The following is a 60,948-nucleotide window of genomic DNA, read 5'->3' on the forward strand; positions in this document are numbered from 1 at the left end:
GCACAGTGAAATCAATAGGAAGACATTTAGTGATTAAGTAAGTTAACAGATCAGAGCACACAGAAGATGCAAAAATTTGATTTTCCCTGAGGCTGTGCAAATTTTTTACTTCACTTTTGCTCCCTAGTGCTAATATACACTTTGGTACACAAGGAACTAATGCACTTCATTTTACAGATTGTTACTGAAATTTTCTACAGTGATGCCTGCAGTTCCAGACAAAATTATTTTAAGACATAGGATGTCTTAAATATTTTAATTATTTTTTCCTCTCAGCAGATACAGTTACTTTTCATTGGTATTTTTTTTGTTTTTCTGGATTGATCTACTACAAAGAATTTAAAAACAGACTTATGCAGTAAAGAAAATATACTCTACTATTTCAAGCAAGTAGAGAAAATCAGTCTCTTACAGTACTTACTGACTAACAGCAAGATTTCTTTTATTAGCTGACATTTTACCACTGGAAACAACAGGGAAGAAAAGGCATTTAGTGGAAACCCATATGGATGAAGTCTGTTTTCATGGTGCACATTCAGCAACTTGGATACAGAAGCCCCACAGGTATTTTCATTTGGCATTGAATTGATGTTATACAGACCTGTCCTTCTGCCAGCCCGTTAGCTCAGGATCAACAAACACACAAAATCTGCCTCCCTGCATTGGATGTGAATGTCTTTGTGTGACCTACAAAGTCTCAGATCTTAGTGTCGTGTTGTAGTGTTTCAGCCACAATTGTTTGGTTTATTGACAATCTTTTAGTTTGTAGGTAACAAACCCCATGTTTTGTGTGTCTCCTCCAGAGTCTCCCTCATTTTCCCAGGATTTCTGGGGACAAAGGGAAGCCACAGAGGGATGGCTCTGAAGTCTGGCATAGCCACTGCTCTATTCTCATTCCACATGAAAAATTATTTCTTTTACTCTTAGAATATTTCTGTAGAAATAGAGCAATTTTAGAGTTTCAGTAAAATCTTTTCAAGTTGTTCTCTCCTCTGTGTTTAACTGCAGGTTGAAAACAAACCTCTTGGTTTCTTGATGCCTCTCTTCACCATTACTCCTTAACTTTTAATTAGTCATCCTCTGTTAGCTTCTTGCAAGGCATCTGCTCCCACATCGCTACTTGAGATGCCATCCTACCTAGAAATCTCTTTACTAATGTGGGAGTTGTGCAAATGCAAATAAACAGACATTTAGATCAGGAGGGTGGCAGAGAACCTCCCATACGCTACAAACAACTTTCAATGAGAAGGCCTTCAGAGGAAAAGTAGGAAAATTACGAGGGATCACGATGCAAGACTCAAAAGCTCGTTGCAGGTAAAGGAAGAGTTTTAGCAATATAATGATGTGATTTTCATTCTACAGCAGTAGAGCTCTTGAGGTCTATTAAGGAGAGGTGTGCAGAGAGCACAAAGCAATAGACACTCGATGAGAAGTGCTCTCTCCTCTCTGCTGGCACCTTCAGGCCTTCCCATGGTTTAGTAAACAAAGTGAGAAGCAGCACTTGGAACAGTTCAGGCTGCAAGGATTCAACTCTTCCTTTTACATCCCTTGAGCAGGGCACCAAAGTGTTGAGAACAGCTCAGGCTGATAACCTGTTTAGAATGCTTAAGTCTTGTGTATCTGCAAACAATTTCTTCACTGACTTCCTTTCCTTATCTGCCCCAGGAAAATCACTCCATTCCAGATAAACAAAAAACATAGGCTGGAATAAGATAGGAAAGGAAAAATGTGGAGGCAAATCCAGTGACTGTCCTGTTAAAGGGTTTGGATAAATTGAGCTTTGGAAGGAGAAATACTCATGAATGTATACATTGTGCAGTCAAATGGCACAGAAAATCCCTCAGTAAGATCAGCAGACTCAGAAAATATGATTAAATTTAAAAAAAAACAAAACAAAAAACCCAAAAAAAAGCTCATGCAGTTATACTTTCCAGCATGATCCCACAGGAGACCTCCATATAGATTTTCAGGGTGTTAGTGGGTCTAATGGTGGTATTTTCTTACAAAGTCCCAGCAAGTGCCAGTCTGAACCTTCAAATGTCAAATATTTAATGGTCTGCAGACCTTGACAGGTAAAGTATCTGGAGGTGTTCATTAACACTAATTTCTTTCCCACTGGGACTAGGATTTCAGATAAATAAGAGCTTGAGCTTATTTTTAGCTAAATACAAGATTATCCAATGCAATCCTTTAAAATACAAAATACAACACTAAAACAGAGTGAGGTTTTAAGTTATATCAGTTTTTTATTATTTTTCCAATTTTTTTGATAATAGAGAGAAAACTGGCCCAATATTTAAATATTTGACTGACATCTGGAAGCTCAGAATTCAAGTTTTGAGGATATTTTTTAGTTTAAATACAGAGATTTTCCTAACCTTCAGTTTCTCTGATTGTCAGTACAAGTTCAAGTCAAATAGGCTTTTTCTTGCATAAAGAGACATAGCTAAAAGTTAGAAGTAATATTTTATGTCAGCTCATTTTGCTTATTTCAGATTTTTGTTCACAGAAGGTGCACTTACAAAAAAGAGTGTGGAAGGAAATATAATTTTCAAACCAACCCCCAAAATTTCAATTTCAAAACACCACACAAACCAAATCAGCACTAACAAAAGGAGTTTTTAGTTGTGAGGGGAGGGACATGGTTTAATATTTAAAGAATTTCACCATTTGTTCAGATATTGTCTTAAGCTCTTGTAAGATGAGTCAGCTTCTCAAGTACTTTTAGTTCTTATGATGTTGTTTTCCCTGTTCCCCTCTCCCCTTTTTTAATTTAAGAACAAACTTATTGTTCTTTGGGCAAATGTCATCCAGGTCTAGCTGTGAGAAGCTGAATCATTTTTACATGAATACCATTAAAAATCAAAACAATACAAATAATTACATTTCTTTGCAAATACAACTCAGTTTTTTCTGTGTTTTTTGTGTGGGTTGCAAGTCTTGCTGCTCTTCACCAGCTTTGGGGTCTAAATGTCATGCTGACTGGCTAAAATGTACTTTATGCTTAGTCTCCTTTTACATGTTTGAATTGTGTTGTTGGGGGTTTTTTGAGCCTGGAGAAGCCATAAATACAAATATCTTTAGAAATATCTTGGAGAGTGGTGTGAGGGAACAGGTGTGGCAAGCTGTACTCTAGATGAAATTACTGATTAATCCATCATACAAGTATTGAAAATAAAACACAAAACAGGGATAACTTAACAAGACACAGTTAAAAGTGCAAACCCATGTAAGAAGGATTCTTTCTGTACCTGTTTTTACAGGTGACTGTTTCAACTGCCCCCTCCACTCTGATTCTAAGGTAAGGGAAAACAGGAGCTCTGGATGGACCTTGACACACCTCAATTGTTTTCCTTCTGGAAAAAGGAGATAAAACAGGGCAAGAGCGAAAAAATTGTTACTACAAATTGTTCATGGGGCAGACAGCCATCAATCAAATTAGAACCTCTGCTTCTCTCAGAGGAGCTCTGAACCCATCATCCTCCCTCTGCACTGGAGCCAGAGGCATGGCTCTGCACACACAGGGATAGGTTTCTGTAGGATTCCCACAGCAGCTGCCAGAGACACGAGAGAGCAGCTTGGTGTCACTACCACTGCTTTCTTCCCAGCATAATTGGTCCTTTCCACTATATAAGGCGGAACAAGCTGGAGCCTAAAACCTGCCAGGCACACCAGTTGAAATGGCCTATTGTACACACAGCCTTGCCAGAAATGGTGGCCAAGGGCATGAATAACCCCTTGGCCTTTTCTTCTGACACCAAAGGAAATATTTATATCATGACTGACTGGATTAGGGACCTTTTTCTTCATGAGCACTCAAATCTTGAGTTCACCTACATCATTTCTTAACATCAGTCACTTGGGACAATGGGTAGTTGATGAGGAAAGAGCCAGGACTATAAACAGTAGGATAATTTGAACCTTCTCAGATCTTCTAACTGGAATTTAAACAGTGAGACCTCTGGAAGTTACATGAAGTGCTGGAATTTTGTGATCTGCGACTGCTTATTGGTGGGTTTCACCACTTCCTATATTCAGGAAATGCTGAGATTGTCTCAGATTATCAAAGTTGAGAAGTGTCATTAGAAAACCTTGATTAACTAAAAAACCTCACAGATTTTTAACCCTAAGCAGTTTCATGGCTTCTATCACATACTTGGCCACTGACCACTTTAGCCCAAGGCACACTGGAGATCCTTGTCTCTCTCACAGAAGACAGACAGAGGACAGACAGGTTTCCAGAAAGAAACTTTGCGCCTGGCACTTTTTTGAAGGACTTCTTGTTTCACCTGTCACGCTCAAAAATCTTTTAGTTCTGTTTCTGACATAAGAAAGATCAATCAAGAAAGATAAATGTAAAGTTTTTGCTGAAGGAACTTCTAAACAAGAATTCTACATCCATGGCTGGACTGGATGATCTTAAAGGTCTCTGCCAACCTTGATGACTCCATGATTCTATGATTCAGAAGATGACACAAGGCTCTTGAAGGTGAAGGGTTTCTGCCAATCAGCTAAATCAAATATATCTGGCAATGCCTACTGTCAGCTAGCAGAATCACAGACTAAACCCAAACAACTCTGATTTCTCACTGCTCAAGCCCTAAAAGCACATTTTTGAGAACCAATCTGTCTTGTCCTGGAGCTCATAATTGTACATACCTGCTGTGAAAGCTGAATAAGCAGAGCTTTTAGGAAACAGAATCCAGGAGCACAGCTCTCCACTGACGGAAAATTGAAATGATGAAACATTACCCCTGCAGAAATAAATATCACAGCCAGGAAACCTGGATGAAGGCTGAAACAAAACCTGACAGAGAGGTTATTTCAGAAATTACAGAAAGGACAGGAGTCAGTAATGACATGAGAAGTCTAGAGGGCTGAGGGGATTTTTCTCTGAACCTTGCTTATTTTCTATAATGCTATTTTCCTTTAATGTACAGCAGAGCTTTTGTGTTGACAAGTACTAATATCTCTGGATGAACCTTTGTGTCTAGCACCCCTCAAGGATGCTGTGGCCTTTTCTATTAGCATACCACATTTAGAGAGAGATGCAGTATTCACTGTACCATCCACTGATGGTAAGGAGCTCTCGTTAGTGTAGAACCAAAAGCTGAGTTCCCTGTGTCAGGGACTTGATTAAAATAATAAGCAGAGAAAATCTCTAAATGTATTTAAACATAAAGCAAACCCTTTTCTGCTTCAACAAACATGTATTTTATGGAAGGGGTGGATGCCTCACAAAACAGGTGGTCATGTCTTTCCTTTAGGGTAAGTGAAAAAACAGAAACACAGAAGTATCAGAAAACGAGATTTTTATCTCAGTTTTGAAGAAACAAAGGACATAAAAGCTATGAAATGAAACTTTACCCAGCCAAACCACACCAAAGTGGCTCTTGTTCAGGTGAACCATTTCTTTGAAAAATCTATTAGAAGAGATCATAAATTTGAATGCGCATGGTTTCAAAATGTCGTATTTTTTCTTCTCTTAATCCTCTCGGGAGAACAAGAAACACCAAGTTCCAAAGGAAAGCAAGCTGCACATGTCCAGGAAGGATAAAATCAGCCCTGATTAAGAGCTGAGAATACTTGCTCTGACACAGCAGAGAAACACTTCTTTTTCCTTCTCCAGGAAAAGCTAAAGGATTGTGTGCACACATACATACATTTAGGACCACAAAAATCCATGAGAAGCAGCTGAATGTAAAAGACACTTTAATACTAATTCTATCCTATGCTAGAGAGGAAATGGGCATAACTTTTAGCTCCTTAATACTGTTTTTTCTTTCTCCTCAGACTAAGGAAAACAAATTTCCATTATTACATGAAAGGAATACATCATCTGTCTACATTCAATCTGTTAGAAATGTTTTCTTCAGCAACAGAATATTTGCATAACACTTCTCCTTGTCAGGTTCACAATAGTGGTGGGACTTATTAGACTGGCTTTGTGTTGAATATTCAACAGGAACTCACTAGTCAGATAAGCAGCCTCATAGGAGTCAAAATGTACATGGGCTAAGACAGATGATTTAAGATATACCCTATCCACATTTTGAAAACAAAATGCACTTTGTGCAGAAGAGTAAAGGCTGGTGTGCAGGCAAATTGTCAACAAACCTACTCTAGTGTATTATCTGTGTACACTGAATTTTTCTGGTCTGAAATAGAGGCTGTTGAGGACTTGGAAAGGCCTCAACAGTGTTATAAATCCTTCCCTTCTTGACCAAGCTACTTTGAACAGCTCCATGTCTCACCTATGACTGCTGAAACCTTTCCCCTTCTAAAGAGAAATAAAATGCCTCACATTAAAGGAAAATATTTACAGAGATAAAAATTAGAGAAAAGGGCTCTGGTTACTGTTGCTGTGATTTGTCAGACTGGAAGGAAGAAGTTGGCTGAATGCAGATACTGCAGGATACAGAAAATGCAATACAACACTAACTTTCTAATAAACAAAAGGATCATAACTATGATTTAGAGGAGGATGGGATTTATACATTGGGAGCAAAAGGGGGCCTTTGACACGGAGAAAGCTCTGGAAATCAAGAGGAGAGCATGTTGGAAAGTGGAAAACACCTATTGAACTTTAACACCTTCTAGTGAAATCAGATTAAATTTACTCCCCCCATTACTGGTGAGGACTACAGCAATATCCTCAAGGAAGAAGAAATCTGGTAAGAATAATGAGCTGAGAAGCAGGAGACTTCCCCAAAAAGACTGAACAGAACCCAGAAGCCAAGGACTGAGAGAGAACCTAAGGAGAGTTGTGGAAACAACGTCCTGCTGAGAGGTCTGGGCAGCACAGGGAGGAACAAGGTCCATGCAAAGGATGAAAAATTTACACTGCTCTCTGGAGAAGGAAATAATTCCAACTTTCTGGGGACCTGACCGTATAGTCTAATAACATCAAAGACCTTTCCAAAGCCTAGCCTCTGCCCACAAGGTAAGGCAATGGGACCTGCTTTTTCTTCCACAGCTATTGGTACTCCCTTGACCCGAGGGCTGTCTCTTCTGACAGCCATTGCACTGGAGCAGGATCAAACACACATCTGTGCTCAAATCACACATTCTACCACAAAATCTCTCCAGATGGCTGACAGTCATCTACTACCAGTAATCCATTTCTCCTCCTACTTTCCTACTGCAGCAAATTGATGTCAAGTCATCCCAGCAGTCTTTTGAAAGAGAACAAGGATATACAGATGTTGTTTGTTGTTGTTTTTAATAGCAGAGAACCCAGGGGAAAATATTAAAAATTAAAGCCCATAGTGCTGCTACAAAACAGGGTAATTTGGTTTAAGATCACATTATTTGCAAGTAGTTTCATTTCTGACAAATGGCAAATGCAGCCACTATAGCTGCTTGCCAGGCCAGCTCATTCTTTCTTACCTGCTGTGAGCTGAAGTGTTGGCAAACTTTGTTCTTGCCTTCTCACAATTCCTTCCAGCCTTGTGCTGGAACATAGTTTGTAAACATCACTCCCTCTTTCTCTCCCTTGGCCTAGAAATTTTGTCTGCTCCTGTAGAATAATTTTTCTATGTATTTACCTCATTAATTTCTAGCTCCTGTAATCTGTCCACCTTTTCTCTTTTAAATACAATTTTAACAATCAAGAAAGAAAAATAAAGTGTCCTGGGAACACAAATTTTGGCAAGATAAAGTAATATTGGAGCTGGTAAGCAGGTCCTTGCAGAAGTTCAAGATTCAAAAGTTCATATCAACAAGACACAAGCAGGAAACCATGCTGGACAATTTCCATAGCTGGAATCAACACGGTAACCAGTTTCCTGATCCTGTGCTCCAACACAGTAGCTACAGCAGTAGCTGTGGGCTTTTAGATATTCAACACATCTTGACTCTTGAGATCATATTGAACTCCTGGACTCAAGGTTATTGGCTCAAGTAGATGAAAAAGATGCACTTTCCCACTTTTTTTTTTCTCCTGTGAAATCAGAACATAAAATTCCTTTCCTCCTTGCTAATTTGTGAGATTCACAAGATATTTCATGTACAAGGACCCACAACAACAACACATTTTTAAGTGTGCAAATGCCTACACTAAACCACATCCTCCAGGACTTCCTAATATTGAAAGACTAGCTAGGAATATGACAATTGATCTCTTGCTTCTTCAGGAATCCCTAAGCCACCAACAGGAAAAAGATCTCAGGGAACAAAGGGAACTCTTCAGAGCTACCACAGTGTGTGGCACGTAGCTTCATAGAAGCACCAAAAGGGTAAAGGAATAAGACCTCTGAACAATTCAAAGGTCTGAATTAGAGGGTTTCACCCATAAATCCTTGGAGTTTTACTCACTGGTTGGGATCCTCTCATAAGCAAATAGGAAATCAAGCTAGATGGCCTCATACCTACCAGCCTGACCTGAGACAGGATTCTCTACAATAACATTTTATGCTCCTGAGTACAGCAGAATACAATACAATACAGAGCACAGGCTTTCTGTAACAGCCACAAAACCAATAAAAAAAATATGACTATGTGGTCAGCCAACTCAATTCTCAGCAGTAATAAGCATGATTTAAATAAATACAGAAGTAGACTCTGAAAAAAGCACAGGAGCAGACAACTTTTTCCCCCTTTAAGTTTTGTAAAGCTAAAGATCATTGCATTTCTTACTGGAGTTTATTGGAAATAATAAATCCTGTCTCTTTTGTGGTTGACATAATGAACCTGATACTCCTACACTGAGAACTTTTTCTTTGTGTAATAACAATAGATAATTTAGATGTCTCACCAAAACCAACCCAAACGTTTTTTTGACATTTACCTGCCTCATACAGCCTTTTCATTTCAGGCTGGAGAAAACAGGAGCTGGGAAACCTCTCAAGAAGTTGGGTTTTTCACTTCTACTCTTTTTATGTCTGAGGCAGTATTTTAGGTTGCAGGTGCCACAATTGCTAAAGGAATAAATGCCCACAAATTCAAGATTCAATGTAAGAAATCTCCAAACTCCAGAGGGTGATGGGAGCAGTGTTGGAAACATCAGAGCTGGAAACACTGTCCCAAAAGGTCTCATTATACCTGCTAGACAGCCCAGAGAGCAGGGGGGAGTGCTGTGGTTGAGTCACAGAGGCAGAGCTATGGTCAATTCACTCTTTTCCCGATTGCAGCAGCACAAACATCTGAGCAGTGCCAAATTCTCACCCAGATGTAGCCAGTGCTTGGGAAACAAAGCAGCTCTCTCTTCCCCCCACCCTGCCCCAAAGGGTTTGATACCAGGCGCTCCTGCTCTGCTCCTGTGGCACCTGAGCACAAGGGGACACATCTGGTGATCCCCTCCACCCACCTTGGTCCCTGCATGAGATTTCCCTTCAAACTTCCACTGCCCTGCCTTTGTTCACCTCTGGAAGCTTTTCAGGCATTTTCATTTTTTACATTTCCTTTTTCTTTATTTAATAACATACGTCAATAGTTGATCTTTTCTAGACAGGAACCTTGAATCTCCAACTCCAATCATTTTTAATTCAGTGTAACCTCTCTTGATACATTTATGAATCTCTTAATATTAGAAGAGGCTTCAATAAGCACAAATTGCTAGAGAATATTCAGATTTTCAATCATCTCCAGCAGTAAAAAGTTTCAGGTCTGCTGAATGAGTACCTAGGTTTCAGCTGTTGTAGAGTTAATTTCTTCTCCGTAGCTGGTACAGTGCTGTTTAGGACACAGAATGAGGATGGTATTGATAACACACAGATGTTTTGGGCTTTGCTAGGTCATGTTTATCCTAAGTCAAGGACCTTTTGTGTACATGTGTGTGTCTCATGTTTTGCCAGTAGCTGAAGGAGTTTTATTTAAAAAAAATGGGAGGGATCTTAGATGGGACAGGTGACCTGAAGTGGTCCAAGGGACATTCCAGATATTAACACCATAGAACACCATGCCCACTAAATACATAAACAGGAGGAGTGCCTGGGAAAGGGGGGCCAACAGGGGTCAGCATCCGTCAGCAGCTGGTGAGCAATTGAATTTGGCACCACTTGGTTTGGTTTTGGTTTTTTTCCCCTTATTATTAATATCATTATTGTTGTATTTTACTTTTATTTTCAATTAAACTGTTCTTATCTCAACCTACAAATTTTACTTTTGATTCTCTTCCCCATTCCACTGGGACAAGGGTGGATAGGGGGGATGAGCAAGCAGCTGCCTGATTAATTTCCAGCTGGGCTTAAACCGCACAACAATGGGGTAAAGTTTATTTCCAGAGGTATATTCGAAAACAAATAGTTTTCATACACATTTCTGAGGAAGAAACGAGGTCTGAAGAGACATAACCAATAACTGGGGAAGTTAAAAAAAAATGCCCACTAGAGTTGCTTAGGTCAGAGAGGTGCAGAAACGCTTCATCTCCACTCCCACGCATCTCTTATCCAGACCTGAAATTGCCTTCATTTGTGCAAGCACTGAGGAGTTTGTCTTGCAGGCTCCTGTAACACTCCCCCTGCACAGAAGCACGCAAAGCACCAGGAGGAAAGGCTGCTCACAAGGAGCTTCCGTCAGTGCTCAATTACTCAAGAAAAGGCATTTTCTGGAAAAATCCAGGCAAGGTGTGGATAAGACACCAAAGCAATCTGGAAGTGACTGATCCATAAAAATTGGGGTTCAAATGAGCACCAGCTCTAGCTCTAGCACTTGGTTCCTGGCAGTAATGAGCCACAGTTGACAGTAAAAATCGCACCATCATATATCCCACATTTCCTACTTTTAAAACACAAGAGCCATTCTACTGTTCAGACATTATTTAAGCATCATTTTGTGTTCAGGCTGTGAAACTCCCTATTTCTATAAGGATTAAATCTCTCAGAGTCTCAAGAAAATCCTAGGGACTCAATAATGGGGTGTGCAGCTTGAAGCATGCACATTTTCACAGTAAACTTTTTTTCAGTAAAATTTTTCACAGTAAAAATTTTCATGCACAGTAAATTCCCAGATTTTACTTGATTTCACAGCAGTTTTTTACCTCTCCTGCTAACTCCTATAAATCACATTCTACTTTGGCCCATGACTTTTTATCTAAAAGTTATACTCAACATGTGTTTTCTACATTTTCAACTTCTCAGACTCAAGTTTTTGCTTAATCAGTTTTGCTTAATCAGTAAGGGTAATTCCTGGGAGAGAAAATGTAGAAGAATATTTATTTCTTGATTAAATCTTCCAATGGTCAGAACTCTTTTAGTATTAATTTTGTGGCTCTTCCAGCAGCTCAGCCTTCTAAAAAATAAACTAAATAATCAAAATAAACATTCTAAGATCACTAAAATCCAGGTCTTTGTATCTTTAAAAATACATAATTTTACCCTGTATAGAGATAGACAGATAACATTTCCATAAACAATAGATAAAAAAAAACCCTATAAAATTTAATGGAGCATTTCAAATGCTTGGTTAGAAGGCATAGTTAGAAAACTAATTTTCAGACTAGCAGGCCACAAGTGGTAAACAAATTCCCAGTACAAAAATGTTTCAAATGGAAATTGCATAAAATGAATGATGCTTATTCATGGCTACAGCAGGCTGAGAAAAAAATTAATTTAAAAAGTTGTTCCTTTTTTTTTTTTCCCAACCAAGCCCAAGCACATCTGATTTCTAAATCAATAGCTGTCTCTAGCCAAACTGAAGTGCTTGTACAACTTCAGACAGGTAATTATTTACAGGGATTGGATGAGGAACAAGCACATTAAGGGATATTGCTACGTCAATCTCTCTTCTTTTATGTTTTATTGTAGCCTTTTGGATGTTTCAGAAATCAACACTAAGAACTGATTTTATCCCCTAGCAGCTGCAATATAAAGAAAAGCCAATATACTAATGCACAGAAAGATATGCATGGCTGCCCTGTCAAACCATTTAGTGTCATGGTTTTGGGGCAAATTTCACAGAAAAGCCACAGATTTCAAGAGATTTAGATTTTGATTTTTTTTTTCTTTTCCTTTAGACTGATGAGTGCAAAATGAATTAAGGTCCCTGGAAAAGGAATTATGAAGATGCCAGCACAAGATAAGAAAATTACTTAATTTCAGGATCAAATACATTTGTAAGACCTTTTGCATAAGTACAGAAGGGGAAATACTGTTGTATTTCATGAAACTATATTAACAGGATACAGTAACAGAGCACCAGTCACCTCTCCATTGAGGAAGCCCCACAATGCACATTCAGCTTAACCAATAGCTGGCATGACCACCTGACATTTTTTCCAATGATTTTATTAGAGAATTTGAGGTATTGACCTTTAAGTTACCCTCTTAAATTATATGGCTTTTATTAAAAAGTGTATTTTTAGATGAATACCTAAAATTTTCAGGTTTTGAAAACAACTTAAAATCCAAAATATATATTTTGCTTCTTTTTCTCAAAAGTACAGTTTTTTCTAAATATTTGTGTGCATGCCTACATGTGTACTGCTAAACACATCAGCATTTTCTGTGGGGAAAACTTGTTCTTTGTAGATCTAATTTTCTGTATTAAAGTTTTTTTCTTTTTTAAGATTGAGAGAGCTTCTGTCTCTAAAGTCCATTTTTGACAGAAACAGTAAGAAAAATATCACATTTATTTTGCCAGTTAGAAAAACAATTTCAAAAAAATCACCCCCTAGGATACTTACTGCAATAAGAGTGAGATAGTACATGAAAATTGTTCAAGTCCTAAAAGGTCTAGGCTTGAATAAGATCTGCAAGTTTTCCTCCAATTTCCTTTTGTATCACTTGAAGTTTGAGGCAAGACTTTCCTCACAGAGAAGTAAGCTAAAGTATACAACCCTCCTGAGATAATGCTACTTTTTATTAGAGGATTATGTATTTTAATGAACTGGATACATTTAGTTGCCTCTAGTATTTCCTCAGGTGCTCACTACTCTCCCAAGTGATGAGTCAAAATTTGCATTTTAACAGAAGCTGAGTACTCTACTGGAAAGGCATCATGCTTAAAAGCTCCTAAGTACATTTTTGTCTATTATTTAGTTTATTGAAATTTGTTACTGCCTTTAAAGTCTCTTGTTTAAGAGATACACAAAGCTCCTGTTAATTGACATAATTTACCATCTGTACTTTTACACTGACTTGTAGGATTATTATACTAAAGCATTAAATGTGATGATCTTTGCTGGGCAATTACTCCATCTGTTTTGCACTGATCTGATGGCACAGAACAGGTAAAAACCCCCTGATCACCTGGAAACTGTGCTTTGTGATGCAGGTTTGACTATTCAAGACCTTTTATTACTGAGTCTCAGCCATGCAGAGCTGATAGCAACTGTCCAGCTGCTTCAAGAAAATAATCAAATGTGCCACCTAACAGAAAAGGCAATACTCTTTTTAGGGATCTCTCAAGATAAAGCAAAAAACACTTTCCCAAAATAAGGCATTCATCTGTCCAGCAATCATTTCAAATTTGGCTGAGCAGCTGTTTAGATCTCTCCTTGACTTGGGAGAGTCAGCAAACACATCTCCCTCTTGCCCTTCCATGGCCAGTGGCTGTGTGAGGTGAGAGGGGGGAAACAAGACTCTTCTTCCATCTCATCCTGGCTGCAATCACAACCCTCTCACAGCTGTGGTTTGCATGCACAAATCCAGCAGCACTTGCTCACCTTAATAATTAACCCAGGACACAAGTAGCACATGATCTAGTAAAAAATCCACCAACCAAAAAAAAAAATCTAACCAAAAAAGAAAGCAAACCCCTACTCTCACTTGTCTAAAGTAAAGTTTCATTTACTGAATTACCCTGTGACTATATAAAGCACTTTGGCTGTTACAATAGTTAATTTTTTATTAATGATATAAAAGATGACCAATTCTGAGGCCTCCAAAACTCCTCATTTTTCTGTTGAAGTCACTCTCATTCATTATTTACATCCAAGAATTCTCCCTTGAGGCAAGAGACATATATTTCGTTTCTCTTTTCCCTTCATTCAAGACCTATTTAACTACAGCTGCAAAACAAAATATAAATACAACATTAAAAAGAACAATTTGAGTGAAATACTGAATAACTAACAGTGAAATAACTGACAATTTTTGGTTTAGGAAAAATGCTCTCTTCCTCTTCTGCTGCTTTTTTAGAGATGTTTCACTTCCAAATCTACTTAAGATAGAAAGTCTACTGAACTGAGACGTTATAATCATATTTGCTGATTGCTTTAGCAATTGTCTCCTGCAATCTTCTAAACAAGTCATTAGACTCCCACTGATGGTTTCCAGGATGGAAAAAGATAACATGAACATCCAACAATCATTATTTTTTCAGTCCAGCTGTACTCACATCCCACATTCACACATTTAGGTCTGAACACATCTTAGGCTGTTATTAATGTGCAAGGCAAATAGATGATGACCTGAAGGAGCTAAGACTGCTTTTTTAGCTCCTCACATTACCATGAGTCAGAGATCTCCAAAACTGTGCACCCATGGGAGGAAAACAGAACCTAATCACCCCGGGAGCTGTGGGTTTAATTGTTGTTAGCACCTCAAGCCCTGCAGAGCGGCCCAGTGCTGGCAGCTGAGGTCCAAGAGAGGTACCATGTCCTCAGGGAATCACCTGCTCTGGGAAAACAACTGGCCAAAATTCACCTGCTCTCCCTCTCTTAGGAAAGTCCATCTGATAAGAATTGTTTCTGGTTGATAAAGACCCATTTACTGCATGCATTTGTGAGGTGAGGTCTAGGTTACCCACAGACTGTCTACCTTCAGAGCTGGAGTGTTAGTAGGTTTGGGAATTCAGGGTTTTTTTGTAGTTTTGTGGTGGTGTTCTGTGCATTTGGGTAGTTTTGGTGGGAGGCTTTTTATTGTTTTTATTATTGGATTTTTTGTTTTCATTTTGATTAAAAGGGAAACAGTTCATAAACATCTCTACAAAGAAATTCCAGGATTTACTGCAATACAAAACCAAACAGATTTATATTACTGCCTGTTCCTCCCATGGGTGAATAAGTTAGTAGACCAATACCTGGATAATTAGATTAGACAGCAAGCCTGGTTGTGAAGGGTGAGGAATATCCTTTGATACTTTTTACCATCTTATTTCCATTTTGCAAGGTTCTTAGCCAAAATGGCAAATACTGGTAAGTCTGAGCTTTGTCATGTCCCTCGTGTCCCTTGTAGCCTAACAGGACAATGTTCCAGCTCTTTCCAAGATGTGACAGAAAGCAACTTCCCAGCTCTTTTAGATTGTAGCATATATATTAGCATAACAATTACAACTTAATTAGCCCTTACTCTTGTTGATTTACCAGCTTGTTAGCATCTAATCATCTTTTCCCATCTGCCTCTGGGGTGTTGAAGATGGCTTTGATACATTAGAACTACACCATAGTCAAAGTTATTCCTTATCACATTTAATGATTTCCACCCCCTTCCCCATGGCAATACAACACAACCCCAAAGGGAGCTGGACCAACACAATCAACTCCTCCCAGAAAATTGTGATTGATCCAGGAGGTCTCAGTCCCTCTCCCTGGTCTAAGTGCAGCATCCCTGGGTCTCACCTCTAAAGCAGGATGTCAAAGAAAGCACAGATCTGGTGGCAGATGGAAAAGTGTGCCAGTGGTAAGGACTACTAACAAGCAGTACTGAATGTTGAAATCAATTATCAGTAGAGAGGAGGTAAAATATCTAGCACAGATGACTGTAAAGAATAATGAAAACCGTGGCTAGGAAGGCACAGGCAATTGCTCCAGTGGTTACAGAATGATGTTCACTTGATATTCCTCCCCAGGCCTCCTTCCCCTCCCTCAGCCTTGACGGAAAGCCAACATTCTCCCTTCTGCAGTTCATCCCTCTTGCTCTCTGGGAAGAGATACTCGACAGTCATTTCTACAGCCTCACCCTGCAAGAGACAGGGCAGGAGTTCCCTCCCCGGTGTCTGAGCCCACCTCAGAGGGCAGATCCAGGGATGTAGGGCACTTCCATGGCTCCATCAGCAGGATTTCAAACAGACCAGCTTTTCCTTTGTTAAAGTCTTTCCCCCTCCATAGACTTGGCCTCATCCACCTCCAGCAGTTTCCCTTGCAACCTCTCTTGGAAAATTTGGCAGGAACTTTGGGCTGCCAGAGTAATTTACTAGACAGGCAGAAGGAAATGATAAATCAGTTTCAGAGCACATACACACACAAAAGTGCATCTTCATCACACACCAGTGAAACAGGTTCTCTGTCAGGGCAAGAGGCCACAGCTCCTCTGTGTTCCAGGGTCAGCTTGGACAGCACTCACACATTTTTTTAGCATCACCTGGGCTTGGAAATTGCTACTTTGTTCTTTGCTGTTTAGTTACAGAAATAAGTGACAGTTGTTTCACTCCCAGCACCAGGCAGTGGTAGAGAGCAAAATTCAGCCCCCGGTGTGGTTTGGGACACTCCTGGGACTGAGGCCACTGTGGGGTTCTTTGCCTCGTGGTTTGGCTTCACTGCATAATTGCAGATACCACACAGGCTGCTTGGCAGCCTATGGAATAACCTAGGCAACTGAGCAGGAGGGCCTCTCTGCTTGCCTTTTTTTTATAAATAAATGTAAGAAAAAATGTAATTACCACACTGTAACCATGCCCATTGATGCAGTGGAGTGTGGAGGAGGAGGAGGAGAGAATGTCCCACTACTGAGAACAGCTTTTAAGTATAGACCATGCATTCATTAGCTTTGTTTACCCAGGAAAATGCCATGTAAGTCAGCAGTGGTGTAATTAGGTGCATAATACAAATACATTCTTTAGTTCAAAGGCACAATGAAAAGAAAGGGGGAAATAATACCTCACACTATGAGGTTATTTATTGTTCAGCAAAGTAGAAAACCTGATAAGAGGTTGTTTTCATTTTTCTGACTATTTACTACTGATTTGTAAGCTTTTACTTTCCCCAAGCACAGGCCAACTTTTACCCAACTGCGTCTGTTGAGAACAAAACATTTCAATTTTATAATAAAAAAAAAAAAATGTTCTTCTAAACATAAGTTAATTTTATGAAATAAGAGAAATCAAATACGACAATGCTTTCTTGACTTTTCTGGCACCAACTTATAGGAAGTCATTTCCAGTTAAATTTTCAGCTTGCTGGAAACCAGATGTCTGCAGGGCCCTGGGAAAGGACAACAGGCAATGCTCAAGAATCAGGAGACAGCAGAGATGTCACCAACTCTATCAATATTGCTGGGAGAGGAGCTTTTGCAGCTGCCAGTGAACCCTCTCTGCCCAGCACACCTCGGTGCCAGCCTGCCTTGCTCCACCAGGCCAGCTGTGAGACGCAGCTCAACCTGCTGAGCTGGGGAGCTGCCCCATGGGATCCCCCTTCCAACACCAGCAGCTGTCCCACGTGCTGGAACAGCAGCAGGAGACACTGGCACAAGGTTGTCCAGAGAAGTTCTGGATATCCCATCCCTGCTGGACAGGGCTTTCAGCAACCTGGACCAGTGGAAGGCGTCCCTGCCCACGGCAGGGGGGTTGGAACCAGTGAATCTTTAAGGTCCTTTCTGTCCCAAACAATTCTGTGATTATAACTCTGATAGCCATGTGCTGGTCCTCTCAATTCCTGCCCCACTTCCAGTGCAAGGAAACAAAGCAGTGGTAAAATAACAATTTACATTAAACTGTCACCTAGAAATCAGCCACACATCTAGTATCAAATGTCAGCTCTTTCTCCAAGACCTTGCCTACAACGCTCTCTCTCATTCTTTAAACACAGCTAATGATAATAACCACGCTGCAAACTGCTAAAAGGCTTCAGCCTGGGTCTGCAGTCCCAGCTGATGTTGACTGGTCTGTTCAAGCAAGAGTAAAAATTCAAAGGAAGAGAATTTGCAAGAGTTTATTGCAGTATTAGCTGACCAGGAAAAGACACACAGTCACCAGAGTTCAGGTTTTTCTATTAAAATCTTATCCTAATTCTTTCTCCAGAATCCCAAACTGTATGAAATTAGATAATTTAATTCTACACTACTCGAATGTAGAAATTAGAATCTGTTACTGGAGCAGAGTAAATATCAACTCAAGCACAGGGGAAGATTTAGGTTTTTCTAATTACAGACAAAAGCCTAAACATTAGCAAGAAAAAAGTTTTAAACTCAAAACAAGAGAACTGCCTATTAGCAGAAGTACTGCTGCATTTTATAGTTATTGAACATTTCAGTTTAAGCCTGACAAAATGTAATCTTGACCTGACCAGTTTTTTAGTTTGTGGTTGGTTTTTGTCTTTTTTTTTTAGCTCATGGCTTTGTTTAGGAGGTTTTAAATTTTCTGGTGTACTTTATATTTTAATTATAAAAAGTTATTTCATGAGCAGGATGAAATTTTGGTCATCGTCAACTTCTCAGTGCTCCAGGAAAAAATTCAGCTAGATGAGCTGTAACCTTATACTGTGTCACAGGATGTTCTTTTGGCAAGGAGAAGCAGAATAAATTACTTTTAGGCTTTTTAGCTGGCAGTATCACTGGCAACATAAGAATGTAGGGTGGTTTTAAGACATTTTATGAAAATAAACTCTTCTCTCTATGGTTTTAGTCTCTTCAACAAATTTCATGAATGTTAATGATGTTGTTCAGTATAATCAAGACCTCAGCAAGATTCTTAGGATTTTTGGATGAAGACAAAATTTCACTTTTAATGCAAGTCAGCAACCTATTAGCACAATGGGTCACTGACTTTTCAAAACACCTTCTCCCTGAAGTAAGGCAAAACATAAGAGACAACAGAAGGGTTTGCAGGATCAAAGAGCTTCTAAAAAAATTCCAGGCAAGATTAGACAGGAAGAGATTTGACAGCTCTGAAATTCACTACCATTAAAATGCAAGATATTATTTAGAACTTTGTCCACCAGAAGGAGATGATTTGGATGGGGAATAATGACTTCTACCATAGTCAAACATGTGGAAATAAAGAGTTAGATAAGTAGAGAAGTTCAGTTTTGGCAAAGATTTCCTTTCTTCTTTATCTCAGAACATATAGGTTAAACCATTGTACAGCAGAAGATTCAGAAATTCCTCCAAAAATTATTTGAAATATTTTATTAGAATAGTGCAATAATATTTTTCCAGTAAAGATTTATACTTCTCACATCATAGAATGGTTGTGATGTTGAAAAGCACAGTATCTTTTATAATGCATTGGCACTATGATAAACCTTATATCATTAAAACTTTTTGGTCTTCAGGTATCCCAAAAGAAACTTTTTTCCATGAAAAAATTTCTACTTTTTCTGTTATGAAAAGATTCCTAATTTCCCACATGCCCAACACCCACAAATTCTAAAGTCCACTGTCTACACCCTGTATTGATAATTACACAATTCTCTTGCCTCTGAAGGCACAAAGCCAGCAAGAGCCCTTTCTGTGCTGTGCAGCAGGGAGGCAGCAAAACCACTAAACCTGACCAGGATCTGACAAGGACCTGCTTAGACCCAAGACCAAACTATGAAGAAAACCTTTGTCACTTTCTTTCTCTCTTTCACTCTTCAAGTGCTCTATTTCTGCATTTTGGTCTTTTGGACAGCAGTCAAGGACAGTGCTTGGACTCCCCACTTCAGATATATCCTAGGCCCAGTGTTGGCAGGAAGGTAAGGACAGCACTCACCACTCAGTTTGCATTTAAAAAGGAAGAGTTGGCCATTCTCAGTCAGCTACAGGGAATGGAAGAGAGCTGGGTACACAGAATTATGTTTTTCATGTTGCTTTGCAAAGGAACAGGCAGGAAGGGCACAGGTATTATCATCCTGACATTAAAGGAATGAATGAAGAATAGAGAGCTGAAGGAATTATTCTAAATGGGAACTTTCTTGCACAGTTAGAAAGAGCCAGAACTCAATGTCCAGTCCACATTCTCAGGCTGTTTCCCTGCCAGGACAATGTTTCCAGACTGAAAATAAAAGCACATTTCTATTTCCCCCAACAAAACTGATGTTGCAACTGTTCACCCAAAGTTCGTCAGCTGTGGTCAATTCTGCACCAAGGAATATATTTAGAATCAGAGTGGGCATTTCCCCCATCAAACAGGATGCTACAATTCAAGCAGGAATTTATTCTTAGAAAACCCTTATGTCCTACTCCTCAGGAGGTTCAGACAGCCTGGAACTCTGGGCTACAAAGTCTGAGATGGGGAAGTACAGATGACAATAAAACATTGTCCTGCATTTGAAGCATATTAAAGCTCTGAGAAATAATCCACTTACAGGGAAGAAACCCTTCTATTTTATCATCACATTGGTCAATTTTTTTTTAACTGACCATACTGTAAAAGATATTTTCTACTGACATTTGATAGAAGAGAGTTTTATAACTAAAGAAAAAAAGTCAGTAAATCACTTCCCTATTCTTCTGCTGACAATATCTCTCTGTCACTCAGAAAGCCATTTTCCATTATTGCTACCACAGTAATGTAGAATCCTTTTAACTCCTTGGAAAGAATATTCATCATTTATAAATAACCTCTCAGCTGTTTCACTTCATCTCTTACTAAGACTGTTCCCTCCAAATCTCCATTTTTCTTGGAATTTACGAAACTTTCATGTAATTCTTTCTTGTCCAGAAAGACATCTATTAAGTTTCTGCTTCAAAATGTCAGAGACTGAGGAAAGTTTCTCTTGAAATGAGTTTCCTCAGATCTTCAGCTCTGATGTTTTAAATTGTGATGCTCTTTACCCATGATGTATTTCATGATCTCAGTGACTTTAGTTAAAACTTTCACTCCCAAGGAAAAGGAATATTGAGCTAGAAAAATAATTTTCTTCCTACTCTGGGAATGCCTTCAAAAGACGGCCAATTTTGAGTGCACTGTCATTTGCTACCTTCCATAAGGACTACCTTTCTCCCAGCTTCCCCTCATTTTTGGGTTAAACCTCAAAGACTTTCCTCATAACACCTTTGAATACCAGAAACACCATTCTTTTCCAGTATTGTGTCTTATCACAGGTGGAGAATTGGGGCTCTGAACTTATTTCCACTCCTGCTGCTGACATCATATGATACCTAAGTGGTGATGAATGACAACAATTTAAAATCACTCTAGCCTGATAAGGAAAGTTCTACATTCCCACTATTATCCTCTGCACAGAAATAAGGTAAAAGCCTGCAACTCTGTGTCACTTGAAACTGAGAGCAGCCCTTCCCTAACCTGGTTTTATGGCATGGAAAAGGTACACACATAGTTGTCATAGCCAAGCTCCAGGTTAATCAGTTATGCTGAGGATTTGTTCTTCCTTTGTTGCACTGATCTTCCCAAAGAGCTTTTACATTTCAGCTTGTGAAAACACACAGAATTTAACCTTCCCCAGGTACCCCCTGCATGAAGAAGTTGAGTTTGGCTGGGTTTTTTTTGCAAACAAAAGAGGCTCTTAACCTTCTAGCAGTCACTTGTAACAAACTAGAGTGTTTGTTAAGTACTAAACCCCCAACACATGCTTGAGGAAGTAGCTTTATACCTAGTGGTGTATAATCTATGCACCCAGCAAACCTTGTGTGGGAAAACCTGAGAGCTGAATTCTCAGGGTTCAACCCCAGCTGGCACCTAAGTACCACACAGCTTCTCACTCAGTCTCCCATCAATGGGATGGGGACAGAATCAGAAGAGTAAAAGTAGGAAAATTCAAGGGTTGAGATAAAGACACTTGGACCTATAAAGAAAAAGTTGTGCACATAAGCAGAGCAAAAGAAGGAATTCATTTGGTGCTTCCCATCAGCAGACATTCAGTCATCTCCAAGAGAGCCAGGCTCCATTACTGATTACTCGGGGAAAATACATCACTCCCAACATCCCTCCATTCCTTTTTCTCCAGCTGTTCATACTGAGCAAGGTACCATATGGTTTGGAATATCCCTGTGGTTGTTTGGGGCCATTTGTCCTCTCCCAGCTCCTTGTGCACCCCCAGGTTGCTCACTGCTGGAGAGGGGAACAGAAGAGGCCCTGACTCTGTGTAAGCACTGCTCAGCAGCAACAAAAACATCTTTATTATCAACACTGTTTTCAGCACAAATCCAAAATGCAGCTCCATACTAGCTACTTTGAGGAAACTCTGCCACAGCCAAAACCAGCAAACAAGGAGTTTGCACTGCCATCCTCTCCTTAGGAACTCTTGATGGACCTTAATTCCATGGCCTTTTCCAACCACCTGTATTTTTGGCCTTCAAAACACTTTCTACATAGTACATAATTATATTGCTCACACTGCCTTCAAAGCTACTTTTGTTCAGACCTTCTACATTATTTCTACATTTGGCCTTCAAGTTCTTGTTCTGACTGAAAACATCATTCACCATCTCTTTTCTGAATGAAAATATTTCATTCCAAGCCCACTACTGTGCACATTCAGTTAGGGTAGATTCTTCCTCATGTTCATTACTTTTCTTTTACTAATATGGAATTGTTTTGCCATATTCATGTTCTGAAATTCAGGATGGTGAAGCCCTCCAACTCTTGTATCAAGTCTCAATTCTCTCTTTTCACTCATCCCTTTTCCCTATTGTTATGAATATACAGTTTTGCCTGTTGCACAAACTTAATTTTTTTCAAACCATCTCTCACAATGTATCATTTGCATGATCAGTGACAGCTCATTTACTACAAAAACTTCTGGCTAAAATGAACCAAAAAGGGTATTTTTTTTAGTAAACTAACTATACCACAGTATTCAGGTCATTTTCCTTCACAAATATATATATTTATTCATATAAAAAATGAAGAATTGCAACTTCTCCCCAACAGGACACATTAAAATGTACAAACATACATTTCGATAACAAGTAGCAGCTATTTTACATGGGCTTGTGGTTTTAGAACTAGTCAGCTCAATTATTTTGCATTTTCTTTCTTTTTGAAATCTTGGTCAAACATCCCCAATATAGGCACTTGCCACTCAACCTTTTTAGAACTTTTTTGGTTCCCTTTTGGGAAAGGAAGGGTAGACCTTCTTTTACCTCCCTTTTCCAGTAAAAGAAGCCTGTTTTTTCCACTTCCAGTAAGAACAGCCTGTTCTTTATCAAATCATAAAAACCTGTGTGGGAGTGAAAAAACAGCAAAAATAAGGAAGAGGGCAAAGTAAATTAAAAGCAGTTAAGTATGCATACCATGGAAAAGAAAAGCAATGTAAGTTTAAATGACCTTCTTGCACTTTGATGGCAGCTTTTGACAAGCTTTATATAGAAATTCACTGCGCTTTGGGTTTCTGATGGATTTTCTTGGGCCAGCTCTGGTTCTGATACTTGACAAGAAGACAGCCATTTGCAATGTTCCAGAAAGTTTTGGCAGAAAGATATATTTATCTCTGTGCCCTTGTAGCACTCATAACAAAGATAAGGAGTTTTGAACAGAATCAACCTCTTAACCCCTGACAGGATAAGCATTCATCTCAGCCCCAGCTCCCAGGCCGAAGCAGGAAGGTTGTGCACTGCTGCTTTCACACAGATCTAACCCCGTATCCTTAGATATCTTTGACAAATCTATGGCCAAAATACATTCTCACTATCTACAATTTAGGGTTTTTTTCTCTCATTTTATATGCTGCCTTCTTCCCGCAGTGCTTGGCTAAACTTGTGAGGTTATGACCAAATGATTTGAAAAGCAATGGAAGGGTTGATAAGGTGCTGTTTGCATCAGAAGCAGGCTCCCCCATTGACAGGATCTGGGATCCACTTGAAGATAAACAGGATAAAACACATAAGGTGGAGAAGGTGACGCCTCTCACTAACACAAAAAATACCCACAGTTCCCAAAACATACAGAAAAAGCCTGAAAAAAGCCAGAAAAAGTACAAAAAGATCATGAAGTTGATCTCTAGGTGCAGTTCTTACAGGTTCCCACCACATGCAAAGCATTTCTTAACTAAGCATGCAAATCCTCAAAGTTAACAAGGATTAATATTAACCCTAAGAGGAAGCTGTAGGATCTGAATTATGGGGGTAAAATTAAAATAATTTCTCATTTATAATTAACTATATGACAGTTGTGAATAGGACAAATCCTGAACTTGTTTTCTGAGCCTGGTCACTGCTTTCTTCTTACCTGTATTCCACAGCACTGCTTTAAAAGAACTGGTTCTGTTATGCTCAGGTAACCTGAATGCACACTCTACATAAGGGCTTTGAGACAATCTTCTTACAGGATGATAAATCAGAGTGCTAGTAAGCTATGGGGGGAAAGGATAGGGTGGAAAGAGAAGTGTTTGGGATTTTTTGAGAGTAATGGAGGGGTGGGAGGGGGTTTAGCTGAGGTAGTTTATGGGGTTTTATGTGAGAAAAATATAGCTGTTGGACTCCAGCATACACAAACCTGGATTAAAGCTGTTAAACCACTGAACTGGAGACATCCATAAACATCACTGCATTTATATTAGGGAGAATATAGTTAAATCTCCTTTCTCTTTAGACTAAAGGGATTACCTAATCCTATGAGTACAGCTATGTGAAAGAGAAAGGTGAGGAAGCAAAAGGAAATCTTTGGTGCTGGTGGTGTGTTCAGACCCGGGGTGCTCAGCAGCTCACAGAACAGTAACTGAAGTGAGCAGCACAGGCTTCTGGCTCTCTGATCTCCAGAGAAAAAGATGAACACTTGAGAGAAACAAATTATATAAGCAATATGAGCACAAGTAAAGTGATTTGGGAAAGGGCAGCTTTCTCTCTCCTGACTGCTGATGAAAGCTGGCAGAAGCTCTAGGCACTGCCTGGCAGATTTCAGAGGGCTGTGCTTTTGAAGAAACTGCAAACATATAGTGAGTGACAACAGCAATCAGTCAGAAGAGAGTATGTATTACATTTTATCAAATCAGAGTGTGCTAAGAGAACACCTCTGCAATAAAAAATATCCAGAGTAATAGGATAAATACCTCAAAAAGCATTAGTGATAGATATTAAAATGACACGTAGCACTGAGGTGTTTGCTATAGACACAAGATGCCATGAGACATTTAAGGTGACATTTAACATTCAAAAAACATATTGCTATATCAAATATCAACAATACTTCTGGTCTTAGAGGCAGCAACAGAAGTGCTAGTGACAGTGAGCATCCACCAGATTTCAAGGATCTCTGCCTTTCTTTGCCAGCACCCATGTGCATGCACACATCAGAGCTTCCATCTGAGCACAACCTGTTCCATCAGCACTGGGCTGGGAGCAGCTGAGCTCAGCACTTCCTTCTATTTTAGAGTGCACACAAGGCAACGAGGCAGGGCCAGTCAAGCATTATAAACCAAGGGCTTGGATTCCTAGAATCAAGTCCAAAAAGCTATTTCCAGAAATGATCATCTAGTTCTTAAATAAACAGGACATATCCCTTGTAAGTGCTCTGGGAAGCCAGGAAACGCATTTATGCTAGTGAGACCATACACCCATTGTTTCAAAGACAGTTTCTTCTTTGGTTCACTTTAAATAAAATAGAACCAATAAAGAGTTTGGGTTGGAAGGGACCTTTAAAGATCATCTAGTCCAACTCCCCTACAACAAGCAGGGTCATCTGGAATTATATCTGGTTACTCAAAGCCCCATCCAGCCTGACCTTTAATGTTTCCAGAGGCATCTACCACCTCTTTAAGCAACCTGTTCCCCTGTTTCACCACTTCCCACATAAAAAATTTATTCCTTATATTTAGACTGAATCTGCCCTCTTTTAGTTCAAAACCATATGAACTTATTTCAAAAGTCAAACTAAAAAACCTGTCCCCATCTTTCTTACAAGCACACTTAGGAACTGAAAGGCTGCAATAATGTTTGTCCCAGAGACTTTTCTTCTCACAGCCCCGACTCTCTTCTCAACAGCCCCAACTCTCTTCTCAACAGCCCCAACTCTCTTCTCAACAGCCCCAACTCTCACAGCTGATCTTCATAGGAAAATTCTTTTGACCATTGCCATGGTCCTCCTCCAGGCACACACCAACAGATCCATATCTTTCCCATGCTGAGGATCTGGGAGCTGGATGCAGCACTCCAGGGTCTCCCCAGAGCACAGAAGAGCAGCAGAATCTCCTCCCTCACCCTGCTGGCCACTCCTCTTTTAATGCAGCCCAGGACACAGTGAACTTTCTGGGCTGTGAGTGCACATTGCCAGCTCATGTTCAGCCTCTCCTCCACCAGCATCCCACAGTCCTGGGCAGGGCTGCTCTCCACCTGTTCATCCTGTGTTGATAACTAGGGATTGCCCTGACACAGGTGTAGGACACTGGACTTGGTCTTGTAGAACCTCATGAGGTGCCCAGGGGTCCACAGCTGGAGCCTGTCCAAATTTACTGCAGGTGCATTCAGCCCCACCACGTAGTTGACAAAGGCATTAAAGGTCTCAGCCCCACTGCTGGCCCCTGAGGGACAGCTCTCCTCACTGAATGACAGCTGTGGGACTTCCCCAAGCTCAGAGATCTTGTAGGAGGAAACAGATCTGAGCAGTCCAGACAGCATCTCATTAATTAAGGTGGATTCTAATAAATTAATAAGAGCTAGTCAGTGTTTCCTCAATCACTCTGCAACACACGTCCTTCCCCATTTCTCCATTCTTGGAGTTAATGAGTTTTGGGCCTTTCTGTAAATAATTCATAGAGGTCAATTATATTTCTAAAGCTTTTCTAGGCTTATGTACTGTATATGTTATGACAGTATCTCGGAAAGTAAAAAAAAAAAGCCAAATTTGGAATGCAGCATAGGGGAAGAGGAAAGAGTGAATAGAATCTGCAGGAAAGGTGAATGTAGGACCCACCATGAATAATGGATGCCAAAAGGCATAAACTGGAGGACTCTCCTGGAAATTTTTCCTTGCTTTCTTTTCACAGCAATTGCAATAAATGGCTCCTGTTCAAATATTCATTAAAATAATTTATTTTTCTTATCTTGAAACCATCTCTTCAAACAGGTATTTTGCAAAACCACAATCTTAGAAGATTTTCCTCCAGTTTGTGAGCCAAGAACTAATAGTGATACTCATTGCAACGTTTCCCATTCAGTGGGCATGCAACAGGAGCATCATGCATATCTTCATCATTGTTTCTTACTGCCTTACGCCTTAATCTCAGCAGATTTATTCTGTGTAACTACAATTGTCAGAAATAGTCTTTCAATGTGCTACTACACAAAGGTGTTTGAAGGTGAAAGAGCAAGGATGGCAGATTTATTTAGTCAAAAGCACTTAATTTTCAAATTATCATGTTTTCTCCCATACTGAGGGGTGACTTAAAGGAAAATAAGGTGGTTCTGCACAGGCAGCACCCCAAAATTCTGTGCATTTACCAATCAATTTAAGCAGCCATCATTTCTAATGAATAAAGTGTGTCTCTTCTCACCCCAAGAGCAAGCCAGCTCTCCTATCTCATGGTAAGGCACATTATGCCCTGTGGGTCAGCAGCAAAATATTACTTTGTTCGCAATTTCCATTGCTTAAATTCAGAAGCATGAAACAAACAAAAAGGAGAAACAAACACTGCCAAGGAACAGAGTAATCCTCTTAAGGAGGAAAATCCACTGAAATCTAAGTTAAAATAACTAAAGCTAAGTTAAGTAATCCCCTCCCATACTCTCAGCTGCAGGAAGAGTCGTGAACCTGCTGTCAGTGGAAAGCAATCCAGGTATCCTCCCTGTCCATCTGTGCACCCCTCACATGAGCATGACAGGGACAAGAGGTGCCAGCCCAGTTGCTGCCTGGCCACCCTGGGGTGTTGATCAGCACCACAGCCTGTCCCTGCTGCCTCATCCTTGGGCCTGCTGGGGAGCTCAGCCCCAGCTCTGCCAGCTCTGCCCTGCTTCACTCCAGGGTTTCTGGTTCAGGCTGCTGCCATAGGGAGCAATTCCAGCAGGTGGGTGAACACCTCCCCTGTTCCAAGCCCTTCTGTAACCTGTGGGGAGACAGATATTTAAAGATCATGCTCATTGGCACAAACTCAGCAGTCCTCTCACCCACCCACCAGCATCACCACCCCAGGGCAGGAGCTCTGGGATTATGTCTGCACAGATGGAGAATTAAGTCTTCCTTTCCCCATGAGTTTCTTGGTGCAAATTCCAACTTTTTTTGGCATATAAGAAAGGTTAATTGCAGCTGACAGCATAGTCCTGTTCGTCTTGACTTCTTGGAGTGAACTAAGACATAGGAGAAAGGGTTTTCAGACAAGCTTTTGTTGCTTTTCTTTAACACTCACATCACCCAGCTGTATTAGTGATAGTCAGGATTCCCACAGCTTTTAGTGGGTCCGATATTGCCAAAGTTGTGTATTTCTAGGACTTCTAAGATCAGGAGATACAGGATTATAAATGTCAGTTTTATGGGACAAGGGAACATGAACATTTAGAAGTGTTTGGGAAGAGCTTTTTAACGTGTCAGAACAAGAAGAGAAATTAGTGGCAATTTGTTGGTGCACTTTGCATTTTATGATTTTATGAGACTTTTCTGTACTGTTTACATTTCCATTTACCATGACAATGCTCTGAAAATGTCTTCAAATCCAAGTACAGAGAGAATGACCTCCTTGTGCCAGAGTACCTTAAAAATGTGCAGCTTCTTGATTCTTCTCACATGGGAACATTGTCACCTCTACTTCCCAGCTAGTGGCTGCTTTCTGTGTGCCTGATGAACACCCAGACACAGCTCACTTCCACAACTGCACAGGAGGTATAGCTCAACCACACAGGTCTGACTCAAGGTCACACCTTGAGATTCAGTTCCATGTATGCCCCTATTGTCCCTGTCACACTCTAAACAACCATTTAAAACAAAACAAAGGAAAAAAAAAGATGGGCATACACTTTCTTCAGCTTCTGTAGAGCTCCCATTGACTTCCCTGAGCTCTGGACTAGTCTTGATTTTTATAAACAATTTGCAGCCATTTTCCAGTCTCCCACTCCTGCCTCCGAACTTTGCTGTAGGGAGTGACTTTTTTTTTGCTTCATCTAAACATCCAACCCCAACATATCCCAACACCTATTCTGCTTCTCCAGCAGGAAAACACTGCCCTCATCCAGCCTCTTCAAAGATTCCTGCAGTTGTAGTGAGTAACACTGCTGCAGAACAAAGACAGCTTTCCCCTTTGAACCAGAATTTCTGGCCATGTTCCTCATTACTACTCAACACAAAGGTGTGATTAAAGTTAATTGCAAGCAGTACCAGAAAAAGCAGCACTTCTCAGTACTGAGAACACCTCATTTCCTCCTGTAGAAATGGACTCTGTGCTCTCTGCACCTCAACATTTAACTACTTTTAGCATCTACAGATCAATTAGTCATATACTTACACAGACTCGGTTTCCACCCAAACACATGTTCAGTTACTCATCAGTGAACACATTTAAGGAGAGCACAGCACAGGTTGTTTTCTTTAAAAACATGCCAGTTAACTCTCAATTTAATAAGCATTAGATTCAAACTGCTTTCCAATTGTTGGCTTTTATAGAGACTCTGTCTGAACTTCAGCTGACCAGGTTTGTGTGGGCTTCACCCTGCCTAAGCCTCAGACTCCTTACATTACTTCCAAAGATTCAAAGAATCAGTACTAGTTTAAAATAAAGCCCTTGTATGACAACAGGCTTGGTGTTTAAAAGCAGGTGGTTTTGTGTTTTATTATTATCTTTTCTTTTAGTTTGGACAATAAAAAACAGCTTGTGCAAATTCCACTTTTTATCCTGTTTGATACCTTTGCCTTCACCAGCACAGATATAATAGCTAAAAACAACATAATAACTTCCAGTGACATTTAAAAGCATGTTTCTGTGAGTATTAGGCGCTTTAAATGCTGGAAGTAGAGGTGGTTTAAAACAAATATTTTCCCATTTCCCCAGAAAATCCTTCCAAATTGCAGTAGGCATAAAAGAAATAGGCCCTACAGAAGAGTAACAGATCCTAAATGAACAGTTATAACCACCTTCTGAATGTTTAGATAGTAAAATCTTGTTTCTATAACTTTTCCTTAAACTACCAAGTAGAATTGAGGGAATAATTACATTCAAGAAATTTTCAGTGCTGGCACCAGACTGCTGTATTTTACATGACAGCATGAAGCTTGCTATAAATTAGTATATTTCCAACTCCTACTGAGCTTTTCTATGAGAACAGGTAACCTTAAAAGTAATTTGTTTTCCAGATTTTCTAAAGAGACCAAAAACATATTTATAATAAATGAATAAAATATTGGACAAATAGAGTTTAGTGCTTTTCTTTTCCTCATACAGCATTCTCATCAGAATTAATCTGAAAAGGTAAATGCTCCAGCACTTCACAGATGCAAGGTTGCTCTGACCAGTGAAGAAAAGCTCAGCTTCCAGCCCCGATCCCATGAGAGGCACCACAGGGTTCAGTGTCAAAACTTCCAGCAGGGGCAGAGCCGCTGGGATCCCTAGAGAAAACTTCTCAGACAGGCACAGCTATGCACTTCCAGCTGGGAAGGTATTTGCTGACACGGCCCAGTCTAAATATTTGACTTAATCTAGTAGGAAATCTACAGAGAAGTGGTGCATTAAGGTTTCAGTTTGGCTTTGGGGAGGAGATCAATGCCATTCAATCCCAAAATTATTTCTTGCATAACTTCCGAACAACTGCAGAAGTGTTCTGCCACTCAGAAGCAGAAAGCTGAGCCAACCCACTCAAGCAGATGCCTACTCTGTTCTCTATGGGGTATTTCATTACCTTCATTAAAGAAACACTTCCCACTAGTGAATTGCATGATGCAATTACATCTGTTGTATATAAAACAGGGGGATGTTCTTTCATCTTCCTCTTGGATCACTCTCTCCCCAAAAGCAAATCCCAAACTTAATTCTGCACTGATAGAAACTGAAGACCAAAGGCAGGTAGAAACATTCTCCAGTGCTTTCAAAGGTGTCCCTGTTTGAGGACACTTTAGTTTAAAAAGCATCTTTCATGTCTTATGTTTCCCTCAGCCAGGAGGGAAGCATCAATGCTAGGAACAGCATGAGGAAAGCCTCCCTTAAGGGAACAGGAACTCCAATAGTCTTTAGATCAGCAAATTTCAAAGGAGAAAAGAGATTCTGACACAGAATTTAAATCTGGTTATCTCTAATGTCCAGTTTCTGTTTTAATCTGTACCCAGCTACCTAACCTGTTGAGCAAACGCCAAAAAAATCTTAGACCATTTTAATTCAATCTACTGTCCCTTAAGAACATTATTTAGCTGGATTTCAGGTGCTTCACTTGCAGTGGAAAGGTCAAGCTCTAGAGATAGAATTACTTCTGGTATGTGGAGATTCACACAGTTCACTGGAAAAAATTCAGTGAAGTGAAGTAGACAAAAGAACAGTTATATGCCTAGTGAGCCTAGGCTTTGGAAATTATGTGTCTCTGATCCAGCCACTGGCAGTAGCAGGAAATACAAATGCTGACTACTCACTAGTAGTAAAAGCTATCATCTTTCAAGAACTGTTCAAAAGAAAATGCTTTATCTGAGTGACTAAGTTTTTGGTATGACATCCCCCATAATGCCTCAAGAATTTGTAGATCAAATACCAATATCTCTGTTTCAGCAGTCACACAGTGGCTTCACTATCTCTTTAGACCATCCCAAGCATATGAAGCTCCCACCATGAACCAGATTTTTGCAGTACCTGAGAGAGGAGCCTTAGGACGACCACGTGCCAACATCATTTCTGTTGGCTCTCATCGGTTTCTACAGATGCAGGAAAAGCTGTGGTATGCAGCAGGTATTACATGGCTCAAAGCCTCAGCTGGGGGCTGCTCACCTGTGCTCTGGTTTGGCTCTTCCTCATGAAACCTCTCTAGCTGCAGAGTGCAGCAGAGCTGTGCTGGCACTGAGCTGGCCGTCCCCCAAAGCGTGCTCAGCTAGGTCCAATGAATCAGCTTCCAGAATGATACAAAGGCATTGCAAGGCACAGGTTTCTGACCACCCAAAGCCCCTCATTTGATGTCCTTCATTTCTGTGAGCTCTACTTTGCTGCCCTATACATTGTGATCAATATATACAGATATCTGAAGTGCTGCCACCCTGAGACACCTGAGCAAAGTTAGCTGTGGCAGCGGGAAAGGAGCAGATGAGCAGCAGTTTACAGAGTCCCTGAACCAGCAAATTGCTGTCTGCTGAGCACTTTGTCCATGATGGATACCACAGCTTCATTAAGAAGCCACATGTTCCAGTCCTGTTTCACAGCACACACATCTCCTGCTTGAGCTCTAATTAACTCACATCGGTCTGCAGTTCAAACAGCTGTGGGAAATAGGGTTGTGCTCAAGTTACCACACTTCTGCTGGCTACTGAGGCTTCCCCTCCCTTGTTAAATGCTTAATGCTGCCCAATATTTTTTCTTCTCTGATTAAATTATTAGACAAGTAACCATTCAGAAGATTTGGGATTCATTACACAGCAAATGCTTAAAAATCTCAAATGTCTCACCAAAACCTGACTGCCACTTTCTCATAAACTCCACCTTTTACACCTTCTGTTAATCCTCTCAGAGTAGGCCCTTGGAATAAATTTGAAGGCATCCAACGCATTATCTTACAAGAGGTGACAAGCAGTGAGAAAAATGCACAAATTTCTAGATGCAGTCAGAGTTTTGGGTCCTCTTGTAAGGAGAGGAGAATCCAAGCAAGCAGATTGCTGTTTCACAGATGGCCTGAACACAAAGATAGAGGTGTAAGAAAGTTGCACAAGTTATCCACCTGAAATCACAGTGAGCAGCACAAAGCTGTAGTACTATTTACCCTTCCCAGCATCCATAAAAAATCCAGTCCAGAAGAGGGATTTTATATTTAAGCCATCTCATCAGGGTCTCCCACAAGCAGGGGATTCTGCCTGATGTTGCTACCCATTCCTGGTGTTTCCCTAAGATACAAGCTAAGTTCTTCACAAAAATGCTGCTTCTAAACTTGGGAGTGACCAGTCTGGAGCAGTCTCATCTGTCCATGGATTCATTCCATGGCACAGAGCAAAGCTTCATTGCTTGTGGTCTCCAGACTTCACACATTCATGAACATCTCTGTTGTGGCACCTGCACTGTGCTACACACTTCTCAGAAAATTCCCTGTGTCTTCAAACAATAACAGAGAACTTTGCAAGATCTTTACTGGACAGCCAGTAAAACCAGGAATGTGGACAGAACACGATCCAGCTGGTCGTGATGCCTTCCTTGGTTTGCTAGGCAGGCAGCTTTGTTTCCTTTCTTGGTTATTCAAAAATCAATGGAAGCAGTTTAGAGAGCTGTAGAAACAATGCATAGAATTTTGCCCAGCCCTGGAGATGTTTGCACACTTTTCTGTAGCAATACTAACATACCAAATGTAATTCAACAACTGTCAGGCTTAGTTTCAGTACAACTGTGCAGGGTTTAGAAAATCATGGTTGCAGACCTTGATCTGCAACTAGATCTTATGTAAAAGGTACATTTACTTACTTGGAGATAATATTTAATTAATCCCACAAATATGAGATAGGTACTTCTCAAAATTATTTCCAAATGAGCCAAATCACCTTTACAATGGAGAATGTAATTTTCTTCACCAGTTTTCTCTGGCAAAGGCAGTAGAGATGCATGCTTAGAAAGGAGAGCTGTCACTCAGTATTGTATGAACACAAAAGATAAACCCTGCAATGCTGTACTTGACAAAAGAATGAGGTCAGTATTCAAAGAACAGAACTTTAACATAGAAAGCAAGCTCATTTATTAGACAAGCAATTATTAGACCAATAAGACAACTTAATGAAGTGCACTGTCCTGTGAGTGCACAATTTGCTTCTGAATTATAAGGTCTGTAGTGAGGACATGTTTTCTTAGCTCTTTCCCACCTATTGAGCAATGTTGTACACACCTCTGATGCTTTTACAAAGGAATAAATAAGGGTGAAAAATCCATCTGAGAAGAAATTATCCCAGCTAAAACCAGGACAATGTCATTTCCCTATCCTTATCAGGATAGAGAAAGCAGGGAAAATAGAGCTTTTTATTCTGCCTCCCCCCAATCCCAAACTCCTGCCATCCACTTGGTTATCATTCCAATAGAGGCTGTAATTGTGTCAAGCAGAAAGAAAACATAGAAGACACTACGTTAACCAGCTCAAACAATTCATCTGTCTGGATGGTTGATTGTCCAGTTCCTTCTCACTGAGTAGAAGTGTTTAGAAAGCAGCTGCATTAGATGGGACTAATTCAGTTTATCAAGGAAAATGAGCATTCAGAATCAGATCAGGAGTGAAATGCTAGCTTTCATCTCTGATTACTAAAATTGCTCAGTAAAGCACATACCTACATTAATGCCCATGGATTATGTTTGCCAGTAATTGGTATAATGGGGCTGGGGAATAGGCACTGACCAACATTCCTATAGTGAAATCAATAATGTTGTGCAAAATTATCATAATAGCATTGCTGTAAATATCTGGAACCTTCACAGTTCCTTTGTAAGTTTACACAGTCCAGAGAAACTATGGGTTATAGCACATAAAAGGCTAATTTACATCAGGTAGAGTGCACAGTAAAAAAAGCCTTTTTTCCCCAAGAGTACTTTCTACATAAACCCTACACTTCCATTTAGTTGCCCTTACAAGTACCTTAAAACACTTAAAATTGAAGTATGACGTGCTGTTTTATAAGACTAAAGTGTTTTGTTCAAATGCAATTTAATTTAAAAAAAAAAAAAACCTCAAAGGTCACTTTGGGGAAAAACCAAAAAGGGACTGAATCTTTCCCAAAGGAAGTTCACTGAACACGTTTCTTAGTTTCATTTTCCTCAGAATGGTGTTTGGCAACACAAATTCATTCTGTCCCAGAGCTCCCAGGCATCTCATGCTTTGAGGCTTTTTTCCAATGACACTAGAGAAATGACTTTTGAGTAAGGTCCAGATTCCAGCACAGCCATAGGCTGGGCAGGTACTCCACAGCTCCAGTAGCTTTTCAAGTCAGCCACCAGTTGTTTGTAGAATTAAAGTAAAATTTTGGAAGTTATTGGAGGTTTTTTTTTTTATTTCCCCTGCCTCCCCACAGGACAGGAATTTTTGCAGCATAGGAGATTTTTTTTTCAAAAAATATCAGCCTGAACACCTTCCAGTAACTCCTCTACAGACCCAGAAGCCCAAGATCAATAAAACAACAAAACACCCAGACAGCCAAACAACAACATTATTAAATAGACTGAAGTAAAATCTCTGAACTGTAGAAACATGTCAAAAAGCATATAAGGAATTTTGTTTGTAAGCATTTCAATCATACCACAGAAATCTACTCAAGATACCTTTACTGGAGTCCAAGTTCAACTAATATATGAGCTTGGTTCTGTGCATGACTTCCCACAAGCCTGACACAGCCCATTAACCTTCTAATACATTAGAAACAATTTTTTCTTGTACCCAGCTAAAGCCACAATTGGTTTTTCTAGAAATAAGTTTGTTCTGTGCTCACTTTTAAACATAACAAAAGATTGAAGGAGGTCTGAGCAAAGTGGTAATTTTAGTACAGTCACTCAAGACCAGTATGACTAAAATTAAAAGCCCTTGACAGAAATTTTTGGTACACTCACATGAAAGCAGCAAGTTATGTCTATGTTACTACCATTAATTTTAATATCACCTCTTGTTGCTGGTCACAATTTTGACTTAGCAACAAAGCCACGGTGTCAGTACAAGAAAAATGGGGCCCTAGGAGGCACAGCAAGTCCTCAGTAAATATCTTCTTGTGAGGCACATCTGCCTTGGGGTTTTGTGCCGGCTTGTTCCTTACAGAGGTAATTCCACGATTTTCAAGAACTTGTTTTTCTGTGAATTGTACAGGCTGTTTGCTGTCAGAACTGTTCCCTAATAAAATACAAGAAGCATTCCAGTGCTCAGACCAAAGCTCTAGCCTCTGCACAAGCCTCAGGAGCAACCATCCATTAACGTCTTCATCCCAATCTTCAAGTCAGATGTGCAAAGACATGTGAATCCTTTTAGTACCATACTTGCCAGAAAATTAAGCACTTGCAGGTATATAAAATTTTTAACTGCCTTTGCATCTCACAAGGCAGCAGAACCAATAGGAAGATTCATGTTCATAAACCATGAGTGAAATATGATCAAATGCTCAGAAAAACTCACTAGTACTAGTCAACCATTCTGACTCACATTATCAGCCCTTTCAATTCCATTTACCTTGGCTTATAAAGAACTTCACCAAAATTACTGCATTTAGAAGCTGACATTCTGATTAGACCACATGCTAGAAGAAAAAAAAAAATCCACCTTGGAATTAAGAACTCCTCTCCTCAAAGTCCTTGTTACCATAGCTTGAATTCCAAAAGCATTCCGTTTCTAAGGGTACAGGTATGCATTGTTAAGGATTTTCACAGAAAAAATTGGATTCTTCATCTGCACAGTAACAAAATCTCACCTTTTAGATATTTAAATCTTCCTAGAAAGTTGTTTGAGTCATTACTGCAAAGAAGTTATGCCTTATTCTCAGTCTGATAGATAAGTGATCTGTAATGTGTAAGTTAGAGACACGGTGTTGGCAAACAAGACAGGCTGTTAATTTTCACCTGCTTTTCTGTTTCACACACTAAATGATGCCACTTCATGGAGGAAACACTGAACAGAAATATCACAAGGCTGGAACTTTTTAACAGAAGAGTTCACTTCAAGCAGAGACTAGCACAAGTGTTGCTGCTGCTTTCAGCAGCACTAGAGTAATTCCTGTTTTCACTAGATACAGAGACAACCAGCATTAAGCTATGAGCATGCAAACTGAATGCTGATAAACTGGATTAATTTGTAAAAGGCTCATTTCTGCAAAATCCTGTTGCTTGTTGCTGAACTCCTTGTGTGGTTACAAGTCTAGGCTCACCTTCAGACCTAAAACTTCAGGCTTTTACTTCGAGCAGAGGAAGAGGATAGAAGTTTTGGCCTTATGTTATTCACTTCTTACATCTATTACTGTGCCAATTACAGATTATTCTTTGTCTTTACTGCAGTCTCAAAGCACACCACAGCTACAGAGACCACATCATTTTACCAAAACAACCACAGAATTTATGATATGGTTATAAATTGCAGGAACTAGAAACTGAATCCAGATGTCCTAGATTTTACCTTCCAATAATAGCCCTGTTTTCCTTTACATCTGAGGCTTTTTTCTCATCATGACTAATACTGCAGTCTTACCATCTTCTCTTTAAAGCTTCCATATGTGAGAGAAGAAGTTCCAGGACCAGGCATCTCTTTTAACAGCCCAGGGCAGACTGCAGATATTCTTTCCAGCTACCTTAGGGCTCAGGTTGAAGGTTGGAGTCCAGAAGGACAACAGATTTGAGGCGACACAAACATTTTGGCATAAAGTCTCAACAGCCCAACATCTTAAAGCTGCTTGCTACATCTCATATCAACCAAGAAATGCAGCATGGGCTGACAGCTTCAACAGAATGAAGCACTGAAACACTTCATCTGCTGCCCTAAAAAGTTGCAGTAGGACTATAAGTTGAAACTCTTCAGCTTCAAAAATATCCTTCAGGGCCCACACATCACATGCCTCCTGGGGACTACTGCTAGAATTAAGAACTTGAGCTCATGGTCAAAGGCACAAAACCTTCCAGATCCAGAGAGGGTGAAGAAAGTTCATAATGTTTTTGCCAAGACTGAGCATATTCCACTTCAGAGCTCCAATGTCATCACAGAAAGTGAAGTCAGTGATCCCGATGCCGCCTGCTCTTGTCAGTTTTGAGACCTTTGTGTTCTGCCAGTTAGCCAATTTCAGAAAAAAAAACCTGATTTTTTTCTGCTACTACAAGCTCACGATGCCTAAAAGGAATGTTCCCCCAAAACACTTCTGATGGCACAGACATTTCACAATTGTTCCCAATTTGGGGGTAAAACCGATTGAAGAGATCCATTGCCATTCTCTTCCTGAAAAAAAAAAAACCTGGTGGGAAATGACTAACTCAGTGCTGCTCTGCCTCTGTTCCAGATAACATTTATGTGACCCATATCCGGCACATCAAATACTTACGTCATTTTTGAACATTTGAATTGAGCGTGGACATGTGTGGCCAAAGCAAAGGAGGAAAAAAGCCCCAGGGGTGCCATAACCCTTAGTTCACCATTATTAGAACATCATGAAAATGAGTAGCGAAAGCCCCACAGGAGAGATGGGGCTTCCAAATAAAATGTTGACTGATGCAGGGAACCCGAGGCTAACTGCAGCTGACCTGGACCCAGAATGGGAAGCAGCAGGCTAATGTTTCCCCTGCAGCCTCTCACCAACACATGGACATCCTCTCACCATGGCCAGAGAAGCAATTTGGCAGGCTATCCTTACCATGCATTTGTTATCATCTGCCACCTGCAGATCATCCCTCCCCCTTCCATTTACATCACTCTGATGCTCACTAAGTTTTCTTAGTCCCCAACAATACAGCCGCTACCAGGGTTTTGAGCTAAATTAGCTCTTTTTTCTCTATTCTGCCTCTCTAAGAGTCCTACCAGCTCTGGAGAAGGTGGTTGCTCCAAGACAACTGGTAGGGATGAGTTGAGTTTGAATCATTGAGGAAAAATTCTCCCTTACGTGCCACAGAATAAGGTAGTTACAGAGTTTTGAGTTGTTAACCATCATTTATTCTATTTTTAATATCACAACTCTTATCTCCTTTTCTAATACACTCAAAATTAATTTGGCCTCCACTGAAACATGATTCTCTTAAGGATCCTCATTTCATCTCCTGGCATTATTAGACTTAATCTTTATAGGAAAAGCATAAGCCTTTCTGACAAAATTTTTGCAAAGGGTAGTGATTTTGATCACCAAACTCCAGCTACCTCAAATTATTAATGTGTACATTACAGGCTAAATATTATTAAAAATACCTCCAAAATCCTCTCTAGTAGGCTTACTACTGTCAATAAAATGATAGTAGTGGGGCCCATGATTCAAAATTGCACAGCAAAAAGATTCAGAAAGAAAGATCAAAGCTAAGCTTATAACCCATAAAAACCTCTTAGGAAATGAATGAGCAGACAACTAAACTGTGCTGGAGCCAAATTCCAACAATAAATACAGAAGCTATATGACAGAGAGGTCTCAGCTGCAGGAAAACAAGCCTTGCTAGGTTATTCCATACTTTTATCACAGCCACCTTCAGGAGGGCTGACAATTCTGCAGTTCCTCCACTTGCACAGTGCTTTAAACCTATGCTCTCCTCAAAGACTCTATGACGTTGGGCATGTTTTTGTACTTTGCAGCACTTCCAGCTAGACTGGAAACTTTTTAACATAGTCAGTATTCTTTTCGTAGCTGTAACACATGGATACATAGAAGCCTTTTATCTTTTTACGTAGTGAAAGCTCATAGGAACCACTTCAGAAGAGAGGAAAGAAGGTAATGTTGGTTACACCATCCTCCTTCACAGTTCCATCACAGCTCCTAAATTTGTTTATTCCACCTATCCCTCCACCAGCTCTTCAACTCTTACAGGACACTTTGTCTCCCCCGGTCAATACTACGGCTTTGCCCTGGAGTAAAGCATGTCTTTAAACCTTGACAAAACAATCTTTAAAGAGTCTTGAAGACAGACTCACCTTTTCTTCATCTTCTCTCTGCCCAGCTGTTAGGAGCATTGTGTGTTCTAAATCCTGAAGGCACAACTCCCACCCCCAGAAGAGTATGAAACAGACACTGAAATGCTGATTTCCTCTTCCTGCCCACTTTTAACTTACAGTGAAGACATACAAGAAAACTTCTTATCTTGGGTCCAAGAACCTTCCCTTGTAGTAGATCAAGGGATTATAAAGTTAGATTTATGGTTTTCCACAGGCAGCAAGATGACACATTCTAGGAAGCAATTTGTGGTAAAGACAAGCCTTTGGAAAGCCAGGAACTTCAAATCGTAACATTTTGTTCAGTGAGAACATTGTCACTGATCTCTGAGGAATGATTCCATTTCTAGGTCACCTGTGAGGAGCAGCTGGTGAACATCAGGAAAAAAGTTCCCTCAAAGCACTTTTGGTTCTCTTTATCCATTAGTTTCAAAAGAGTGGTCGTGATCGTCTTCCTGACATGTTCTTATAGCACACTGTTCTACAATTGAGTCTTACCAGGCACATTTCAGATATCAAGGAGATGACAGAACTAGAATACCCCTGAGTCTACGAAAGAGACTTCTCAATTATCTATAAACATTCATGGCACAGTTCTGGTAATTAGTTTGAAAAGTTACAATATAGCTCTAGATGTTCCAGGAAGAGATCTAGGGAGCCAGAACTGCCAGATGGATTATTTTCTGCGAGTTATTTATTCAGCATACCACCGCAGAAAATTCAGATAGAATGTAACACAATAGGAAAGTGTAACAATTATTCTAAATCTCTGCATAGTTTAGAAGAAATTACTTCCCTTTTGTAGCTCTTCTGAGACATCAGCACGCTTCTATAACTGAAATATGGTGAAATTTACTTTTTACTTCTGTAGCAAATTCTATCAGACAGTTCTTTTCAGAACAAAGCAGAAAAAAGTTTCAGAACTTTAAGGCTTATTCAGTCCTCAGAATTTTCTATAAGGGTTTAGAAAGAAAGAGACATTATATTCTCATTCTATGTACAGATTTTCTTTTAAAAACTGGCCTTTACCTACAAAGCAAATGAGATAGGAAAGAGGTTTTACATGCTGGAACAGCCACACACTACATCCAAATCTACCAGTGAAAATTACATCAAATTCATCAATTCCCAAAATGAATGGACATTTTAAATCCAGTGTAGCTCCTTGTACCTCCAGACAGAACTCCTGAAACCAATTTTCCACTTCAAAGTGAGCAAAGCAGTACTAGAGACCTGTGCCTTAGAAGCATCATAGTCTTAACAGAAAGGAAACTCTTCCTATAAGGGAGGTAGATCAAAAGAATTTGGTTGTACAAGTCACTCACTTGGTCGCATTTGGTCATTCATATATTGAGCACACACAGAAGGTCGATATAAAGTGAAGTCCTGCCCTGCTGTTTGACTGCTCTAACACTGCACATTGCCAGTAACAACCTCTGGCAGTCAAGCTCCAATCTTCACAAAGGCAGTGTTGTGTTTTGTCAATGGCCAGAGTGCAGTGGTACCCTCAGCTCCACAAACTGTCCAGTGGTGCTGCTAAACCAGGTGTAGAGACAACACCTATACTGACATTAACATTGGTCCTCTTTGAGATAACTTTTTTTATAGGTTATGCCCAGCCTGCAATATCTGAAATGATGCTGATCTCAAAATTCAGGCCAGTCACCAGTTTCCAGGAGCATGGTAATGCAGGGTGGTGGCAATCAAGGCACCAAATATTTGCAAAAAATATAATGCAAAATCATGATTGATTTTAAGCACCAATTACCATTCTTCCCCCCACCTCCAGAGTGCTACAATATATTTTTAAGGACCTAGAAAAAAAAAAAAAACAACAAAAAAGAAGTTTTTAAAAAGAGCAAGTTCAAACTTGAAGGACTATATTGTGGATCAGGAGATATACCTTGGGATAACAGTAAAAGATTACAATACTTACTCCCTTTGGTGTGGTTTAAATCTGGTGTTTTACAGGGTACCAACAGCCAATTAATCTCCTGCCTTGATTTATTCTTAGATAAAAAGATCGAATTACCTTATTTGTGCTGAACAGATCCCTAATTCAGAGGGAATTCCACCAGAATAGAGCTGAATCCCAGACTGCTACCACTGGCAGCCCATGTAACCCCAGCTCCACGCAAACTTAATTTTACAGTAGCAAGAACTGCTACAAAGTCCTTTAAATTAAATTCCTCTTCCTCTGTTAATGTGATAGGTATTTAAATTGAAAAACTAATCCAGATCCTTTCCATAATCCACGGAAATAGAAAACACATCTTGAGAGAAATTTGTTCTACCCCAAGTCTCTCTGGAGGTGTCACTTGGTCTCTGTTGACCAGAGAGGAAGCTTGGGCACCATGTCCAAATAGAGTAGACCTCAACATTTGAAGTTTCTTGATATTTCATTAGTGGTACAACTACATTAAAACTAATTTTATCTTCCATTATGCAAGTAGTTTGCTTGGCATACACAGGCAATGTGTATAAGAGTGATTAAAAAAAGTGTTACTGCATCCTAAAAATCATCTCTGTTTCATGACTCTGAAGGCTGGCATCACAGTGCTTCCCTGCAGTTTTCCTATTTGCATGCTGCTAATGAGAAATTGCAAGCCATTTCTTTTGCTGGGCTTCTAATGAACCTGATTTGTTTCAGTCTGCAGCCTCAATACAATTTTATCCCAAATACTGAATGTCAAGTGCCACTCCCATCCCTCACCTGTGTTCCTAAAAACCTAGTCAACTTATCCTCTGAGAGAAAGGAAAATGCTAACAACCAAAATTACAAATGCTTCATTGTCTTATTACAATATGCTTATTTACATAAATGCCTTCTGTTCATCTTATTGGATCAGCCTGACAAAAACAGAATTTGCATTTAAATAGTATGACTGTAATTGACATCAAGTACCTGTACTTATTTTCATACTCTTATATCCACATATAAGAGGCAGGGAAAAGCTTTTTCTACTCGGAGAACAAAAGATGGGGATGAGATAATAAGCAGAGCAATTTCTCAAATTTTATTTTTTAAATTCTCCATGGACCCTGCACTTTCCCCGTTGATAAAGTGTGATAGTGGAAGAAGCAGCAGAGAAAAATCAGACTTGATCTAGTCAAGGAGAAATTGAATCAGCTTGGATGAGGTAACAAAGAGTCACTTTTAGATAGCATCTGAGTAGAAACATCCCAGGCAAAAGATAAAGCAAGTGGAGAACGACAGCCATTGCTTTTGTTTGTGGGTTTTGCATTTCTTTTTCTAATCAGGAAAACTATCAAATAATACACTGGAAAGCAGAAGCACAGGTCCAAGGTAGAAAGGTTTTATTATCAGTCTAGAAGGAAAGGCTGTCACTTCAGAACTCAAAAAGGATGCTGCAGAAAGTCACTGGAAATTCCCTCAATACCACCCTGCTGCTGGAAGGGAACTGGATTGCACCTGAGAGACAAGGTGGGAGAAGTGGTGGTCTGTTCTCCACAGAGGACAGCAGCCATGGAGTGAGAGGTGGAACAGGAAAAGACTGAACACTATCAGCTACAAGAACTGGGACAGGATCATAGAGCAGATTATTGCCTTCAGGCAATAATTCCCCCCTGAACAGCAGCTGACTGGAGATGAGCAGACCACTACCTGAAACCATCCCATAGACATACACAGCAATTAGAAACTGCTTTATCATCCCAAAAGCAAGCCCCAAACCAGAATGAATTATTGAAAGCTTCATTTCCTGAGGTTCTGGAATACAACACAATCATTGCTTGGATGAAGGAGTACAGCAATTATGGGATACTGATTATGGTGTTATTTGGTGGTGTTGTTGATGCTCTGTGGTTCTCTTCTCCAGTGCATTTCTCCTCTATAAAGCCACAGAAGTGTGTCATTGCCACATGACAAAACTCCTAAATGAAACATTTAAATGAGATGATTTGTTAAATCCAAGAAAGAGAAAAAATGGTAGCAACATTCAGAGGATAAAAGCAGCAGAGTTACATGAACACAGCTGAACTGCTCCAGCTAAAGCAGCATTCTCAAGGCAATGACCAGAAAGGAACAGAAAGCTCACACAGGACATCCCACTTCAGGAAACAGGATGGCAATTCCCTTCACCCTAAAGAAGAGATTATGCAGGTGTGGGCTGCTAGAGTTTCACAAGAAAGGGAAGGGTTAGTTACTCTAAGCTGCTCCCATTGTGACTCCAAGCCAAAATGGATTTTAGACATTTCCCAAGCCCCTGGGGTGGAACTGCAGCCTCGGAGTAGAGTTCACAGAGGCTGACACAGACTGATGTTTATGGCCTTTACAAAACCTTTTTTTGTGTCAGCCTCAGTGCCACATTAGCACAGGTTTGTTGAGCTGACCTAGCATGATCTATTTGCTCAAATATTTTGTGGCTTGAGGGCAGAAGGTCTCCATGACATTTAAATAGATCCAGCTCACTCCTTGCAATATCAGCAGCATGTGTTTTGTGTTTGATTTCTCCCTTTTGTTTATCCCAATAATTAAGAGAAAGAGCATTTTTGGAAAAGAAAAGCAAGAAGAAATTCACAACTAAACCCCAGGCAGAAAAAATTTTACCAAATATCCTCCAAAGCTAACATTAAAAAATGTCTTGCAAAAACATAAATTAATCAAATTCAGACAAATAAAATACTTGCAAGAATTAGCCCTCAAATTAACATCTTTCAGCTACTTTTTCAAGCCAAACAGCATCCTTTTCCCCCAACACACCAGGTGCATTTGTCTGGAGCACTGCAAGTTATATCAGTATCTCCTAAAAATCTCAGGTATTCTCAAATTTCACCTGACCATGACAGAAGATACAGAAATAATAATTTGTTAACCCAATTTTCAGATTCTTGACTCTAGAATCTGGCATACAGGCACTAGTTCAAGAATTTGTACAGAGGCATGTTTTGCAGGATGCCACACTAACCAATTTAAAGGTTTTTCCAATGCAACTGGAAAAATTAAACTTATTCCTCATGAAAAGAAGAAGTAGCACCCAAGACTCTAGTAACAGTGTCTCAGACTTAAAGTGCAATATAAAAAAGTTAGTGGCAAAACACAATTAACTGAAATTTAAAGTCTCCTAGTAAAATTACCAACATTTCCTTTTTCTTATGAATGGGTGTCATCTATTGCAATCATCCCAAGACTTTCCCAAGAACTTAACCCAAAAGATTACATGCCACCTAGGTTCAAAAAAAGCTTCAGTAAATGCTTCAGGTCTTTTATCAATAATCTGATTTGTCAGGCACTTTATGCTCTAAAGGCATCTTGTCACTTAAATTGATGCCAATTCTACCAGAGTCAAAATGGCATTTTCCATTGCCTACGAACCTAAGTCAGCCCAATGAGCTACTAAAAATTATGACCCAAAAAATACTCTTTTCCTTTACATGATTTAAGTTTTTAACACATCTTTTACAAGGTTTTTGAATAATCCAGTTGAGCTGTTGGTGGGGTCTGGAAAATAATTTGCCTTGTTTCCCTGCATTTTTGCAGACCAATGTCAGCTCTGATAAAGAAGACGTTTTGGGTTTTTTCTGCCAAAATATGTCATCCAGTTACAAGCTGAATGGTTACTTTTTTCAGATCAATTCTCCATGCTCAGACTAATCAGAATAAAGTGATCCACTGGACTATTTGAGATTACAGGTAGCAGAAGGTTCAGCCTCCACTACTGTAAATGAACCTTACAAAGGTCAGAAGTCAACACATGTATTCAAACAAGTTAATGCTTTTCACTTCCTCCAGCAGAGGACTCAAGTTCTCTACACACAGATTATTCTGTGCACTTGAAGACCTCTACATGACATCCTATTCTAGGCATCAATCTGGTGTCCAAGTCACATTTCTGTGACCCATTCTTTTTTGCCCTGCACATCCTGATCTGCTTCTTAGGTGTCCTCGCTTGTTTTCATGCTGGAAATGTCCCAAGAACTTTCAGCCAAATGTGACCGAATATCTCCATCCCAGGGATATCAGGACACTAAAGCACCAGCTGTTCTGCTCATCTCTTCTATAAGATACATCAGCTTCAACCTGATGAAGGCCAAACTCCAGCTCCAACTTGTTAATACCCCAGAAGTGAACAGCATTTGACCTGCTCAAGTGAGTCTGTTGAGGCACATCTACATTTCACAGAGAAACACTTCTTGCTCATCTTTATGACTCCATGGACTCTTGAATATATATAACTAAGGATTAAACTATTTTATAGTAGTATCTTATAGCACTTAATTAACTCTTTTCTCATTCCTTCAGATTTTTTTCATCCTTAATGCCTAAAAGACATGTTTAGTTTCCAGGGAGTAGCAGATTCTTCCAGCTGCTTTTGTTGTATTTGCAAATCACCTTGTCCTTTCCCCTTTCACCTTGTATATCACCATCAATTATCTTTTTTCTTGTATTCTGCTAAGACATATCTGTTCTTTTGTACCCTTCCAGTCCTCTTTTCTACTCTCCCATCCACTACTTGTCTCTTTTGTTATCCCAGCATGTTTCTTCCTGCTATTTTTTCAGTGCAGTCTTGAGCATCAATCACTTACTTTAGAATATTATTTTAATTTTTCTTTCCTTTGGCTCTGTCATCACTTCAATATTCCATAAGGTGCTCGCTAGGCATCCAGAAGTGCTGCTTAATTACTTGCCTTCAGCACTGCAAGCTGCTCCCAAAGATCAGAGGCAGGAGCTCCAGAAGTCACAGGAAGAAGTTATTTTCTGACACTTTGGTTGAAATTTAAAGAGCAATAGCATCTAGGACAGCTACAGAAGTGAGCTGTGCTAACTCAGTGGCCATTTCACAAGCTCAGGAGAGTTTGCAGGATCAGGATGATAATTATGTTTTGTACAGTTTTTCCTAATTTCCACTCCAGATATTTTTACCCTCCATGACAATTTCTGCTGACGTATATCCATCCAGAAATAGCAGGCTAGAAGCTACTACAGGCTCCTCTCAAATAGCTACCTGCAAGCAGGAAACCAGTTATTTTCACCTTCCCCTTTTATTTAAAGAGTCAGGCAGCAGAATCCTCATTCAGGCCTGGAGATGCAGTCCCAGCTAAGCCAAGAGGAAAAGTTCAGATAGAATTGGTACATCTGCTAGTCTGCAGTGCCATTTTTCACCTTACAAGGACTAGAGAAGCCAGCACTGTAGGGCAGGGTGGCAAAACCTCACGAAGATTCCTTAGGAGAATCACACCATCCCACAGAGAGCCAGGTTTGCAATTACATCTTTTCTGTCTAAGGGGCAGAGCTACATCCTTCAGCAAGCCAGCAGTGCATGTGAAGCAGGAGGAGCAGTGGTGCAGCTCAGGCTGCCTCAGTCACTCTCTTTTTTTCCCTGCAGTTTGTCCCTGCCTGTGCCCAGCAGTCTTTTTGGGCACCTATTTGTCAACCCATTTACCTGGGCCTTCATTCAGCACAATACCTAAGTACACAATTCTTGTGTAATGTTTTAAGGCCAAGCACAATGACAGTGATGGACTGCACCTGTAGTTAGCATTGGAGCTGCTTCTGGAGAAATCAGAGCCATCCACAGAACACACAACACTGATCAAATATCTGCACACTCTCAGGTTTCTCTGGCTGTTCCCTAAACATCAAATGCACCAGAATCAATCAGCTTTTCCCAGTAAAACCCAATCCTGGAGCCCACACTGCTCCTGACACTCCCAGCCTGAAGCGCATTGTAAAGGCATTAGTCTCTGCCTGTTGTCTTCCCTGCTGTCACTAACACCAGGAAGAAATTAACTTTAGCAGACAGAGCAGCCAGGACAATTATTACTTCAGTCAGGGAAAGCACAGTATTATGTTTTCCAACCCTATTAAGAAGGAACTCTAAAGCCTTAGAAAAGTCATTATTGATGGGCCTGAATAAGTTTGTAAATCTATTATACTGCATATCACCTAGACAACTTGTTTTCTCAGGTTCTGACTTGCATAATCAGTGAAAAATTGGGGCAGGGTGAGGGGATCTGGAGGGAGAAAAAGCCTTTTCTGCCTACTAATTAAATCATAAATAATAGCAGAGAACACAAGATATTCATTTTCTGTATAGGATCAAATCCCCAGAGGCTGGCTGCATCCTTCACTAAGCCACCAAACTTCATACAGGCAGAGCAGTTTCCCATTACTGTTTTGGGTTTTTTGATGAAAGAAAATCTTTGAAAACAATATATTTAAATGAAGCAACATTAAAATTACTTGCTTTGATAGTGTTTGACTAACAAAATTGCTTTAAAATATTTATTTCAAGCTTAATGATGAATTTACCCACAAAGAGAAATTACAGTGCTTCAAATCTGGTGATTTAATTATTCCATCTTACAAAATAAAATTTTTTTAATAATACTGCCTTATCCCAGTTCATGATGGATATAGCAATTCATGAGAGGTACATTTTACATACACACACAATAATAATTTAAAAAATTAAAAGAAAAAAGAAAAAGAAAACTGTTTTCCCCCACCATGAGGATGGCTGTGACTGGAACTCAGCCCAGGGTTTGAGTGGCAGATAATATGACCTTTCCTTCCCACAATTTGTTGGGAAAGAGTGACAGCTACTGAGCCTCACAAATCTCCCTTGGACAGGGCAGTGCATTATCCCACAAGACAATAGCAATTCTCCACCCAGCTCAGAGAGAAACTGATGCAATGCCAATTTATCTAATTCCTTAACTTTTCTGCCTTTGCCTTTATTTCAGCAACTGAAATAATACCCCCTAAAATGGATTCAACATCAACTTTTACTGAGTCAGTTTACTTTCCCTTGTTTCCCTGCTAAGGCGTTTCCTCCTCACTCTTTGCAAACTCCAACATCTCTCCACAAACAACTATTTTTTTCAGGGGAGCAAGAAACGGGGAGGAAAAGGAGGAGACAAGAAGAGATACTTGCAGAAGTTGTCTCCAAAATCAATTTGATCAGTGCTTCATATCCTCTCCGTTCCCACTGTGCCGCATCCCAAGCGTCTCACTTAAACTGTAACTAATGAGCAAAACCAACAAGCTCAGCCATAAGGCAGCACCTGCAGCAGAGCCTCTGCTGTGGTATCAGGTGGCAGAGTTCAGCAGTCCCCACGGCCATCCTCACAACTCCACAAGAAACCACAACCTCCCTTTCCAATTTATTTCTTGCCAGTCGAAGCCTGAGGCCTGTATTTAAATGCTGTACTCTAGATTTACACACAGATGAAATCCCACCAACTCCAGAGGCAGCTGCTTCATTTCAAGTTGAGTGAAAATAACCATGGCAGCAGCTAACAACTGATTAGTCCATTCCCAGCTGGAAGAAGAAAAAGGTCTCTGACTAAAGCAAGCTACTACATGAAACAGAGGCAGGTCGGCTACGTGAAAAAAAGTGGGGTTGATAAGAAAAATGTAACTGATTCTGCCACTAAGAAACAGGGAATTTTCCTGATGACCAAGTACTGCCTAAGGGATCACTAGAGCTTGGTTCAAATCCTGGGTGCATCTTTGTAACATAAGGGCCTCTCCAAATCCTCGCCATGAAAGCTTCATTAAAAGTTATGCATGTTTTCTTAGCTTGACTCGGATCTCTGTGAGTCTGGAGGAAACTCCAAAACACAGCAGGGAATATTGCCCTAGCACAGAAACAGCCCAAAGTTACATTAAAATACAACTAAAGAGTGATTTCACAGCAACATGGAAACCAATGGGCTTCAATATTTATTTGTAAGTAGAAAGTACGTTTAAGAAATTCGTATTTATTTCAGCATTATTAGAGCACTAAATGTACATCCACACACTGCTACAACATAATGCATGCAGCCACATCTCCTGTTTTTACCTACAAATTTCCTATTTGAAATCTATAGGAACTCAGTCCAAAAAGACTTTTCCACAAGAAAACATTTTATAATAGCACTAGAAAATAAGAAAAGTGTAAGACTCACCTAGGCCTTCCTTGGAACCAGCACACTTCAGAGTAGTCAGAAATAAACTAGATTAGAAACTCAAGCCCCGTGCTAGGCCTAGAAACAAGTTGTATTTAACAGAAGAAAAAAAAAAGCCAAAAAGAAAAAAAAAACACCACTGAATATTTATGTCTCCAAGATAGAAAATGAAAGGAAAAAACTCTCCACTTATTTTCCCTACTTTGATTTAAAAGGTCTTAGACAATCAGGCTCCACCTGAAGTGGGCTGTTATTTATCATTTCCATCAGGTGATACATATCCTCAGCCTAGTGTTTCTGATGACAATTCTGCTCTGCCACTCAGAAGAAAAGCCAAGTACCAAAATAACCAGACATTCTGTAAGTGGCAAAAAGTGCTCTAGTTGAGCAAGAAAGCAAATATTCAGACTTGGTCCACAATCCTCTGCCCCAATGGCAATTTTGCTAAGGATGGAGAAGAGAAAAAATATTTTTCTCCCATTAAATAGGAAAACAAGTAACAGAAATAACTTCTTAAAAGCATGCTTTTAAATTTCTTCAGCTTTTTAACTTTTCTCAGAATCCAGCCAGTAGTTCAAGGAAAGAACTCTGTTCCTACAGCAAGCCACAGTGCTGAGTGAGACCAAAACAGACCTAAAGAGCTCTGGAGCACTAAACTCCAGCAGGTTCTGTTTATTCCTCCTGGAGAAGGTAAGTGTGCTTGCCTCCTTATGAGGTGATACTAAAGAACTTTGCAGACTTCTGCTGCTTTCACAGAAGAGGAAAAGGATGGAGGGACAGCTCAGTACAGGTACAGGACACTCCTCTGGGCTGGGGCAGGAGCCCTCCTGAAGGAGGCAGGTAGGTGAACGAGAGGATCAAAACAAGGGAGCAGATGGAGGTCTTGGAATCTGGAAAACAAGCACACAAAATGTGCAAAGTGGAAACCACTGGGCTACAGGACACAGGAACAAGAATGTCTGCAGCAGCAGGGCCAAATGCAGGTCCTTCAACGTGCCGAGAGAGCAGTGCCAGTCATCACAGAAACAGGCAAATCCTGCAGAGCAAGACAGATGTCACCACGAGCGTTACAGCTCTGCACAGCACTGGCTTAACGCAAGAAATTTTTGTCAACACACACAAGATAGACTTGTTCTTATTTTAAGAGATTCTGCTGCACCAGACTCAATTTTTCCCCAGACATTTTTCTTTACCTTCGATGTCTTAATCAAAAACCACCTTGTATCAGTATCACTTTTGCTTTTTTGCCGTAATCTCTGTGCAAATGTGTCAGTCCCCATGTCTCCTGCCTGAAGAATGGGGATGTGCTCTCCCTAACCTGGCCAAGGCCTGCCCACAACCTTTCTTATCTTTCTGCATCTGACAGCTAAAGTTAAATGGTAGTTTTATGTCAGGAAAATGGAAAGCACCTGGAAGAAGCTCAGCCTTTATGACCTCTGCTCTAGAGACTCCCAGGATATTCCACAATCAAAAGAAACACTCTTCTACTGCAGTTTTACTGAATAGCCACATTAGTAGGCTACCAGCTTTGCAAAAATAATGGCCTCAGGACTTGGATGCTCTGTCTAGCTTCCAACTCTGAAGTTTTTATTGTGACAGGATAAGGCTAAAAAACAAAAGTTTTATTTAATAAAAACGCAAATTAATTTGACCTAACAAACCAAGGACTGTTCAGGTTTACAGTGCAAGATATTTCTTCTTGGGAAAAGTATGTTGAAGTTACCAAGTGCCCCTAGAAATTATGTCAAGAGGATTTTACTGATTAATATATCTAGAAATCATTCCTGACTCAGGAAATTCTCTGGGCTGAAAACCAGAGAGGACAGGGGGACACTAAAGGCAATTCATTCCTCTTCCCTCAGCATTCACTTAGACCTTTGCCAGAGTAAAGCTGCAGTGCTAGAGTGACCCTTAAAACTGCTGTAATTAACTGAAATTAACTTAAGTTTTTCCACCTGAAGAGTCCTGTAACCTGGACAAAACTAAATGCCATCTTACCTGTTGACACTGGTGATGAGCTTCGAGAAGGAAGACTTCCTTCCCATGGCATTTTGTGTTAAAAGCTAAGGGGCCCCACATTTGGGGGATTTAAGTGAACAACAAGAGGAGCAGTGAAGCCAAAAAAAGCCACTATCTCTTCTCTCCACTGGCACCTGCAGAGCCCTGCTGCTCAGGCAGCTGGAGTGAGGGGTCTCCACAGAGTGGAATTTTACATGCAAACACCATCAGCCCTGCCCTTCCTTCCAAACAGCAGCTCCTTTGGACCTGAGGCTGCCAGGCTTTGTAAGCGCAGACCAGAGTGAGCCCAGACTGGCTGGCATCAGCAGCCTGAGATCACCAGTGACAGCCAGAGCACACCAAAAGCCCAGTTTGCCTCCAGACAAGCAGCCCAGTGTCCTCATTTGAAATCCATGAGGATGAGCCAAAGCAACTCTCCCGAGGAAGTCCTGCAAACTGAAGGGGGTTATTGCCTCGAGAAAGGGAGGAGGCTTAAGAGCGAATCTCAGGGCTGTAAAAAACTTGCTATGGAGCATTCAGGTGAAGGACTCCATAATCTACCCAGAAGAAAGATGATGCAAGCAAATGAGCTATGAAAAACTTTCAGGAGGGAAATTCATGTCTTATGTAGATATCAGAGAGCCATGGAAAAGCACCTCAGGCTGCTGTGGGAACAGCAGAGCTTGCCTTAGGTGCTATCAGTAGGAAAAGTCTAGCACAAAAAATACAGTCTAAAATTTTGCCTGGAAAGTAGTCAAATTGGAGTGAGTAAATAAAATCATCAAGTGTCATAGCCTGACCTAACACTGGGGGCATGAAAAATATTTCTTTTGTAGAATAACCATTATACACTTTAGCTGAGGTTTTCAGAGTTATTTACCCCAAATCCCTTCTTTACATGTACTTAAGTAATAATTAAATCTCTGTACTGTGTGAAAAAAATTCAGGTGCTTTAAAATTTTCTGTGTGCATAATTACAATTATTTCTAGACCAAAATGGTAGCTGTGGATATGAATGTAATGTTTCAGCATTAAGTTTAATATCAGCAGGCAGGAGAATAATTAGTTAATGGGCATGAACTGTTTTACTAAAAGGATGAAAGCATTAATTATTATTTCTTATATTTTAAATTGCTTTAATAGGCAGAGTCCTCCCAGAGCACATCTAAAGATTTATTTCTATTCAGGTATTGTTTTATACATTGAAATTCAGGCCTGAAATTAGAAGTTGCCCAGGGAATTGGTAATGACTATTATTCCTTATTTTTTTTCTTGAGAAGTAAATCCCATACTCTTAAGTAACTCACAAAAGGCATTAATGATTCTGCACTACAGTTGTCAGCAAATGCACAAATTTGCCTAATTCAGCAGTGATTTCCAAGGCAAGTCTTTATTAAAATGTCCCTGGCCACCACATAAGTATAAATATCGTGCTTATTACAAACTACAGGAATTTTCTTTTGGTACCAGCAATTTACAGGGTTGACCAAATTCAGAGGAAGGTTACTCAGAAACTCAGTTTCATGCAGGGTCAGAGCACACAGACTGGCAGCATGGCTTCAGACATGTCACAGTAAGGGAGCTGTGCACTTTTCAATGCCAGAAGCCATTTTCTGTTTGGGAAGCTTTCATTAACACCACACATGTGGCAGGAATTAAATGGTGACAACCCAGGGCCAGCAGGAAGGGATCTTTCCCTAGAAAGAAGAGCAAGAAGCTCTCCCATGAGGCATGATGGGACATAATTCACAGTCACACCACTTTAGCAGAGCTGCTGGCATTCAGGTTTTGGAGTTATTCTAAATGTCATCGTGTCCAGCCTTTTGGGAGAGCATGCTAAGCCTCAGGGGCATTTCTCAGGAGCAGGGCTGTCCTTCTCACCCAACAGCACCTTGTAGCTCACAGACAGAGCTCACTCCAAGCTCTGAGGCTTCCACAGCACCAGGCTGAGCCCAGCACCCAACAGGAGCTCTGGGGCTGGCACAGCAGGAGTTGGTACCCAGAAAGAGCTGAAGCCAGAGCCAAAGCTGTGCCCCTCACCAAACAAAACCGCAAGGCACTTCCCAGAGAGGAGCCCCAGATGCGCCACCCCCTGCATAGCCAAGAGAATTTGCTGGGAACAGCCCAGGTGACCCCTGCCAGGAAATTCAAGTTCCCACTCTGGCCCCAGCTGACCTTCTGCAAGGAAAACTGTGCTGATTTCCAGAACCACAGCTGCACTTGGAGTACAAACTGTTTCCATGGCATAGCTGCAGCATTCATAGGGGGAAGGTACACCAGTTATGCTCATTATCCAGCTGCCAGAAAAAAAGTACTCCCACCTGCAGAGCAAGAAAGGAGTTGCTCAAGACAAGGTACTACATCCATTATTTACATTTTGCATCACCACCAGTCTTATTAGTACATACATACAAACTGAAGGATGTTTTTTTATCCTCTTTCAGAGGTTATTAAGTATTCCCTACACTATTTCCCATGTGAGTCTACTAAGGTGTATAAACAGATACTGATTCATACTTGCTGAAGACTTCGCCATTGTCACCTAATTATTGTTTGTACTAATTAAAATACTGTATGCAGATAACGTCAACACTAAATGACAGCAGATTGAAAGCATCTAAGTAATTCATCATGTCACTAAAATATGCAGCCATGTTTCTCGGTACTAGAACATCTCCTTTCTAATTTAGAGGCGAATTAGGCGTTGCTGCAAGTTTGTGACTCAAAGATAATTGCAAGACACTTTTCCTGGCTTCTTGTGTTTTCAATTTGTGATTACTGCAAGAAGTTTAATAGCAGCTGTAATTCTGTGCCGCCCCAGAACTCCCCAAGGGGCAGGCCACAATGCCAGTTTCTCAGAAGTAACCCATTACACTTGCTTGCTATAAAGATCAGAATGTAAAATAAATTTGAAATAGAATGTAATTAAGAACTCTTTTGCCAAGAACCATTTCCCTTCAGGACATTATTCAGAAAGTCTGAGTGTTTTGATGAAAACAAGTAAAGACCAATCCCCTGGCCAAGCAGCAAGGCTACCTCTCATGATAATTACTTTCTTAAAAATTAAGAAGCCCCATCAAATAGTCTACTCACTGCAGACTAGGCTAAAACACTAAGTTTTCAAAGTTGCTTAATATTGAGTTATATTTTTTTAGCTCACAAGAGACAAGTACATAAATTCCCCATGAAGCAGGTTAAAATAAAGAAAGACAAGTAGGCTTTTCAAAACATAGTCCATTGGCCAGTTTCTCATACTGAAGGCTAAAAAAAAAGTGTTTGCTGTTCTGAGGGTTTTTTCCCCCAAGTTCTACCTGTAGTGCTAAATAGACTTGAGCAGGTGTTTCCAGTCACTTCAGAAGGAAAAAAAAATCCTCTTTTCAGTGATATGTCTGAGACCAATTAGAGAAGAGCAGAAGCAAGACTTCAAGGAAGACACTGGTACTGCATTGCTGAACATCTGTAACAAACCCATACAACCAGGATCAAAGCATAGCTGACATCATTTCATCCTATTGCAATTAAAGCCAACAAGCAACTTCATCAAAACCAAGGCAGTCGGTGGGAGAAAATTCTGTTCCAGTGGTGATCATCTCTCCTCAGACACAGAGGAGTGCAAATTCCTGCACTGTCAGGAATAGTCAAAGGATTTTAAACATCATCCCTGACCTTCACAGCAAAACTCCCTGCACTCAATGCTGCCAAGTATTCGGAGAGAATTCCTGATCACCTTCCAACAAGTATTTCAGTGACTCTTCATCTTATTCCTTCCCACAGTGGCACCACACTAGCCTGTGTTTTCTTTAAAGTAGATAACTTTATGTAATTCCTTTAAAGTACACAACTCCCTTAAACACACAGTAAGGTTTTGTCATACATTAAAAACCACACTTCCCAGGGCCCTGCCATCAGAGTATCTCAATAACAATAGATCACTCGTGAATCAGATGAAAGAGACTAAAAAATGAACAAGAAAAGCTGCTCTCAAAGTCAAGGCAAACACATTTTTTGGGCATGAAAACAAGAAAGGGAATACAGAGTCCCCAGCAGAGAACTACAACAGAATTATATATCAAACACCCCATCAGTGCAGGCAGATCATGAACGTCACTGCCAGCATCACACACTGCCTCAGCTATAATCAAAACCCCTAAAGCATTCTTGTATTCAAGCAGATTTTGCATCTCCTCAAAACACAATCAGCTGCAAGAAAGCTTGGGGGTCCCAAAGACACAAATCTGAACCTCAATGTTATACAAGAGTAATTCCAGATGAGAAACAGAATAAAACAAACTCAAGAAACAAGGAAAGAAGATTAATAGAGCAGACTGTTTTAAAATAAAATAAAAACACTTCAGAACACAGTGACTTATTTTCATGTTTCTTCAGCCCGGCCTTCACATCAGCCCAGCAGGTCAGAGCAGAACTCTCATGAGTCACTTCATGGTCTTTGTCTGACAGGGTACATGATGCATCCTTAACACAGCACCTTTTACAAGGGGAAAGAAATCCATAATTGTTCACCTGCAAAGGGCTCCAAGAGCTTGCAGGCAACTCTCACATTTGCTTTTAGTATGGGCAGGACCATTTCCCAGAATAAAAATGACTGCTCAAGATAAAAACATTCCTATACAGCAATGCTGCACCTTGGCATTCACAAAGAACAGAGAACCAAAATTCCTTATCACCAAAACAGTGAAGCCAATGTGGGTGTTTACACTGTCCCAGTCAGACTTGCAAGGCTTCACTTGCCTTTGGAAAGGCCTGAATGCTTGCAGGAATACACATCACCCTAAGGAGAACTTTGTGAGCACTAAGGACAGTTTAGAAACACTGGAGTTTAACAGTGGATATTTGGACATGCCTGAGCAGAATTTGTGCCCAGAATTCCACAGACACTTTGGGGGTGTTCAGTTGAGCCTAGCAGTCACAAGAAGCATGTGCAGGGTGGATACCAGTATGTAATCATTATACTGGGGCTTGAGCTGTCTAAATGCACTGGAACAGGGACTCACTGCTGAACCAAGAGCCAACACTGCATTTGGAGAAACTCTTGCAGATTATGTCCTCTCCCTGTTCAGGCCTCATGGGTCACCACCAGTAAGTTTTTTGTATGCCTGTTGATACCTTACACTCTAAGGAGGATCATTAAAATATTTCTGAATGCTTTAATGTATATTTTGGGAGTACAATCTGGAGTATTCCACTGGAAAGGAAAAAAACCCAAACCTTCCATTTCTCCCTCTTTGTGAAAGCGCATGGAGATGTTCTGATGGAAGCAGCTGCGTAGATAAACCAGAATAGGGACAGACCCACAGCATGGGACAAGGTGGGGAGAGCTCCAGTGTGATCCTTTACAGAGATCTGGGAGGACATGTCCCCCAGCAGCTCTGCAAGCCCCTTCTCAATCACATATTTATATTTGCCAAGCTTCCTGTGCAGGCCCAACAGCCACACACATTCAATTCTTCATGAAGCACACTTCTTTAAAGGTATTGCTGAGCATTTACCTCTTTGCTCAACTTTTCAAAGCTGTGTTGCTGAATAAGGTCTTCATCCAGTGAAAGACCATTATTCACACAGCAGTGTTTGTTAGAAACCAAACAATATACTATTCATACAGTTATTCCATTCAGTCAACCTCACCCTTCCAGCACCTCATTTTTCCTACTTAGTCTAGCACAGCATTTTCCTAAAATTTGGCATAAGGCTGAGATTTTTGGTTTATTTTTTGAGGCTGCTTGATATGAACTAGACTAAAAGTAGCCCCACTGCATAAACACACACAAAAAGCCTTATTTCCCTCCACCCTCACTGCATTATCCTTCAACTCTTTGAGGAAGACCCACTCCCTACTGAGTAATACACTCCATTTATCACCACCTGCAGAGACCCTGCATCAGGATTTGGCTCTGTGTTGCAGCAGCCACTGTCTTCTCTGAAGTTTACAGAGGAGTGCAAATGTGTCATGCCTGCAGTTTAACATATCACCTTTCAACTATAAATTGTCTGAAAATTCAAATTGAACTGATATGAAAGATGCCTATTACATTTCCTTAAACTGAAACTTAGTCTTGGCTTCTCATATTTCAGTTAAACAGAAACTTCTGGCTGCTACTATAACCAGGATGCCAATAAAACAAACTGTTTAGTTGGTTATAAATTCTTGATTCACAAACACATTGACAAGAAAGCAAAGTGTCATTTAACATACAAGGGGGAAACACAGTTAACAGCACAAAATACAAAATTTGTACCTCTATTACACTACAGACTTCCTCTCACTAAATAGTGCATCATTAATTAGGCAGTCTGCACTAAATGAATTCTACCTCCACTTTTTGAAAAGAAGTTTGATGCATCTTTGCTCATTGTGTCCTATAGAGCTTAACATCATCTGTTTTACAGTCCTTACTCTGAAACTACAGTAAGTTTCAGCCTGCCAAGGTCAGGGGACAGCATATGACACAAGGAACTGTGTTAATCTCCAGGACAGAATTCATCCCATATCTTCCAGCATCTTTTGTCTTCCAAGCAAATGTTTCAATCAAAACTAAAGTACAAATCCAGCAGTTACACCAAGGTAGAGTGAAAGTAAGGCTTACATCTCTGGATAGAACAGCTTCTGCAGCTCCTGTCACAAACCCCAGGCAGAGAGAATAAAAGGATGTGGGAGAGTAAGAAGTTCCTATAACGTTCTTGCCATGGGCTTTGCAATGAGAAATTTAATTCATTACTTCTATTAAAAAACCAACATTTCCTTCCAGAAGCACTGACGCACCCTCCTAAGAGGAGGATTCAAAACATCTAATTCTGGATGACAACCCACACAGCTTTGGGTAAAGCCAATGATCTCTTCCACAGTTGAACTTTACTAAGATTCAGAACTGCTTCAGTGAATCTTGGTATAAATACTCTTATTAGAATTGTTTCACTTTTTTTTTTTCCAGAGGAAAGCCTAGAATCACTGCAGGTTTTAATCACTATTTTGGAACTGTGCAGAGAAGCAGGCAGTAATGGAACAAGAAAATGCTTACATTAAGTAGGCCATGAAGAGCACCTGGAGACAAATAGATTTAAGTTACAGAATCTCTTCTACATTAAGAAACAAACAAAGTATAATGCTCCAAATCTCTGCCACATTTGCCTAGAGCCCTGTTACAGGCATCAGCATCTCCTGCAAAAGGATTAGCCTCCAGTAAATGTGCTTTAAAGCAAGTACTACACCTTCTTCAGCAGTCACTGTTTTAAAGAAAGAGGTGAACTAGATCACCTGTATTCAGTAGGGTAGGAAGCCTACATCCATATCTGGAATTTTACTAATTACTGCTTTAATACAGAATAAAGATTTCCCAAAATAACCCTTTAAAGTGATCCCATAGCAAGATCAAGCACCTCATTTTCCTCATGAGTAATGATGAATTAGCTGTAGTTCACCACTATCACCTAACCATGGCACAGTACTTAAATACATGCTATTCAATCAAACACCTTGAACATCCTCAGATATCAGTAGATCCTAAGAGTAGCCAGACTACAATATATTTACATACCTAATCATCAGGCACATAACTACTTCAGCCTGGTTCTGGCTTCCTCTTCTTTACCCCAGCAGGATCCTGAAAAAAAATCACTTGCCTTTAACAATACCTTATCAAAAGAACACCTTCTCCTCACAAACACTTAGAAAGAAAACACAATCTCTCACACACACCTCTCAACTTGGCTCCTTCCTTCAGGTTTTATCTTCCTCAATGAACTGGCTAACTAAGCCAGCAACTCAGGGTCACCTGGAGCAAATGGAGAAGGTCTCATATTGCAGGTGTGAGCAATGAATCCCACAAGTCATGTAACATTGGTAAAACATGAGTCTTTTTACAGAACTAAGGCAAAAATGCATTGGGAGGCAATATAAGCAGAAAAGGAGTGGGTCAGCCATTTTTAATATCTGTAGCACTTAAGATGCATGAGTTAGGTATGGGTGTGCCTTTCCTAAGAGGTATAGAATTAACTGAATTTTACTAAAGGAGAAGTTCTCAGAGCAGCTGATCACTCAAAAACTGGTACAAGAAATCTTTGTATGTTTTTTCTCTGCAGGAAAGATGTTCTTTTGATGAAGTTAGTAGCTAAATCAGAGCAATGTGACAAAACTGGTTGATCAGATGGAATTTTCAAGCTCAATAAGAATAGCTGAATGACAGAGCTCAGGCTGGGTGGTCTGATGACATTTTTGGCATTAAGGCCCAGGCATAAAAGACAGGGGATGAGCAGTGGGTAGGCTGTGATTCACCCCTGTGAATCCTGATTCAGGTTTGCTTGATATACATAACATGTTTTTTTTCACTTTTTAATTAGCTTGCTTCTCTTCTGGTTGATGAGGGATACTTTAGAAACTTTCTATTCTTCCCAGGTACTATAGGTGTTTTCAGTAAAGAGGCATATGCTTGACCTTCCAGTCACTGTAATTGAAGAGTGCTCCACTGACCCAAATCAGCTTCCCAGGGCTGAGCTGAAAATGAATATACCGCCAAACTTCTAGTAAGATCCCATCCAGAAGTGGCTTCATCAAAGCACCAACATTTCAGCTGAAAGGAAGAACAGGAGAACACAAATTACTTGGTCAGGGTAGTTCCCTGCTGTGGGGTATCAGGATTTCCCCTGAGAGGTGGCCAGGTGGGTGCTTCTTTGGCTAAGAACTGTTCAGCACCTGATTTATTTCCCCAGAGTTTGGAAGCCTTGAGAATATCTCATTCTTTAATCCTGATTCTCAGCTGATCCACTGTTTCCCATTCCAAGGGATCCATAACAAACTGACAGTGAGGTCTGAGTGTTGGTTGCTGCCTTTCCTTCCACAGAACTCAGGAGCATTTTCTCCACAGCATTTTAGCCCCAAAAGTGAAAAACTGGCAGAAACAGTCAACCATCCAAGAAAACACTGGAGAAACTATTTAGTGGATGACTAAACAGTCTGGGATATGGCAGCAAAGGGCATTTCAGAAAGACTGGACTGGAGACAAAGCTATGAGATATTTCTGAGAGATTAAGCTGGAAGATGGGCTCCTTGCAGGGCAGGTCCAGGTCCAGCCAGGAGCCAGGGTGACACTCAGCCCTGCCTGAGCTGCTCTGGGTCTCCTGGACCATGGGCAGGGCTGGGAGCAGCTGGGCAGGGACACAAAGGGCCATTAATGCCCTCCAGAGCTGCCAGTGTGACCCATCCCACGTTTGACAGATTACATTTGCAAATGTTAACTCTGGTACAAGAGTCAAGAAAAAATAACCTTCAGATTTGTGATCTCAGCAGCTTTCTGGGCTCTCCTTCAACTACATGAGCACTTGCAGGGATTAACCTTTTTTCAGTTTGTTTTTTTTAAAAATATTGCTAGCCAATTATCTTCAGTACCAGATTAGGTGATCCAGCTAACAGTTCTCAAATGCTGGAAGTCTTCCTTGCTCATCATTAGCACTCAGTTCACCAGCTGACTGAATTATTGCTTGTAAGTACTTCTTGATTAATTAATCTTTTGTTGGGTATTTTGAGCTGTTTGAATCATTATACATTAATTTCTTGTTCTTA

The 60,948-nt window shown here is 40.2% G+C and overlaps 1 long non-coding RNA gene across 2 annotated transcripts; it reads right to left on the minus strand.

Moving 5' to 3' along the window:
* Positions 1–26,875: 26,875 nt before the first annotated feature.
* LOC148183801 (uncharacterized) lies at positions 26,876–59,068 on the minus strand. 2 transcript variants are annotated; one of them, XR_015773238.1, is made up of 3 exons: positions 58,928–59,068; positions 53,553–53,698; positions 26,876–27,793 (listed from the first exon to the last, which is right to left on the minus strand). It is a non-coding gene; the product is annotated as an uncharacterized LOC148183801 (long non-coding RNA). The 2 variants fall into 2 exon arrangements; XR_015773239.1 differs by lacking the exon at positions 26,876–27,793 and adding an exon at positions 50,153–50,269.
* Positions 59,069–60,948: the final 1,880 nt, after the last annotated feature.

The sequence above is a fragment of the Pseudopodoces humilis genome, chromosome 9 (genome assembly GCF_049639895.1).
Source record: "Pseudopodoces humilis isolate 2021_Gansu_Grassland_sample_001 chromosome 9, ASM4963989v1, whole genome shotgun sequence".
Taxonomy (NCBI): Eukaryota; Metazoa; Chordata; class Aves; order Passeriformes; family Paridae; genus Pseudopodoces; species Pseudopodoces humilis.